We start from the raw sequence: 67,791 nt of genomic DNA, 5'->3' as shown, positions 1-67,791 counted from the left end.
CATTCCGAATTTCCCTGGGGCTTCCACTTCCAGCATGGGCACTGCGACTAATTACTGTCATTTTAGATTAAGCGGGGATGTAATTTTAGATGAGGAGGAGGTGTTCTGGCTGTTAGCAATGGACAGCTGAGTTGTGGGGTGTTAAGTTTTCATGCCAACGTGATATTGGAAGGGGACGGAAGTTTTCAGGGAGGAAGGGGACAGCTGACTAGAAATACAGCTAAAGAAGATCACTTTTAAAAAGATGGATGTTGCTCTGAAATTAAACGGTCCACAGTGGACCCGCACGTATACACATGCACCGTACTTAAAACTTCTAAACTTTCTGTGAAATCAAAATAAGTCAGTGGAATTGTCCATAGGCCTAGAGCTGGCTAAATAGCGGCATGTTCGCTTTCGTGGCTCTGCACCAGAGAGAAGCACCTTCAAACACGGCACTCACCGTTCACAGCGTCCAGCACGGCTTCCCTTTGTGTGCCATTCATCTTGGGGCATTTTCCTTTCAGGGGCGTTGTTGCTGGTCTTTGTAACCAAAGTTTGGATTCTGCAGATGTCAGTGATCCACTTGAGAGATGGGAGTAGTCTTCAACTTCTTCTCATCTGGAACCTGCCAAAAAATACGAACAGATCTGATTTTCTAACGCCAAGTTGGGCCCTGGGAGGGAGCAGCGCGAGGTGTGTCCGGCTGCTAAAGGCAGGGTGCACAGGGGTTCCTGCGGTAACTGTACGAGCCCTTTGCATTCTAGCAGGTTTTTTCCAATTGCCTGTAGATTCCTCATGCTTTTGCCTTTCAGACTGGACCCCTCTACAGGCAAAATAAGCTTTTTTCAAAAGGGTGAATAAAAATAGATCAATAATTTTGCAGTGAAAAAGCAAAACAGCATGTTTGCTATGATAAAAGATGTGCTGAAACATTTTGCTTGGTTTTGAACAGTTGTAGTCCCTCTGTTTATATAGTTTAAGTGGAATTAAGCAAGGAGGCAATCCCGAGGCAGCCAGTCTGGTTTTAAGTGTTTTATTCGGAGCTCTTCAATGTTATTTAAAAATACTTTTCATACAGAAGTTTATATTTATTCAACACTGCTTTTAAAAAAACCCCACACATCCAGCCCAATCAGTGTCCTGATTTCCTCTGACCTGGCACATTATGAATTTAACTGTTTTGCAGTACTAGGTGAAAGCCACTATTCAGAACTAAGACCCTGTTAACGCTGAATAATGTACGTACACAAGAGCACACAGTGCTGTCCTCCTTCAGCACACAGCGATCTGAGCCCTCCCTCCCTCCCTGCCTTTGTGCCTACTTGCAGGTGGAAGGCAGAGTAGAAACTCTCATTAGGGCCACAACTTCAGCCTCCAGAAATACATGTAGTTCCAGAAAACTCAGGTGGAGCTATAATACTCTGCATCAGCTCAGGGCCTGCCTCACCATTGTTGTGTATCTATAGGATATAATCCACAAACGGTTGTATGAGCTGAATTAAGACTCCTAAAAGGTGGACGCAAAGCTATTTTTTTCTCTCTCCCTTAACCATTTTTCCTGATAACCCTCAAAATTTCAAGAGAAATCCTGGTGCCTTGCCTTTCTGTAACTTAAGTGGCCAGGAGCCTGATCCAGAGTTTCCTGAGACAATGTTGATGTTGATATTATCTCATATGTTTAACACTGGGAGCAGTACAATCCCTTATGCGTCACTATTGTTAGCTACTCCTAGCTTTTTTTTTTTTTTTAATCTATTCCAGCTTTTGCAAATAAATTTGGCATACATCAGTCTTGCTAAACTTTTGACTCACAACAAAGGAAGGAAAGATTTTCAATACAAGGAAGCACCATTGTTTTGCACGTAACTTTGGATTTACAGCTGCTTTGAAATCAAACTCACTGTACGGTTCTTTTTCACTTAATGTGAGCTGTCCTTTGTATATATACACGTATGATGGATGCCCGAGCCCTGAATAGATGTTCCAGATCTCTGTAGCCCTTTGATCTGAGTATTGCAACATCTGAGCTAGCTTAATAGTTAATGTTGGGATGTTGTCTTTCCTTTTAGCCAGTTCTCCGAGGCAGAAAGCCACAAGCCTGCAGTTAGCACAAATTCACCTTCAAACGGTGGGTAAATTCCTATGCAGTCGCTTCAAGCCACAGCCCAGCAGGGGTTCTCTGTCCCCTGAAAAACAGCATACTGGTGGACTTCAACCTTCATCTCCCACAGTCACTTGACAACCTTGCTACCGGATGACCAAACTCAGCATGCCTGTCCTGCATAATTTAGCCCCAGTCTGAATCGGGACAATACCATGCTACAATACTCCCATAGTATCAGTATATAAGTGATACCGTGACTCTGTCTGAGGCAGTTCTCTAAGCAATGGGATCGTGAACAAAGTCAGTTGAACACCTGGGAAACAAAAACCTCACTTTTTACTCATGCTGTAGCAGCTGCTGGCTCTTTTCTCTTCTTGCCAACTACTTTATTCCTCCCTCCCTCCTTTCATCTTCCAGTACCAGTCTTTTGTGGTCATTTCCTCTGTTGATAAGCTGAGTCAGCTTTTTAAGTTCCCAGCATGTGAAATGATTTACACCAGCACCTCACTCAGAGTGACCCATCTCAGCCACATCCCTGAAAACCCACTATGCCGCACGAAAATACTTCTCTTCATAAATACTTTTGCACATCTCTTCAGCCCCCTGGATTTCCCTTGTAGAAATTTCCATAGAAACAGTTATTTCAACAGCTTTCTGGGATGTCATACTAGATTCAGCCATTAGACACTGCTCTCTTGATTTAGTACAGAGACCAGCACACTACAGAAGCTATTAGGTGAAACATTATCAAATCCCTGTGTTTAGTGAGTCTCTTCAGAATAACTACTAACTTTTTGTTGTTTGCTTTGTTACACTGGAATCTCTTATTAATCGTTGATAGCTTCACAGCAAGACACTGCTGAAATATATGCATTCTCGGTATATGTTGTTTTTTTCTGCCTGGCTGCATTTGATAGCACAATAATACAGAGCTTTTACTTCCCATTAACATCAGGAGTGATATGGATATATAAACTGCTTTTGTTCTTAACCATGATGTTTCTACCAACAAATGTTCGGAATATTTAATGGAGAAATGTGACTTTCTCCTTCCAATGAACCTTGAGTTCTGTAATATAAATTCAGCATCCGAAAAAAATCCAAGAGAACAGCTTCTTTCTATAGTATTCACTCCTCTGTATAACTTTCCTGTACTGCTCCTCGTTCTTTTTTAGACACCAAAAATCATAGCATACCTTTGCTACACTTTCAGAGGGAACCTGAGATTTTCATTTAAGTAAAACACTAAGTGCATATCAGCAGTAAGGTTTTGTGAAGTTAGATAGGTACAGGATCATAAGTGAATCACCCCAGCTCACAATCTTTTGTGTGTCCCTATATGCAAAAATACACTGACTAGGAATAAGAGAAACTCTGCTTTCCTATCTACAGATAACCAAGGAGATAAGGACTTGTTAAACCCCCTACAGTTTTGGCTGTAGAGAAACTGTGGGCAGGACAAATACCTTCAGGGAGCTGGAGTTCACAAACTGAACTTTCGTGATTGTCTAATCCATCTTTCTTAATAAAATAGGCCACATTACTTTGCCACACTACATGCTCTTTGAACAACAGTATATCTGTTACAAAAAGAATCACAGTATACTTTGGGTTGGAAGGGACCTCACCCTGCCCGTTATTTCATCTAACTTCACTTTCTAGTACTGCCAAGCTAGATGGAAGGGCCTTCTTAAGGCATTTCTGAATAGATGTAATGACAGACTACGGTCAAAGCATCCTTACATTCCCTCTGGAAGTTCAACAGACTGTCATTTTGCTATATTCTTGGGCTAACACCAGATCTGCAGAGCGCATCCCAGGCAGAGTTGCTAAAAGCATGAAAGCAGAAGTACTGCAGCATCATCACTCCTGCTTAATATTTCTTTGTTTATCCTTCCAGGGATCACACTGCTAGTCCTTTTGACACAGCATCACATGGGGACTCTTCTTTGGTGGATATCCCACTCTATCACCTACATTATTAACTATTCCCTCAGTGTTTTTATCATTTACAAGTTGCTGGGATTCTAGAGGACTTTCTGCGAGAGAATGGACATGTGAGAAATCCTGCGTGAAAACAAGACTGATAAGAGCCTCAGCCGAGCAAGAATGCGATAAGGATGTGACCCTGAATGAGGGGGGAGAAACTCAATGAGACAAACACCCCCCGGAAGGGGTTGGGACGAAAGAGGAGGTTACACAAAGCAGGAAGCCTGGCAAGGCTGATGTGGCACTTTTTATCCAGTCATAAGAAGGTTTAAAGCACGGGCTAAGTTAACTCTCCAATCTTGAAGACTTGTACTGCATGTTACTCACGTGTGCGGGAGAACATTATAAAAGGGCTTTCTTAGTTGTAATAAACGGGCATTGCTTGATCACATTGGTCGTGTGCGTGCTCAGCTCTCCCGCAACAAGTATGTGATGACTGTGTTTCCTTCAAAGGTAAATATTTAATAGCATGCAGCCAAGTAATGACCTAAGATCTTACTGAAAATGTGCAATTACAATTCTTCATTTAAAATTAAATTTTGAGACATCCTAAGCTAATGTTTTACCTGGGGACTGGATGGTCTCTGTATCATTGCACTTCCTTGATTTAGTGTTGTGTGGTCAAGTCACACGCCTCACGTGTCTGAATGAATTACCTTTATAACCACACTTAATATCTTTTGGATGCAATTACAAACCAATGTGACAGAATCTATTTTCTGCAAACCCATGTTGACTGGCATTAATTACATTAATTTATTATTGAAAAAATAATTGAAGCAATCCTGTATCAGTAATTCTATTCTTTCGCCTAGGATCCCTGTCAGTCTGACAGGTCTGTAATTACCCAGGTCATCCTACTTAGAGCCAGATCCAAAACACTTTGGAAAATTTTTGGTACCTAACATTTAGAATTGCAATCTAAAAACCCCCCATTCAGCAGCAACTTGAGACTGAAAGCACACATGTACTGTCAAAGTTGACTACACACAGTTTTCCTTCTCTGCATGCCCAGATAGTTCTAACAGATGTCTAACAAGCACCCAAGCTAAGGCTTACATACGTCTGGGTTGTCACAGCCAGGTCCACATTTTCCACATGAAAATATAGTCTTATCAGCTATTAAGGATGTCCCAGTATTTGTCCAGGATACTGGAAGAAGATGGTGGTTTCACTGGACTCGTGGTATTAAAAATACTTGCAATTTATGGCATAGAGGGGATGCAGCTGTACCACACAGCTGGTTGCCACATATCTTGTAACAGGTTGTGCTGGGTTTGGCTGGGGTAGAGTTAATTTTCTTCATAGCAGCTAGCACGGGGCTGTGTTTTGGATTTGTGCTGGAAACAGTGTTGGTAACACAGAGATGTTTTAGTTGCTGCTGAGCAGTGCTTATACAGAGTCAAAGCCTTTTCTGCCTCTCACCCCACCCCACTTGTGCTGGGGGTGCACAAGAAGTTGGGAGGGAACACAGCCAGGACAGCTGACCCCAACTGACCAAAGGGATATTCCATACCATATGACATCACACACAGCATATAAGGCTGGGGGGAAAAGGATGAATGTGGGGATGTTCAGAGAGATGGCGTTTGTCTTTCCAAGTCACCGTTACATGTGATGGAGCCCTGCTCTCCTGGGGAATGGCTGAGCACCCGCCTGCCAACGGGAAGCAGTGAGTGAATTCCTTATTTTGCTTTGCTTGTGTCTTTTGCTCTACCTGTTAAACTGTCTTTATCGTAACCCACAAATTTTCAAAAGAAAATATTGCCACATTAGCAGAGGATGGTTTCGATCCATCGACCTCTGGGTTATGGGCCCAGCACGCTTCCGCTGCGCCACTCTGCTCTGCTTTTAATAGGTGAAACAAAAGCCACAGACGCCATAACTCCCAGCACAAACTACTATTTCTGAAGTACAGACACAAGCATAGCAGCTCTTATTTGAGTTCCCCCTCAAACCTGCAAGAAAGATGCTGATATCACCTGTGAGGCCTGATCCAGAACATTCACAATAGGTCTGACACTCAGCAAAACCCTGAAAAGACAGGCAAGGGGACAAGGCTTACCTTTTGTAAAAAGGTCTCCTGACTCTTAGGTGTCCAAAGTTACATCACACAGCTGAGAAGCAAGGCACCCTCCACTCCTTTTGCAGTTGTGGTACTGTTCAAAAAGAAACACAAGATTCATTAGGTCGAAAGGAATGAGACCAAGAGAAGGCTGATGGCTAGAGCTCACTAGTAAAGTCATTTGCCTAGGGAAGGGGAAGCCTGCAGGTTCTGATCCCTGAAATGTTTATACATTACAGATGAAACAATAAGAATTACTGGACTGGAAAGGCAAAGCTCCCACTTTGTATCGCTCTCCAGGGAAATTGCAGGTTTAAAACCTTGATAACGAGGCTGAGAAAGACATGAACTGCGAGATGATGTGATAAAAGCTTGCCTACCCAGCCACAAAGGAGTGCTGAGAGACAATGGCATGGGTGTTGCCCAAATAATACCCCTGCCCTGGCTCCTCTCGGGCCCTCAGCCCATCAAAGGCCCATCTCCACAAGTCCAGAGGAGCACAGGGACACAATGGCAGATGGGGACCCGAAGGAAGGACTCAGAGGCAGGGAAGACCTGTCCAGGCCCCTCCCAGGAAAGCCTCAGCCCCAGGGTGCAAGCATGAAGCCCATCGAGATGAGTCAACACCACAGCAACCTGAGGACTGAGGGGGCGCGCAGCCTGCAGATATAGGACACATTATGGGATGCAAGGGAAGAACATTTCAAGATTGCAGAAGACTGCTTATGGGATGCTTAGGGGAGGAATCAAAGGCAAAGAACAGGAGAGATCTAGGTGATCTGGGAAGGAACAAGTGTGGGAAAATAGAGGGATAAGGGATTAGAAAGGGACAGTTGTGTGTGAGCAGTTTGCTGGGTGATATGCCTGTCTGCCACACCCTGCACCTGCTCAGCACAGCCCATTCCTATCTTCTTATTAAATTCCTTTGTAACTCTTCTCCTGAGTGAAGAACTCTCTATTTCGGGTGCATGTGTGTGTATAGGGGTCTGAGGGCCAGCTTCTAGTCAAGCCATGGGTTGGAGAGCCCGTGTGCCTGGGTGACAGTGGCTGGAGACCTGAGTCAGTGCCAAGAAGTGCCATCCACTAGAGCGGAGCAGGGCTCAGAAGCCTTTATGTCAGTGGTGCCGGGGCGAGCGGGCGTGCGAGTGCATCAGTATTAGTCACGATCAAGCTGGACTAGCTCGCAAGAAGGTGATGTGCCCTGAGAGCCAGGGTGGTGCATCGCTAATGGCAAAACCCCAGGAGGAGCTGGCATGTTAGACTGGGACTACATGCTCGACCTCGCTTCAGTTGGACCTTGGAGCGTGGAGCTGAATCCGCCTCACCTCTCTTGGGCTGACGGATCTGGCCTGATTCCTCTAACATAAACACCAAATATTTCACTTTGTGGGAAAGTGCTGTAGCCCCAGACCAGCAGGCAAAGTGGGTAGCAGCAGATACAGGCACTGCCATAGTTTTTAGTTTTCCCATTCTTTCCAACAAACAACTGTAAGATACACCTTGGAAAGATTATAGCCATGAATCTTTAATGAATGAAAATATTGGTAGAAAAGTTTCAGACAGTTTTTCTCGCTACATAGTACTAGGGTATGTAGACCCTATTTTGAGATATCTGACAAACTCCATGCAGTGATGGGAAAGCAGAGCCCCCTAATTCTGAAGCTGAGTTTCCAAGCCCAGGTACCTCAGATTAAGTGTTGGCATATCAAGTCATTTCACTGAATTAAGTGCTTAAAAAAAAAAAAAGGTAATATATAAATACTGGCACAACATTTGCTTTTATCTGCCGGAATGGCCCCAGTGCTACAGAAGTTATTTGCAAATCAGTATACATGGTCCAGAGAACTCCTTTGCCAGCTAAATTAAACAGCGGACAATCAAAGAGTTAAAACACGATTCCTTCAGGGGCACTGAGCTCTCCTCAGGGCGCTGGGGAAAAATACTGATGACATGGTGCTCTGAAGATGATCTGTCCCTGTTTTTTCTCTGCCCTCCACCCCAGGAAAATTCTTTCTTTGCTTATGAATTTTATTTTCCAACCACACCTCTAGCCCTAGGAGAGCTATTCCTAGAGCCTTGTGTTTTTCAAACTGTTGATGCACACATTATCTGAATTTCTTTAAAAGGAAGGGCTGCTAAAGGGTGGGTCCCAAAGCTGCACACATGGTGTGAAGTAAAATAAATGTGCACAGATGCACTCCTAGCAACAACTCTTATAGTAATACAACAGTAAATACTCTCCACCTAAGTTTGTATTTACAAGATACAACTCATTTCTTGCAGTTTCTCCTCAGAGATTTAGCATTAATGTATCATGAGCTAGACTGGAATATAAATTATTTTCCACAGCAGTGAAAGCTTTTGACTTTAAAAACGCTCACCTGTTCTCATTGAGTTTACATCACAATTTTATACATTTTTAACGATGTGATTGACTACTCCTATATGTTTAACAGCAAATTCAATAAGTGGTTCATAAACCAAACCATTTCACTGCATTTGAGCGAGACAGAATAGCCTCCAGAAGACTAAACTGCGCCAGCATTTTTTAGCCCTCGGAGAAACCATCCACCAGTGAGACGCAAGAGCAATCTGATCTGACCTTACCTGCCAGCAGTTCCAGCAGTGACAAACACAATCAGCTAATCAGCTAACACAATCACAATCGTATTTAAGCCTAAACAACAGCTACCTTCTTTGGAGCTAAACAGATTTACATTACCTAACCAGAAGATGAAAAAAGCAGCTAGACTGAGGAGGACAGGCAGAGTTTTACAGTGATTTGGAAATGCATGTAAGCATTTTATCGCCATTTTCATCCTCATGTCTAGGTTTACAGTAAATTCAAGGGGACTCTGGGATAGAGGATTGGAAAGAATCTTCCAACTCAGGGCTACACCATTTGTTTTTATCAAGATTGTCTGGGTAACTCCACAGAAGATGGCTGCATGAGAAGCAGCGTGCTAGCTCTTGTTCTGCTGCAGTACGCAGGCTCTGCAGGAACTGCAACCAACTGAAAGGACATCCCCCAAAAGACAAGAGGAGCCATGACGAATGTGGGAGACATCACATGCCTGGGACAAGCAAAACCTGGGCAGAATTTAATCAGAACCTGTGCCAACATTGCCACTTCAGTAACCCTGTCTCAGGTCAAACACTGGGTCCTCTGTACCAGGCAACCAGATTTCACAGTCCCTTCTGTAAACCCATTAAACTGTTTTAAAGCCAGTTGTGGTTATTGCCCTGCTAATTTCCTGGTTTTACTATGGTCAGTGAAGATCATTCAGTTTTTTGAGAGAGATCAATAGAAAGCTTAAGGGGGAAGCATCTCATTCTGCTCATCAAGATGATACAGATCAGATTATTTCCAGCCTTTACCTTATTTGAACTGTGACTCACCATGCAAACTTTCAGTAAAAGAAGTGTCAATGAGATAGATGGAAGGGGAAAAAAATGCAACAAAAACCAACACCAAACAACAGAAAGAGTATGGACAGCAGCCTCAGTTTTGTGTAACACGCGCTCACTAATTATTTTTAATAAGCAAGTTTGCCTTTCCAAGCACATGCATGCCCTCTCATCTCCTGCATTTTTCTACCACATCGCTCAAAACTGAACCCAGGCCTCTTAACTGAAGTTAGTCTTCACCTCTTCCCCTACTCCTTCCTGCACCGCCTGGGTCCCTACCCCTGTTATCTGTCACCCCCTGTTCTCACCTAGGACCCCAGCTTTGAGCACTACTGCAAGTATCAGAGTAGGCACATCACCATGATCATCTCTTCTCATAGAGTACCAACTCTTTTATGAGCTCTGAAGGAGAGGAACGCTGGGAGCCAAAGGGGGGTCCTGCGCAGGCACCTCTCCTGCCAATGCCCAGCCCTACAGCGAGATGCAGTTAGGATGCCTGCTTTTGGCCTAAGTGAAGTAGCTGCAACCAATAACAATGATTGCTGAATATTTTCATAAGTCTCATGTACCAGTAGATATCTTTTGGATATGGAATTCCAGTTGGTCTCTTCGCTTCTTTTGTTTGTTTATAGATGTGAACACAGCTACCTGCATAAATTAACGTGGTGACTCTTTGTGAGGATTTGACTAAATTTAGTATATGACATTATTCAGATTGAGAGGATATAGAGGAGTATGACCCTTTTACTTTGAAAAATCAGTATATTGCCATTTTGTGAAGGTAGGGAGCCTTCATTTTTGAACGTCTGTGAGAACTTGGTGCAAGCTATCGCTCCTGTTGGGTATTTCTTATCCTGCAGCACCACAGAACATCTGAAAAAAACCCAAACCAACAAACCTAAACCAAAAAACCCCACCAACAAACAACGCCGCCACGCTCTCCTCAAGGCCCATCTTGAGGTGGCGGTTAAAGCCCGCAGCGTGCCCGCGCACCTGACGAGGCCCACCGAGCCCGCAGCCGAGGGCGGGCGGGTGTTAAGGTGTAAGGGTTATGCTCCCCTTCCCGCCAAACAGCGAGGGCGGCGTGTGCCGCGCCCCGGGGGCGGGGCGGGCAGCTGGCCAGATCCGGCGCCGCCCCGGCGTGGCGGGCAGAGCCCGAGGCCTGGCGGGGTCTACGGGCGTCGCCATGGCGTGCCGCGGCCGTTCCCGCAGCGGGTGCCGCGGCCGTTCCCGCAGCGGGTGCCGCGGCCGTTCCCGCAGCCCTTACGGTTTCTTCGTGTGCGACCAGCTGCCCGAGCTGCGGCGGCGCGGGCTGCCCGTGACCGGCGTGGCCGACGCCGTCCCCTACTGCTCCCAGGCGTGGGCGGTGAGAGGGTTAACGCCGCTTAATGCCGGGCCGGGCCGGGCCGGGGGAAGCCCCGCGGCACGGCCCCGCTCCAGCCGCAGCTGCGGGGGCCGGGGGTTACGGAGCCGCTCGCCTGCCTCTTGCCGGCGGGGCAGCAGCCCCGGCCGGGTGGATCCGGGCGGTGCGCCAGGGGTGGTCGCGGGGCACACGCGCCCCGCAGACACAAAACGGCGGCGTGGCCTTTCCCGGAGGGTGAACCAGCTGGCGGCCCAGCCGCTGTGTTTAGCGGCTCAAGGGGGTATGTCGAGGGGCCTCAGCTGGCTCTTGCGAAGAAGCACAAGCTAGGGCGGCCTCCTCTCAGCTGCGGCGGGCAGCTCTGGCTTGTGTGCCGCGGGGAGTGGCATCCGTGGCTGGCAGGAGTCATTTCGCAGGACCTCTTGTTTGTGGTGCTGTTGGCCCAGGGCTCGTTGGCCCTTGTCTGAAGACGCTTCATAAGCGTGTGCTTGCTAGGTGTTTTGGCCGAAAAGGTGTTAGGGAGAAAGCTACTGGAAATGTTTGAGTTGGAGTGAGCAGTTGGCGGCTCTTGCAGAGCATTGATAATGTCCCTCGGAGATGTACAATTAACCTCTTCCATGGGATTTGTTGGTTTGTGGGGCTACTAGAAGGAAGCAATAAAAACCTTTTAACAATTTGCTTTCCTCCAAGTTGCTGACTGAGGAAGAAAAAATGGTATATACAGAGAAGGCTCATAAGTGGAATGAAAAGAAGCGCTCTCAGAAGACAGTGAAAGAGGTAAATGCTGAGAAAGGAACACCCTTTGGCGTGGCCAAGTGAGAGGTTTGGTCAGCTGTGATGCTATGGAAGATCACCCGCTCTCTGTAGCTTCCAACCTCTAGAGGTTATGGCTGCTGTGGTAGTCTGTGCCTTTACAAAGGTTATGCATAAATTGCTCTGGTTGGAATTAAAGGTGAGAATACGCGATAGTGTTTTAAACCAGCATGGCTTGTTCCCATTGGGCTCTTCTACCAGTAAAATGTAGTTCTCTAACAACTTAGTTTTATGTTTAACAGTATTTTGCAGTCGCTGACTTTAAATGGGTTTTTTTATTTGTAATACTGTAAATTGGTACAACTTCGGGTCGTACATCCATGTTGCTTTTGCTTTGTGAATGTCTTTAATTTAGGTGGTTCTTGTCTGATGTCCTGAAACCACATCTTGTATGCAGCTAATCTGGCATTCTTGAGTAGCTGTGTGGTGTACCAGGTCAATGAAGTGTTGCAACCTATGCACAAAAAGAATCATTATACCTTGCCATTATTTTTAGGTTGGTTTGACTATGGAGAGAATAGTAATGCCATGGTGGAGGACCATGAAAAATCCCACAATCAGTGAGGATAGGCTGAATGTGGTTGTGGTCAGAAATAGTGCTAAACAGATCCCTTCTACTATTCACTGTCTTGAAAAAGTGGGAGTTGGGATGTCTTTTTTTTTTTTTTTTTCCTTCCCCTTTCTACCCATCTCTCCCAGCAGTTCCCTGAAGCATTGTTTGCTTCAGAGGTTGAATTATGTGAGGTGTCAGAAAGCTTATTTTATTCCAGTCTTGGTTGGCAGTGTAAAAATTTGTGTGTCAAAGCAAATAGCCTGATTGAGTAAATGGATAGTGCTGCATTAACTTCGTTATCCTATATTACTAGTTACTGACTATAAACTACGAATTATTGGTGAGGCAAATTTTAGGACTTTAAAACGCTTACACGATGCTAGATAGAATGACAGGATGTTTGTAGTTTGGAGTAACTAGTAAATCTGGATTAGTTAAATTAGTCAATCTAGATTAGTAGGGAGACGTTAGGCAATGTTTTCTGATTTTGGGAACCTGCCTGTATGGGAAAGAGCTGTTTAAAACATGAGCATCACTGTGTTACTTAGCAGGCTAGTGGTATGTAATTAATGAAGCTCTGTTTTCATGCATAATGGAGAGCTACGTGAAGTGACAACTATGTCATAAATGGAGGCTTCTGTATTTACTTCCACAAGCGGTAGCATTTTAGATAGTTGTAGTCAGGGAAAAAAATAATTGCTTTACTGAAGTAAAGAACATCATCCTTATTGCCTGTCAGTGGAAATAGGGGAGTGTGTCTGTATGAGATTACATGTGATCTCAATTTATTAATCACAACCCTGTACGCAGACAACCATGGTTATTTTGTGTGGTGAAAGGTCTCGGTTATCTTTTGGAGATGACCTAAGCTTACTTGGATGGGACTAATTCCTCGTTTTATTTTAAATACTTCAAACTGATAATCAACAAACTTTGGTTAAGATGGTCATCTGGAATTAGTGTACCTAGGTGTGGATGTTATTCCCAGTTTGGGTCTTAAATGATTGAATTTTATAAGCCTACCAGGTTTCTCTTCCTGTCCTCTTAAAAGCTTATTGTTTGTGCATGGATTTGCAATGCTTAATGGGCATATGTGCCTCTCTTACTTGTTCTGTGCCCGAGCAATCTGATGACTTCCTTGAGGCTTTACCAGCTTTTCATGAATTTGATTCCTAGTCAAAGGAAAATAACGCATGTGCCAAACTTTTTCATAAAGTTTATGGAGAAACTTTTGAAATTCCACTTTGAAAAGTTCCTCACCTGTGACAAGTGGTTGAACCTAACAATTTTTTTAATTACATCTTGTAAATTTGCTGGTAGTCCTTTCCAGTTGTAGTGAGTTGAATGAGGTACTAAGATACCTGTCTCTTTCTGTTAGAAGAGAAATCTTGCCTTCCTGGTCTGCAAGTACACAGGCACTTGTGTATAAACTGCGGACTTGTTCCACCTAACTGTAACTGTTAGCGGACATTAGTTTTCCACTAATGTAAGGAGGTGAAGGACTTTATTGGGGGTTAGGAGACTCTCTTGATTTTTTTTTTTTTTTAACTTTCTCATCTCTTCCAGACATGTAATCCGGCTCATCCAGGTCCTGCTAGTCTGACCACAAAGATGTCCATTGTTGCTTCTCTTCCAGATGCCTCTGCTATGTCTTGGAAGAATGACCAGGGTATAGTAGTCTTAAAGCACTTGATTCTGATAGATAAAAGCTTGCCCTTTGTAGATATTCTCAATGGTAGCTATACAAAGGTTGTTTACATTTTGCTAATAGCCATCTGTGTCAACTGTTTGTTTTAAACTAATGGTCTGCTGCTGTAAAAAGGTCTTTTGTAGTAAGGAGGGAAGTCAGTGCAAATGTTGTCATCTGTCCGTCCTGTCCCTCCCCCCCAAGTAATTCTATCCTCTGTTTTTTTAGCTTGACCAGAGTATAGACACTAATAATTTCTTTACAATAATTTCATGGCTTTTAAGAAAAAGGTAATTCTTCAACTTCTACGTTTATGATTTGTAAGAACTAATCCAAGTTCAGCATAAAAGAACACTTGTACCAATTTTAAAGGGTGAAGAGTTGTTAGATATTGAAGTTCAAAACTTGTGTGGTAGAAGTGTTAAATAAAACGATGACCTGGCCTCTTTGGGAGAATAAAAGAGGGGATATGTACTTTGTCAGTGCTTTTATAACATCCTGGCTTGCTTCCTTATTGAAAGAACTCTTGAAAACTAAACTTTTCTTATCTGTACACCATCTTCAAATTGATGTTTTAATTAGAACTGAGTAATGAACACATCTGTAATCTTTTCCCCCAGTGAATATTCCATTATTCTGAAAAATGATAAATGTTAGTACTTCCAAGATAAGTAAAGCAGCCAGTTAATATAAGCTGTATCTATTGTGTGGTTAAGTCTCAGCTCAAGCCTTTTACTGAACAAGTCTTGAATTATTTTCTCGTTGTCATGGTTATGGAGAGGCAGGAAAAAGTAGCTCCATAAAAAGCGTAATACCTGTTAGCATACTGTCTGCCAGAGGTCGTGCTCCCCTTTCATTGTGATGCAAATTTGATCATGGTGGCTTGAGCTGACATGATCGATCTTTAAACTGAATGAGAGGGATAATGATAAAGGGTAACTGAGATGCGTTTTGTGATGGTGCTCCTTAATATTTCTCAGTAAAAGTCCTGTATGGTTCCCTGTAGCTATATCTTTCATAAGGAACGCAGTTCACACTTGGGTAGGAGAAATATCTTTCTTATGACCCTGCAGCTTGCAGAGTTTAAGACCCACATGGGAGTGTGAGAGACAAAAACAGGCCTGCGAGAAAAACAGACCGAGAAAGAGATAAAAGTTGAGGCCCTCCAAGCTAAGAAATGCCTCAAACACTTGCAAGACGAAACTATAGTCATGGAGTGGATGGTGAAGAGGTCGAAGCTGATAAGGCTGCCCAAATAACACAGGATGCAGCTGGAGGAGGGAGCTCTGTGGAGACAGAACAGCCCTGCTCTGATGCACCTGGACAGATTTCAAGGGCCATCTGTCTGGTGAATGACCTTTGCTTCATTATCCACAAAAAGCATATTAAAGTTAACACCCCCCAATATGCTAACGAAGTCTAACATGATCATGCTAATTACATCATCCCAAGAAATGCCTTACCCCTCCCCGTACATGGGATATATAGGTATGAGAGGACGGACCCAAGGAAAGTGTGTATAAATCAAGGGGGGGTGCTGGAGAGAGTACAGTGAAGTGAAGAAGATGGCTGCCTCCTGGAACCCTCGCTGGCGGGAGCAACACAGAAACCCAGACCGATGATCTCTCTTCCTATACTCCATCTCCCTCCTTTCCTTTTTCCCCTTTTCCTTCACTACCATTAAGAAATGCAAGGCATACTGTATTGTTTACCACAACTCGCTATATACTTAGCCAATTATTGTGTGTTCAGTTAGTACATTGTGGGTATTTAATAAATGTTTGGACTTTGAGACTTGTCTCACCGTTGTCCACTCTGTTGGGGATTTGCTAATCTGAGCCACTTGTCTCCCTCTTCTGAGTGGGATGTGACAGGGAGAGCACCAGCATTCAAGCTTAGGACAACTGGTGTTAAATGCCATAAAGACTGTCATACAGCATTGTTTCTGTGTAACAACAGTTATGCATCTCTGTTGCGTAGTAGAGCAAGTAGGAATTTTGATGAGGGGCAGAACTTCAGGGTAAGGATTAAATGGCTATCTTAAACTTCAGTGAGAATGTTATGTGACACAAAGAGAAGGATTAAGGTGTATTGTGAAATATTTTTCATAGTTACTTCAGTGAGAATGTTATGTGACACAAAGAGAAGGATTAAGGTGTATTGTGAAATATTTTTCATAGTTGATACTTTTAAAATTATTAAACAATAAATTTATTTCTTGACCTTTGCCTTGGGTGTTCTTCTCTGGGAGCTCATTTAGTGGTAGAAAAACAATCCTTTTAATTAGTGGACTTGTCATCTCCTCTTACCCCAGAAGATTATGACCAGGTCATTTAACTTGTGTAAGTTACTGAATTGAGCTTGTGAGACTGCTTTGCAGGTACTGATTTTATTTATTTTTTTTTTTTCCTCCTCCTAACCTTATTTCCTAAAGGGTAAGGAGACATCATAAAAAGGAATGGTAGCTTCTGTTGGGTTCCAGGCATCTTAACATTCTTCTGTGTTTGGGTTTTGATATTTTTTCTTTATTTTTTTTTAATTGCTAGTATTTTGGGTGATCTCTACACACAGTAGCATCTGTGGAAGGTGTACCTGTACTACCAATATGCCTGACTTGCAAGTATTAGTTACCTTGTCATCTCGGATACAGAGAAAGATCTGTGTGTTTTACTTGGTCATTACCTTACTTTACTCACTCATATGATAAGTGCACTGAAGCTTTTACTGGATGAGGCGAGGCCAGGATGGCTTACTGTAACCTGTGGAGGCTCTTCTGAAAATACTTTTATTTTTTCCTTTCAGCTGTGATTGCAGATATATTTTACTTCCTCAACATTTACAGCCATGGCAAGCTGCCGTCCTACTGTGAACAGCGCTTCCTTCCTTGCGAGATTGGGTGTGTCAGGTACTCCCTACAGGATGGCATAACGGCTGATTTTCATCACTTCATAGATCCAGGTGAGTTCCAGGGAAGGGAGACGAGTAGTTTATCTTGCTTTGGGGTGAGAGGGAGGCTCTCTAGTGTCACTTACTGCTGCCCAGATTAGATTTCTGGTATTGAGACAGGCTAATTTCTGTGACTTATAGGTGGTTGGACTTCTTAAAATATCAGAGTGGTGCTGATTGTTTCTGAAGAGATGGACTTAAGTGTCAGAACTGTGGCAGGAAATCCAGGAAGGACCTTCAGATGTTTGTGCTTTATATTTCATGCCAATGAATGTTTGTCTTGATTGTACCTAAACACACACACACTATATAATATACTTTCTTTTTTAAAATGCATATAACTGAAAATAACATTTTCAAAAATAATTGTGGCACTTGTACAAGGCCACAAGGGAAGATGAAGCTATTCCTTTCTGTACATGAAACTGTGGTGTGTAGTTGAGAGTTAAGATCTGTCATTGTGGATTTTCGATGATGGTCTTTTTCTCCTGTCTCCCCTGCTCTTCTGCAGAAGAACCACCACGTGGTTTTCGGTACCACTGCCAGGCTGCTAGTGAGTATCAATGGAGAAGAAGAATGCAAAGGCATATGGTTTTAGACTCAGCTTATCTAATCTTTATCCAGATGTTTTGTAAGTCTACAGTTCCTCCTTCTGGGAACTTGTCAAGATGCAAAGAGAAAGGAGTGACAGAGCAGCTTGCTGCAGTCACCTTTTATATGTTTCTTGTACCCACAAATGGCAGAACACTTCACCCAAAATGGTTTTGTCAATGGCAGAGTCATTTGTATTCTGTCTTCATATTTTAATTTAATAACAGCAGTATGTTCTTCTTAAATGGGACAACACTGTATAGCTTTAAATGCTTTCAAGCTCATTGGAGCAGAGTGTCCTTCCCTTGATAGTCCTTGTGTGTATCTTTAGCACAAAGTGCTAATTCATAATAGGGTAACTCAAAAGTACTAATTTGTATTTAAAAGTTGTGTTTTGCAGCTTTACATATATCAACAATGCTGTTATGTCTGGCTTGGCCTGCCTTTTTTCCCTTGTGACTCTCAAGTAGCATTTATAGATTCCAGTTTGTTTCTGTTAGGATGCTTCCTTCCCTTCTGTACAGAGGGAACAAACTTGGCCCGTGTTTTCCTTTGTCAAATACTTAGATAATGGCCTTTTAAAAGGGGTGAGTGTGGGTGTACTCACAGGCCAAACCCACCAGTCTTCTGCTGACAGAGCAAGGTTTTCATAGCTTAATCATAGACACTGTATGTGGAGAGAAGGGGTGTGTGTGTTTGTGTGTATACATATATGTATATAAAAAGATACAAAAAGGGGGGGAACTGTATCATTTAAGGAAATGGGACTTATAATTTTTTTTTTTTGCTCTGTCCCATCCCTTCATTAGGTGATGGCACTCATAGGATCCCTATATCTGGATTTCATCTTTCACGTACTTGTTATGCAGTTGTCTTACGGGAACTTCTTGAGTTTGTCCAGCCAGCCAGAGGTGTTTGGCCTCACTTCTACTGCAGGGTATGGTCGAGGTTAAGGTCAAAGTAAGATGCTCTAAATCAAAGACCCTAATTTCACTTCTGTTAGATTACTAAGGAGATAGTTAACTCTAAAACCTACTGAGTGGGAAAAGACACTCTTTTTTCCTAAAGTTTCCTGGTTCCATGCAGGAAGAAAATGGTCCCTAGAAGCTAACCTTTTTATAAAGCAGAAACCTAATTTTCTGCCTTCTTATTTTCAGCCTGCACTTTGGTCTACTGATGAACATTTCACTTGGTCTCTGACATCATTTTGTCTTAGGTTAAGGACTTTAAAGATCATCTTAAATTGCCTGTTCTGAATAATAGTCACACAGTCCTGCTTTTTTAAGGGATGTTTTTCTGGTTTTATTACTCTTTCCCTATGAGAATACTGTACATCTTAATTTTTGCTCAAGTTTTATTTGCCAATGAGCAAAACAAAATGTTAGGATTCAGAGGTGTTTGACAGCTGGATGATGTTTTGATTCCATTTGAGCTTAATTTTACTCGTTATAATGGCAGGGAAGGTCAAGGTCTTGGGCTCTATCCATAAATACAGGGCTCTGAAGAAATATGCATGAAAAAAAAAAATCTCAGAGCACTTAATAGAGACACCTGTAGTATAGGTTAACATTTAACCTGTCCCCAAACATTAGTCCAGAATTTCTCCTGGGATTTGGTTGGAGAGCCTCTGTGGCATTTAATTCCTCTTCAAGAGAACTTTCAAGAAAGGTGTACATTCAGTCCCACAAACGTTGAATTTTGTTTTGGAGGTGACTTTGTCAGATGTAGTCAGAAGTCTTGCAGATGTCGGAATTATATACTGTACTTCTTCAATGTGACTGAAATTTTCTTTCCTCTAGTCTGATGACCGATTCCGAATTAACTGGTGTCTCAATCGAATGGCTAGCGTAACAGGTGGGAAATGGATCATTTCTGGCCTACCCCCACCCCCAAGAAAGAAGGGTTATGTAATCATGTATTTGTCTGAAAATCTTCGAGTCTCAAAGGTTTTGTAAAAGCTGGTACTGATAGCTAGAACTACTTTGCATGCTTCTCCCTCTTCTTTTCCTCCCCGTCAGTGACAGTAAACCCGTGGCATGATCAGCTCTAACTGGCTAATGAGCACATCTGTAGCATAACATACACTGTTTCTTGCTCAGCCAGTTAAAGGAGTATTAGAGGCAGTGAGATTACTGTGAAGGTGAGTGTATGGTAACACATGGGAAAACATAACAGCTTCTGTGGAGAGGTGGTCCACAAGTAGAATACATAGTTACTGAGGTGGAGAATATTATGGAAATACAAGATGGCCCACTTTGCTAGGAAGCCAGGTTTTATTAAAACCACTGGTGGAATAACTTGTTAACATTTACAAGAGCTTTGATGCTCTGGTGAGAGGCTGGGCACTGAACAGGGACTACTGAGAAGTGAGCTGAGCAGAATATTCTCTGATTCTTTTGTTTTCCTGACCTGGGTTTTCTCTGAGCTACAGGCATTGAGAGCCATCTGGAGCTTCTTGCTGTAGAAGACCTGGTAACAGAACTGTACCGGAAGAAATACCAAAAGGAGCCATCCAAGACTTGGGTGTGTAAAGAACTGGATGTCTTCCTGTGGGATTTCTCCAGTAATACCAGGTATGTTGAGTAGTTCTTTGTGGAAGCATGTATTAGCCTGATGTGTCTTGGTGCCCTACATACAGCTTGTATGCTTCCAGGCCTGAATATTCTGTAGGCTTTCATATCAGAAATGTTTCTTGTCACATCATGAGTACAACTGGAAGCAAAAATTACTTTCCCAAAAGATGTGTAAGGATAGATGGCTTTTTAATGCAGAGTCTGAGGCCTAATTTAAAGGAAGGGGTAAAAAATGGGTGTAAAATATATTGTAGTATTTAACTGGAAATCATAGAAGTCAGAAGATCTAGACTCTTGGAAGTGTCATTTGGATGGGACCTGGCTGTTGCTATACATCAAATGCCTCATCCTGCTACTGTGATGAGGGACAAGGTATGTTTGCCAGTGGTATAAGCCAAGATCTCAAGCATAAGGTAAATGCTATCTTTTTTCTTCTGGAATGAATGTCTTTAATTACACATCTGGAATCCAATTTACTTTGTAGGATTTTTTCCTTTTTACTTTTTTCCCTAATGTCTTGAACATTAAAGCTTTTCCTGCTTTCCGATTCTTCCATGTTTATACAAAGAAGTCATATGTAGCTTGTGTTGCGGGGAAATACTTGATGTTGACGCAGCTAACTTAGAAATATGCTTGTAACTTTTCCTCTGCCACTGTTTTAAGTAAGAACCAATAATGTGATCTCAAATTTTAGTAGATTTAAAAAAAAGAAAAATTATTCTGTTTATGTATTTTAAGATCCATTGGGATAATCAGTGTCACTTTATCTTTTTATAGTCAGACAGTTTTCCATTTCCATGAGTATCCTCACACTAGAGGGAGACCTTAACAAGAACGGACAAATGTACTTTAAAACACATGTTTGGAGAGGAAGGTGGGGATGCTTATGCTAAGAGAAAGTATTTCACATTAATGGGAAACTTCAGATTGTTACCTTTAAATTCCATTTGTCTCTTTGGATTCTCTTTTCACCCTTCCCTCCTCCTTAGCGTGAAGCAGTTTGCCTTTGAAGAGTGCCTTTTAACTCTGCATAAACCAATTAGAACTTAGTTTTTGAATGCTGGTTCTCTGAAATTTTAAAGGTACTATATGGTCACTGAGACAAAAATATAGTATTTCTTCTTATTCCTTCTGACCAGACCAACTATTCATGTTGGTTAACAATGTAGATGCTTCTGAAATAAGCCTGAACTTCATTTCATGTAGGTGCAAGTGGCATGAAGAGAATGATATACTCTGCTGTGCTTTGGCATCCTGTAAGAAAATTGCGTGAGTATTGCTAAGGAGTTATCTTCAGTATGGTGACTGTTTACTTTGTTAGAGATGCATGGTTTTGTCTCTGACTTCTTCTCTGGCTGCCAGGAACACTGTAGTGGTAGATCTTGAGTTTTATTTATTCCCTCCATCCTCAAGATTTTGTTCTCTTTGTAACTTCCATTGTTGTTTGTATGGCTTAGCAGTGTGCTATAAGTCTTAACACTAAGATGTAATGTAATTTCATTCAATCACTGTAGTCATCCTTTCACTACCTCCATTCACTATCAGAGAGTTGAGGGAAGTGTTAATTACATTAGAATTCACTGTTTTTCTTCAGAGGTTTAGTATACCTGTATTTGGAAAATTCTCAGTATATTCTAGTATATCTCTACTTTGGAAACTTTTATACTGCCCTATGTATACTGTACATGCGTAAGGTTCTGTAATCTTTTTGGTGTGGGAAAAGGGAAACAAGGAAATGCCATTTAAGATCCCAGTCAGTAGTAGAGGCACTTTGAGAGAGATAATAACGAATAGTCTTTCATTCAAAAAACTCTTGTTATGTACTGATATGCATTGCAAAAAAAGAAAAGCTGCTTTTCACACTTCTACTGCATTTGATAGTGTGGGGCAGCAGTTGTTTTAATTTAACATGTAGTTGTAGAATAGGCTGGTGGTCTTGGAAGGATGCAGTGTAACTATTTAGCTGCTGCAGTAATGTCCTTCTGCCCTCTGTCATCTGCTCTGTGCATGTCAGTTTGGTTGCTCTTGTTTTCCAGTTGAAGAACAAAAAATGCTATGCTTCTGTACATGAGCATTACAGCCCTCTTAGCCAATCTTTCTTGTTTTCTTTTTTCTTGGTCAAGTTATTGCATCAGTAGATCTTTAGCTAGTGTGTATGGAGTCTCGCTGACAGCAGCTCACCTACCTCTTCAAGACTCTGATTATGGTGAAAGCAGAAATACCAAGATGGTGATACTGGACGCTGGACGTTTTCAGGTCAGATTCTTCAGACCACATCCTGTTTTATTTCTAGTTAAATTTCTAGTTAACTTGAGTGTTCAAACTTGCCAATTTAAGATTAGCTGTTTTCTCTTTGGATGCTGTCTTTTGTGACATATCTTGGGCAGACCAACAAAAGAAAAATAATCACTACCTGGGACATTTCTTGTCACTTTTGACCATAATTCATAGATTTCATGGATAGTTGTGTATACCACATTTTATAAGACGTGTATATTATTTTGAACGTTTGTGTCTTTATACAGAAAATGAAGGCTCAGAGTTCTTGGTGTGACAGACATTTCGCTTCTCCAAGTCAGGATCAAGAGTCTGTCCCTGCTAATTGTGAGTTTGAAACTTTCATGTTTGTAAGGGTAAAGAGGTATTTAAATTTAATCCAGTTGCTGCTTTTTAGAACTTCTGGGCTTAGATGTTGCCTCTCAGTGGCGTAAAGCTTAAACAGCTCTGCATAAGCAGCGCTTATTCCTGCATATGGATTTCATTGAATTTCTGAAGACACAGACATAAAGAGCTGCCCTTTTCTTACTGGATGCAATCTTGTGGTCAAAAAGGTCTCTCAGAATTTAGTTTTTCTTATAAATATTGCTCTCTGATTTATATGCCCTTATTTTTTCTGCTACGTGAAGTCCATTCTCATATGCTTAGGTGTTTTGAGGCAGGGCCGTCTTCAAAAGACTTTTCTTGCCCTTGTCATATGTACAGACTCGGTACTTGATACAAGTATTGTTATAACTTGGTTTATAAAGACTGCTTATTTAAAATTTTCTTTTTGGAGACAAATTTTTTTAAGAGAAGGCACGTGAGTTCAGTGCATTTGGGTAGTTCATGGCTAATCTCCAGAGGAGCAGAATCAAGTTTGAAAGATAAATAACTAAAAATTCTGAGTGTGCAGCTTATTTTCTTGCATATAAAATACATGCTAAATTAAACTCTGAGATCTTACGGTCTTGGTGTTTATAGAGGGCACAACCCCTGTCCCTTTATATTAGAGAATATGTTCAGCTCCACAGCATACAAAGAACAATTCCATTAATTTGTGCAAGCTGTGAAGGCTGATTTGATTTGCAAACTGTATTTAATTTAATAGGTGATTCTCCATGTGGTGTGAAGACTGCCACTTACGGAACAAGTACCATGCGAGGAAGAGGAATTACTCGATTGCTGAAAAATGCATCTGATCTGTCCATGTCTTTTAGTATTTGAAAGGGTTGGGTTGTTTGTTTTTTTTACAACCAGGACAGCTGTAAATTATAATTTTCCTTGTTTCCCTAAGATAACCAGCAGTTTCTTCAGACTGTTTTTCATCTTACATGCAACCCTTCACAATTCAAGTTCTTGTTAGAATGATAAAACTGTTGACTGTAAGACAAAAGTCTTGTTCGTTATCTACAGAAAGACTTTGAAGGGACCCGACAGTTGCATCCTCTCTTTAAAAATACACGCCATACTAGTTCTATTTCTTAATGGGTGGAGTGCAAATTCAAGATCTGTTAGTCAGTATCATTGGAATAGAAGAGTTCTTTAGTAGCTTTAAACAAGAGCTTTATTTCTTCCTAAATAACGTCCTTCCTCTCTTCAGCATGTGGAAGATAGAATTTTGATGTATTAACAGTCTCTCATCAAAAAATGATGGGGGAAGAGCATTGAAGGTATGAAGGGCCACACTAAGGGAATGAAAGGTATAACAGTCTCAAAGGTTTGCTGTAATTTGTCAGTTCTAGCCATGAAGAGTGTGAGTCATCATTCAAGGCAAAAAACCAGACTTTCTATGGAATGTCTTGGAAGAAATGTGGTGGCAAATTTATCCACCTATTAATGTTCTGTTAGAGGCATAGGCTGTATACATCAGGAATAAGTATAACAGATTATTTTTTTTTCCCTTTAAAAAGAATGCATGTCCCTCAAACTTAAAGATTGAAGCAGAGTGTAGGTGTTACAGGGTTTTTTTGAAAGGAATATCAAATTCAAACTGATACATTAATCTGCAGATATAATTTCATACATTTAGTCAGACTGGGTAGATACCAGTCAAAATTATTTGAGGGCACACAAAAACTGGGAGACTGTCTGATTATCACTAGGAAGTTAGAAGTTCCATTTTACGGAGGTACAAGCCTTGGACTAGTCCCCAAAAAGTTGTCTGTTGTCTGAGCCTCGTACTTTAAGCTTTTTTTTTGAGTTGTTCCTGCATTTTGTTGCACAGAGGTCCATTTGTGAAATACTATTTCCATAGCAACTAACTGTGAGAAGATACTTATTTCATTCCGTGTAGGAATTAGGTAGTTCATGCTTTTTTGGTAATAGAAGAAGAAAAAAACAACTAAACAAAACCCAACCAAAATAAGATGTTGTAACAGGTGTCCATTTAGTAGTGGTAAAGGCTCCTCTGCATTGAAATAGAGTTGTCTGAGTTTTACATTTCTTAACTGACAGCCATTGCTGCATTGACATTTCAAAACATACAGAGCTGTACTCTTTCTGAATTATTTTCAGAGCTCAGTGCTGCAATAAAAGTTTCAGGTTCAATTCTTGGGAAGAAGATAATTAATTTTTTTTAATATACTTACTCAGTATCAGTGTAAGTATACAAACCTAAGAGCATTTGTTACTATATTTAAGGTATTATATATCTTCAAGTAGATGCAGAATCTGAGCAGAAATGGAGAAATGCAGAGTGAGGGTTCCATGGCTATACCTTATTACTTGTAACTTAAATAGTATATAAGCTGTAGAAGACCTTGCTATAGGCAGTGGACTGTTAACTAGGTCAGTAACTGTCTTACTGTAATAACCAACAACCTGTGGTGGTTTTTGTAGTGAAACCAGTTAAGATCTGTAAAATGAGCATGAGTATACTAACTTGATGTAGCCCATTTAATCTATTATTCTGCATATATTGAGGGGGATCCCTAACAGCTGTTGGAAGATTATAGAAAATCCTTTAATTTTGGAGCTCTGCTTCCCTGGTTTTGCAATTTGAAACTTTGATTTCTTGAAAAATAAATTCTGCTTAAGAAGCATTACTATATTGTGCTTTCCTTTAATGGAAAAGTAAAGATGAGGGAAAGATGGTGACTTACAACCTTAGCACACTTCTTAAGTGTAAGGAATAGTACTGGTAAGACACAAACTGTGGGTCAAAATCAGAACAAAATTCTTCCCACTTGTATGACAGAATTCTCAAGGAGAAGTAAAACCCGGTAAAGGCAGAATGGTTCTTGAGCAGGGTTTGAGTGATGCAGCCTGGGAGTTTTAAACATGTACTTTTGACATGGTAAAAAGTAACAGTAACTTAATACTCTTTGCATAGAGGGGTATAAGCTAAACTGGCTAAAGAGGTGTTTTTGTAAAGGAGACATCTAACAGATTCTATCAAATGTGACTTTCTGTCCTCCTGTTAGTGTAGCTTACTCAGTCCCATGACAGTAGTGGGTAACAGTCATCTGGGTTTTGCATACACATTAGAAAGTGAATAGATATTTTTGTTCTTGTTATATGAATAGTAGATGAGTTGTTGAATTGTGCATTACTACTCTAAAGGTTTTGGCTAGAAGTTGTCTGAGGGTCATGAAAATGTAATGGACTGTGGTGACAACTTTGCTGATCTAGTCTATGTCATCAGTTTATTAACCTATAAGCTACTGCTTCTGTGTAGTAGAAACTATGATTTTGTCTGTTAATTGTGCATTTCTGGTTTGTCCACCTTCTCCTTTCAATAAATGGTAGAAACTATGTATGCAAAGAAGTTACTGTTGGCCACTATCTCTGCTCCAGTTAAGAATATTTTTATCAGTACTTTCTATTCTGATTTAGCAGAAATATTCTCTTAGATATATACATATATACTGTAGATACAGTAATACCTAGTTTTGATGTCTTTAATTTGAAACTTGTTTTGGAAGGCTGATCTTCCTAGTAAAGATCAAGGTGAAGAAGGCATTCAGTCCCTTGACCTTCTCCTTGTCCTTTATGGCCAGCTCCCCCTTCCCATTCAGTGCACCCATGGAAGTCCTTCTTGTTGCCCTTCGTGTGCTTCACCAGATTTAGCTTTGGGTGGGATTTGGCTTTCCTAACCCCATACCTGCACACACAGTATCTTTGTATTTCTTCCAGATCATTTGTCCTGGCTGCTACCTCCTGTATATTTCTTTTTTACATCTGGCTTTGTCTGGAGCTCTTTGGTCAACATCTGCTTGTTTTCCTGTTTATCTTGGAGGAGGTAATACTTGAAAAATCAACAAGCTCACCTGGATGCCACAGGATTCTAACAAGCAGATCTCTGAACAAGGCCAAAGACTGCGTTTTTGAGGTCAAGGGTTGTGATCCCGCCTCCTGCACTTTTCCTTCCTCCTAGGATCCCAGACTCCACTATCTCATGGTTACTGAAGCTAAGTTTACCCCCCAGCCTTCACACCCCTGACCAGTTACTTCTTGTTTGTAAGCATGAAGTCCAGCGGAGAGCGCCTCCCCTCTCTGGCTCTTCAGCAATTTGTATCAGGAGCGTCAGGCTTCTTCAGGTGTCTGGAGAAGACCTTGTGTACTGCCTCCTGCTAAGGCTGGCTGCAACAGGCCACAATGTCACCCATGTTGGTCTGCCCTCTCTCTGTGTCTAACCCCTGAGCTCCCAGCTGGCTCGTTGTCCGTCCCCAGGTGGAGCTCTGTGCATTCCAGCTTCTGTCACATAAAGAGCAGCTCTCCCTTCTCACCTCCCAAGTGTGAGAAAACAAGCTGGGCAGTCAGTGATGTGTGGGAAGGGACACCTAGTCATCTCTTTACTCCTGAGGCCTGTAGGCTCAACACTTGTGCCAGCTTCAGGAGCTGCATTATAACAAGTTATCAGAGACTCTTTGCTGTGTCTAAAGTAAGATTAATCTTTATTACTTCTTTAGCAGTATGTCAGTCATCAAAATCTTAAAAGATGGAAGGCAGTAATTTGGTGGGAATTTTCTGGGTGGAGGGTCTGTCAAGTATTAGATGTTGGATTTTGCTGTTTGGGTGCATGTCAAACTGGAGGAAGCAGTGCTGTGATCTTTGATCAAATGGCATAGTTGATATTCATACCACTGACTCTGTTCTTTGCCAGCTACCTAGAGTGAGGTCTGTGCTGAGTTATAACCGAATAGAAAACTGGCTTCCATTTCAGGGACTCTGGGTCTTGAGCCATCACAGTTAGATGGTGTTGTGCTGAACATCAGATTCTTCTGAATAAAAATTTGTGTTGGGTGAATGAAAACCTGTATTCAGGGAAGCCCTGTCTGGATTTCCTTGTGAAATAGCTGTAGTTTTCTGTTCCTGATATCTTTTTAAAAACCCTGTGTAATTAACACAAGAGGGACTGTGCTTTTTGACCTGTTAGTTGAATTTAAAAGTGCTAATCTTTTCCCCTAACAGGAATTTCAAAATTTTCCTGAAAGTTAAGTGACTCAAGTATATGTATGAAACTGAGTTTTTAATTTCTGGTTGATAGAGGTATATGCAGCTGACTGCAGAGGCTTTAACAACATCTTTCAATTTGGCAGAGTAAATGTGCTGTAGTGGAGCAGGGGAATAACAAGTTTGTGATTTAGTTTCTGCCCTCTTGATGTCTTCTGCAGGATTATCATCCCTCACTTTCACCTTGGAATGAGCTGCCAATTAATTTTTACTGCATTGATTCAGAAAAATCAAGAAATCAGCAAACACTTTTATTAGTCTAACCCTCTGTTATCTCTGTTCCCTCACTTTTCCTTGGTTCCATCTTAGAAGCTCCTGCCATTTTCAAATCATTCCCCTCACTCCATAGTGAACAGGTGAAATGCAGGAGAGAGAAGTTCCAAATTCCCTTATGCTGGGCTGTAATAAATTTAGTACTAGTTCCAACACATCCAGAATTAATCTTGACGGTTTGCTCATTGTACTGTGAACTTCTTCAGATAGAAGACTGCCTCGGTGTCTTTCCTGGAACAGATGATACAAATAAATAGAAAAGTAGTGCTGTTACTCTAGCAACAAGAATTGTGAGATAATTAACCCTTGTCTGACTGATCAGTTCTGAATTGTGTGCTATACTGAATCTTGAAATAAGCAGTGGCAGCACCAGCTTTTGTGTCTGTGTAATACTGGAAATATATCTCAAAGTCCTGAGAAGAGTGAGGAAGGCAGTGAGAGCAGACCTTGGGGGTTATGTGGAAAAGGGGTAGGCGTGCAATCCCTGGGAGGCAGCTTTAAAGAATAAAGGAGTTTTATTACTGTTTGGAGTTCATTAAGAACAGCATCTTCCAAATGCAAGAACAGTCCCGGAATACAAGTAGATTGCAGTATAAGGGAGGTAGAAGCAGGTATGGGCTACAAAGGAAGAATGCACAAACACTGTCCAGGCCTCTAGAGGTGGTGTTTGGAAAGCCAAAGCTCTCCTGGAGTTGATGCTTGCAAGGGATCAAGGTCAACAAGAAGAGCCTTTATGACTTTGTTAATGGTAAAAGACTGAACAAGGAAAAAGTGGTCCTGTTGCTGAATGGTGGGAGTGATTTAGAAACACAGTTGGAGCAACACAGATAAGGCTGAGGTGCTCAGTACCTTCTTTGTTTCAGTCTTTTCTAGTAAGGTCTCTCAGATCTCTATACTCAGGAAGGGTTCAGGGAGGAGAACACCAGCAGTGGATGAAGAGTGAGTTGGTGATCAGTTGGGAGTTCTAGACCCATACAAATCCATAGAGCCAGAGGGGCTGCATCTGAGGATGCTGAGAAGGCTGCCTGATACTTTTGCAAGGCTCCACTTTCACCTTTGAAAGGTCACAGAAAGTCTACAGCAATGAAAGGCAAAAATCACACCCATCTGTCAAAAGGACCTGCTGAGCCCCAGGGGACTCAAAGAAATCATGGAGCGAGTCCTCTTGGAACACATTTTTGGGTATGTGAAGGAGAGAGGGGGACGGGAAAGAGTCAGCATGGATTTGCCAAGGCTATATCATGCCTGACCAGCCTGGCTGCTTTCCATGATAGGTTTGTGAATAAAGGAAGAAAGGTAGTGGTTGGTAGTGACTTTAGCAAGGCTTTCAGTACGGTCTTTCACAGTATGCTTGTATCCAAGTTGGGATGTTACAGTGTAGATGGGTGGACAACCAGATGGTTAAAAATATCTTCATGTTCTACATGGAGGCCAGTTACAAGTGGGGCACTTAAGAATTCTATACTATGGCCTGTTTAGTGACTTTAGCAGTGATCTGGAGGTGATTGAGTGCACTCTTGCCTGCAGAAAACACCAAATTTGGGAGACTAGCTGATATGATTAAGAGCAGGACTGTTATACAGAGGAATCTGAACAGGCTTGAGGAGTGGGCTAATAGGAACCTTATAAAATGCAGCGAGGTCCTGCACTTAAGAAAGAATAACCCTTTGCAACACTACAGCCGGGACTGTCAGGAAAGCAACTTTGCCAAGAAGAAAGCCTGAAACTAGGAAGGAAAAAAAGCAAAAAAAGGAAATTTGGAAGGTGAAATGGGAACTAGGGTGTTGATGAGAATACTTGCCTTGCAGGGTGTATCAGAGGACTGGGAATCCTGACTCCTCCTTATCTCCATACTTCTGCACTGTGGTGATCTGTGTCTCCAGTCAGATCATTTAACTTTTGTCACATCACTCTCACTCAAATGATAGTGATTTGCCTGCAACATTCAGTAGACCTTTGAGTTCCTTGGATGAAAAGAGCCTAGGTAGGAATAAATCTTAAAGGCTAAGTGACTATATTGGAAACAAATAACAAACCTTTTTTTTTTTTTTTTTTTCCCCAGTAAGCCGCATAGTATATTGTTTTCAGAATGTTATAAGCAAGTGTTTTGCTGATTAAGGATACCAATTAAACTCAGACACCAGAGTGAAAAGCGTAGGTGTATTTTACTGGTGATAACCAAATAATGTAACAGTGTAATATAGAAGATGTGCAGTAAGGCAGAATAGGGCACCTAAAGCGACAAACAGGAAAATACAGGCTGACGCATCAAATCATTACTACATGAAAGAGAGAATAGTGATTAAGAAAGATCCATCACCACTTGCATGTGTTACCATCATCCAGCTCCGCAGTTACTGGAGAGCCCCGGTTACAGCGAGGAGGAGAGCCTGTCCCGGCAAGTGGGAAATCCTACGCGGTGCGTCCACCAGTAGGTGAGGCTTCCAAAGTCACTGCAAGTGGGTCCAGCCTTATGTACCAGAGATCGGCAAGCCAGAATAGCTGGCACCTTTGTTTTGAGCAGAAAATTTCTGGTTTCATTCTCCTGTTAGATTCCACCCAAAGCCTGGCCAGGGCTCGGGGGAGAAACCAAGGGAGTTTATAACAAGGCCAAATGCTTGGGTTCTCAGCCTTGAACAAGGCTAAACAAGGGAAGTTGGATACATTCTCTCAGCATTTCATCCTCACTACTTGATTACATTCTGTCTAAACTGCATCTTTCACTAGTGAGTTTACATATTTTGCTGATGACTACATGCTAAGTTAGCAGCTTCGGCTCGGGGCCTGTTGTTCAGGCTTCAGTATCTCAATGCTTTAGCACTTTTTACATCAGCATAAGTGGGTTGTTATAACTTGGTACAATACCTGCTAGCACAATGGTTATCAGTTATAAAACATACAGGATTCATCTATAGGTCAACTCTGGCTTGGGCTGGTTGTCCAAGCCTTAGCATTTCGGCAAGTGAAAACATTAATGTGAATGGAAAGAATTAAAGCTGGGAAGTGAAGGAGCAGTGTACTGGGGAGACATTCTTCCCCTTTAAGCTTAAGAAGAATCTGTGGTGTAGTCATGGTTAATGTAATTGTTTTGAGCAGTGCAAGGTGAGCCACTTCTGCATATGAGATTTGTCTTGTCTACTTTTCATTTTGTTGCTAGACTGATTGAAGTAGACTTCTTTGTTTCCTTCACACGCTTCATTATAGAGTAAATGGCCTGTTGCAGGTGGCTGAGGTAGGGTCAGAGGGAAAAACTGGTAATTTTTAAATACCCTCTTGGTATGCTTGGCAAAACAAGTCTTGCTAAGTGATGTATCAAAATCTTACTGTGGTGATTGTTCCAGTTGGGGTAACAGATGTCAGCAGTCCTGCAGATGGGAAAAATGGTTTGGTGAGGGCTTAAATCCTTGTGTTCTGGTTCTTCTTGTTCATGCACAGGTAAAGCTTACATGTGCATATTCTTCCATGTGAAAGTTGAACATAACTAAACACTGATTTACTATATGTTGGGTAAAGGATAAAGTAGGAATTTACTTTTCTGCCTGGTCACTGATTTTTGCCTACTTCCTGCCTTTTGAGGGAAGTGAGTATTGAAGTTGAATGTATGTACATTAATTCTTTGGAATTAGATAAGTATTGCTATCTTTCCTCATCTTTTAAAAAAATTAAAGAGGCACTAACGTATTTGGGGTAAAGTTGTGAGTATAATATAGACTCTTGAAATTATTCCTACTTCAAAAAATATACAAGACACACAAGTGATTAATTCAGTCACAGGAAAACCTTGGAGTAAGATAGGAATTTGAATATGTGTATTTCTGGCTGACTAAGTTTAACAAATTGGTTGAGGAAAAACACATGTAGCATTCTGATAAATACACAACTTCCAGAATGTTAGTCTTATTTTAAAAAAAAAAAGAGGGGAAAAAAATGTAAGCAGCACTGAAATACCTCCACTGTCTCTCTGTGTGCTATCACTTAGTTTATTTCCCAGCGTAGAACAGAGCTGAGCGCTGCAGAACGTAAGTAGTTCTGCTGTAATGGTTGTCAGGTTTGACTCTCTTGCTTTTTCCCTGCTAGTTCTTATGAACCTGCTTGCAGAGAATTTAATTCGTGGTTTTGGGGGTCATTATGTAATCTCTTCTGTGTTTTGTTGCTGTCTTCTTCAGGTAATGCAGATTTGCTAATCTGCATTCTTCTTTATGCTTGAAATGACCAATGTGTAAACATTACTTCAAGACTTCAGCTGACAAGCAGCAATTAAGCTTCACATATCCTAAAAATTAAGAGTATGGGATAGGTAACACTGTTAAAATGGTTTAGAGGCCAGAGCCAGTTTCTGGCCGTAAATAGTTCTGATAATTGTTGAGTCCTTTTGCTGAGCTTTCCAGGTACAATCTTTGAGAATCCACACTACTATCCCTCAGCAGAAGCCCACTTCAGCCGCAGGGTATATATAGCTGTTTGTGAGGGAATGTGGAGTGCCGAGTTGAATATTTATAAAAGAAATAGCTTTTGTTTTACAGTAAAAACTTGTTAAAATGCTAATTAGATAATTCATACTATACTTGCTTGTTACAAAAGAGAATAAAAAATGTATCAGTTCTGCTTCTGAGCCATGCACCTTGTTTTTTATATGCCTTCAGCTTCTGTGTGCAAAATTCTTTTTTAGTCATCCATTTTTGCAGTGTTTTGTCATGCATCTAAACTAAGCACAGGAATAGGTCCTCAGAATGTCTTGCTGAATTGCATTTCAGGTTATTCATTGCCAGAAAGATTTGGGTTGTATGTACTTTGAACCAGAGTTCTTGGTCTTCACAGTTGTTATTAGTACAAATTAATAATTATATTTTTAGTACCATGTAAAACAAAGGCGGCTAGAAAGCAAGGCAGAATAACAGTTCTGGTAGTCTAATTTGCATAGTTCAAAATCTAGAAAATTCTGCCCATGTGTAGGAGGATTGCTGGTTCTTTAAAGTTATATTTTAGATTTTTGTTACAGATTTAAAAGTAACTACTTGGGGGTAAAGGGTATGTGGGAGGCATTAAAGTAAGTTTCTGAAACTCCTGAAGTCAAAGATGCAACAGAGAGCTTTGAAAGGATAAATATTGTAGTGCAAGACATTTACTGAACATCTTTTTTTAACAAAACAAAACAAAACAAAAACAAACACAACCCAAACCAAAGCAACCAAACAGCTCTTAGTTAGCATTAATACTATAGTTAGTCTTTTGGACAGTCCATTTTCTTCCAAAGATACTAGTGATGGGAGTTCTCTCTACATTTGCATGCATCTTGCACATACAGTGCTTCTGATTAAATTGTTACAATATTAAATAAAAAGGTATCTTTCCTCCTTTTCTCCCTTTTTTTTTTTTCTTCTTTTTATTTAAGATGCACTTGCAATGTACATGCTCTCACACTGTCAATTTTTCAGAAGCAGCAGCAGGAGCAATGGACTATTTCTGACTTGCCCATGCACCAGTCTGGAGGAAAGCATAATGTAATGAAAATTAGTATTTTGGAACTCATAAATTCAGGAATCTGACAGTATATAGGCTACTAGACTGTTTCTAGATCTTAGTCAGCTGCCAGTTACAAATCCATCTAACTTCTTGCCTTATCCATTCTATTAGTATGCATTGTTGTTCCAAACAACTTTCATTGGTCATCAGTGAATTTTTTTCCATATTTTTATTTGTATGTGTATGTATAATATATACAAATAACACATTTAATAAAATGTCCTTTAAAAATTTTCTTGCTTAGATCTGCATAAAATCATTTCTGTACTGGACAATTCTGTAAGCTGTGACATTTGTGTAACACCATAAACAAAACCACCCTTCCTCAGTGACTTGCAGTTGGTGACCTTGAAACCTTCTGTAGATCTGGGGATACAATAGCAACTCTGTTCTCCAAATAGACCTGCCTTGGCTTCTTTTTGCGGAAAGTCGGAAGTCTTAGAAGACTGCTTATATTTGGATGACTGGATGAAACAGTGTTTCACATGTGTTTTTCTGCTGTGAGGTTATATATTAGTACTCATTTTATGTTAGGCACTTCTTTCCAGTGAGACAAGGATAGTCTCTCCCAGAACTTGAAGGCAGAGCCATTTGCTTTCATTTTATTATTTAAAAAACCCTTCTTGCGGTAAGAAAGAGGGATTGATTTATTTTCTACAGCGGTGTCTGTGCCTCAGCAAATCCTGAAGATGGCATTGGCCTCCTGCTTCTTCATTCATCTTCAACATCATCCTCTGCTCTCTGGTTCCTTGTAGGCATTTCCTTGGAGGGTTCATGTCTATCTTCTCTCTCCCTACATTGTACAGGAGTAGAGATGCTAATGAAAACCAGCTAGAAATTTTAGTGAAGAGATTTTGTATTAGAATAGTTTTAGACTACTCTGAGCTGACCTGGAAGAGTATCAAACTGAAATACGTAAATTAAGTCTTGCTGATGATGTAACAGATGCGTAACCTACTTTTTTTTTTTTTTTTCCTGATAACATGTATGTAGAGAAAAGGTGACTGGTATATCTCTTCTCATCCCACTTTTCTTCCAGTGGTCTGTTTCCATCATGAGAATAAACAAAAGGTTTCTATCTTGGAGTGACAGTTCTGAATATGGTGCCTCATGGTGATTTAGGCTAGCAAGGACAGAAACAGCTATAGGGACTCAGAGAAATGAGAAACAGTCTGGGCTTTGCTTATCAAGTAGTTGTGCATGCTTGACTGACTTGGACTTACTAACTTCCTTCCAAGGCTTGAATGTTTGGGTTCTACCCCAGAGACCATAAAGGTGGTTGGTAATACTGGGCATATTCTGTGAGAAGAGATGGGAGCCACTAGGGTGGAAACTGTAAAGAGAAAGCATTGCACGCTTTCCTTGATTTCTTTTTACTCCTGTGCTTTCCACTACATATGTTGATGCCAGAGGGAGAACGTGAACCCTTGATATGTTCCATTCACTTTTCTAGAGAAAGGTACTTACGTCATCTCATAGTCTGTGTCCTTGTCTGCCCGACAGCAGCAGCAATAGGCTAAAATACCAATAACTATAATTGCAGCAACAGCTCCACCAATGATGCCAGCATAAAGAGCTATGTTCATGGATGCTATACAGGAAGAAAGGAATTAGTCTTTTGCAATGAGAAAGATATCAAATGCAATCAGCACAATCGCTGGACTTCAAACCCCACCATCAGATGTCAGCTCTCCCTACCATATCCAGACTGAGTGGAAGCCACGTTTATTTTGACTACAGCGACTGGAATTAATTCTGTACTGGGTAGCTGATAAGTCTGTAGGAGCAATCAGATGGTGATAGGGAAGAGCCCCTGGATCTGAACAACTGCTGCACTTTATCAATAAAGTTTAGTTTCAGACTTGGAGGGCTCAGGCCTATCTCACTCTATCCTTTTTTAGTTCTCTTTTAAATCATCTGTGAATTAACCCCATGAGTTAAGAGTGCTCTGGCAGTGTGTAAACCAATGCAGAGAATATATCTTACAGGTAAAAAAAAAGTGGTATTTTTTTGAGAGGAAGCAGAATTTTATAATTCTGTCTGCATTGCCTCTGTTAATCCTTTGCCACTTAGCTAGGGTACTTTCTCTGGTACTACTCTTCTGATAAGCAGCTCTGTCTCTTACGTGGCACAACGCTGACTGTCATGTTGCAAAATTCCTTTCCCACGATGTTTGTTGCAGTGCAGATGTAAAATCCAGAGGTATCTGCCGAGATGTTCTTCAGAGTTATTTGTTCCCCTATTGCAAAACACAAACCCAGTCCAAAAAAGAAAATAATTAAAGCAGAAGGGAAGTAGGGACAGCAGCCTTTCAATTCCAGTCCCAGGTAGTGGGAGTGATGAGAGGTTATTAAAGCTGATGAATTGCTCTGTCTTGCTCAGGAGCTTCCATGCTAGTCCCTAGGTTTTGTTGTGATTTGTGGGAGGACAAATGGAAGTGTGCTGTTTTGATTACAGGGAGCATGTGGCATTTGAACATTGTTTTTAGAAAGAAAATTGTGGGTGGAGGGTAAAGAAGTATATGTGTTTAGTGAAAGCTCTCTTGCAGTGGATTTTGTTGAGAAACGTAAGATGGCTCACACTGACATCTGGTTTTGAGAACTGGCTATCTGATGAATTAACTTGTAAAAACAAAAAGCTCTTAAATCCTCTAGCTCTTAGGATTTCAGATCTGAATTGCTTAGCAGTGGAGAATATAGTTTTCTAGTCTGGAGAGGTCATGCAGGCTGTGAAAATAAATTAAGGAAAAGAAATGCATTGACATGGGATTACTATAATACTGATGTTTTTCTGTCCAACCTAACAGAGCTTAGAACCATATATGAAAGCTTAGCTCTGCTCAGGCAGTCAGTTTTTGTTTATTACATCTCCAGCTGACATTTGTATGTGTAGTCCGTGCTTTTTGCTTGTGATCTACTGATAAAGGTCCAGATTACTGCTCTAAAAGCGAAAGGCTCTGAATACCTTTCAGTGACTTGTTTTATTTTCCTTGTGATCTCGCTTCAGCCCACTCATGGGTCTGGGATTCTGTTTAGTCTCTGCTGGCGCCTAGCGCTAGATAGTAAAAGAGCATGCAAACCAAGAAATAACAGACTGCATGCTTGATTTTTCTTTTTTTTTTTTTTTTTTTTTTTCCCAGTGTGATTTTATAGCTCTTAGAGTTGCAGTCTATAATGGGACTGTAAATCCTCCTAAATTAAATCAAGAGTAATTGACTGGTGAGTAAAACTGGGAAAAATGCGGGTCAGATGCTGTCCACTTTGGAGTGGTTCCTGAGGGGATTCTGCACATGCTACAGCACTGGGACTTGGTTAGCACAGGTACTTAGCACAGAAAAAAATTGCTTGTAGCAACAGTAGGGCATCCAGCCAGCTTGCAGCAGAAGGGGACAGTCAGCACACTACTTAGACATCGGTGCTCTGATGAAAACAGAAATGAGGTGGAAATGGATCAGAAGAGACTCCCGTCCCAAGGAAGAACAGGATGACAGCAGAAGCAGGCAGGCTGTCGCTGCTAAAAGACAAATCCCGGTATGTTCAGGGCTGTGCGTGATGCGTTGGCACCACTTAGTGGCCAGTCAAACGAATAAGGTTTGTGTCCCTGGTGATGTCTCATCTTTTGCATAATTTATGCAAGAATCAGCTAGTGAGTGTTGAATATCCTGTCAAGTCTGATCAGAGTTAGTTTACCTCCATAGTGATGCTAGGATAAGTTAAACCAGGAAGGGTAGGTTCAGATAGCAGGAAGAAACAAAGTTGTTTAAAGGAATGTCTCCCAAGTCCTGTCACTACTACACTTCAAAGAATATTAAACCCTCATTTCTGTGTGAATACTTTCTAGATTCTGACTTAAAGCAAATAAAATACTGGGCCCTGCGTGATAGTCCTAAAGAACCAGCAGCCTCTTTGATGCTCAAAGCAGGAATGGTGTAATTGTTTCCCATACCACCTTCCTCTAGGGGAATAGTCATCTCTGGAAGGAAAGTAACTTCCAGAGCCAGTTTTATTTGCCTTCATCGCAAAAGTGACCTGGTCATTGTCGAGCAAGCTGGGATATAAAGACCCACCAATTAGAAAACTTGACGTTATTCCTGAATATTTTGCCCCCTTATGCCCAGCAGTTGAGAAGTAATTATTTCTGGCTGCTTCCAGAACAAGCCAGCTTTCTTGCCAGTTGGAGAGCTGAAGTGAAAATCTTAGTGGCCATTGTTACTTCAGGTAACAGTCCTTTTCCCCCTGCTAAGTTATTACTGAGTGTGCCTTGTATCAAAAGGACAACTTCTCAGAATCCTCATCAGAGAACTTCCTAGAAAAAGCCTTAAGTGTGTTTTTGTATTTACATTTCAAAATCTTTCCAACCTTCATCTACAGAAAGCTCAAAGGCTTGGTGTCTTTGAATTTCTCATACCTTCTGTTGTTTGCAGTACACGGGGCTCATTTTGTACATTGAAGCTTTGCCAGGTATATCTGGGCTTTGGGGAGCCCTCATGAGAAATGCAGGTCAGATTGATTGTCTGTCCATATTCTGCTGTCCCCAGAATACTGCATTCTGGCTTGGATGGTGCAACTGAGGAAGAAGGAAGGAAGGAATTTTATTAATGAGAAGTAGGTTTTTTGTTTCAACCCATCTGCTGTACCCGTGGCTTTTATTCTTGCTAAACAGAAGCTGGTCTTGCACCTACCACCGCCTTCTCAAAGGCACTGGAGTGAACTTTTCTCTAATTTGTTTCTCCCTTCTTGGCACTGGTCAGCCAAGAAGGAATTGTAAGATGCTTTTTCATATATGTCTTATAGTGATGGGTAACTCATCCTTTGATAACTGGAGTATGACAAGCCACACAGGGAATGAGGAATGCCCTGTAATAAGGCAAGAGTTATTAGGAAAGTGAATTATACAACTTTAAAGACTATTTTCTCTGTCAAGTATCGAAGGGAGTTGGGTGGTGTAGGCCTTCCAACCTACTTCCATAGTAGTAGGAAAAGACCAAAAATGGAATTGTGGATGATGATTTCCTGGGAATTTGTTTTCTGTTAGAAGATCTCTTGTAAAGCTATGTGGATGTTAAAGGACAGACAGTGTTTTATCTAATGGATCTGATGTTGCCTCCATCATGCTTACCAAGGACGAAAAGAGACAGGGTTGCAGTCTGCCTGGGGGGGTCGTTCCTTAGACGAACGCTGCATGCGTACGTCCCGTTGTCTTCCATGGTCACTGTATTGATGGTGATACTGATGTCCCCTTTGTTTACATCACCACTAAACTGTATACGGTTTTCATAACCTTTGCCATACTGTACAAGTCCATCAAAATACCTAGTGACAGCATCATCCTGATGGAGAGGGAGGAAAGATAATCAATCTGAGTTTCTTCTGTGTGAGTCTACAACCTAACTTGATGGATTATCCCACTCTTAAGAGAAGAACAGCTTGGAAAATAAGGCCTTAAACTGCCCTGGTTTGCCAAAAAGCCAGGAAAAGCATAGAAATTCAAAAGGGGCTGTGTTTCTGTCTGGAATCCCCTTCTCCCACCTTATCTGAAGTCACAAACAACTGATTTCTCTTGCTGGGGTTTATTTACCTTTCCCCTCCTTGACAGGACCCATGAGACTTGTCTGAGATCCATACGCCAATTAAATTCCCCTATGATTACACAAACTCCCTTGCCTTCTTCCAGCAAAGATCTTCAGAGAAGAGACCCTTGGCAGTTACTGCAAGATCTCTAAAGGTGACTTCCCCTCTCACTAATTCTCAAGAAGTCAAGAACTTCAGAGGTCTCTTTACCTTCCGAGACTCCATGTGAATGTAGGAGACCTCAGGAATCTCTCCATGCAATCTTATCATCAACTTAAAACATTTTATATAGTATCAAAAATATATATATATACACATAAGCAGATATCTATAATACATATACTTCAAAACATACATATCTTTTTATAAAGTGTCTGAGTATTTCACATATTTTAATAGATGTTAACCCACAGTACATACAGCGATGTATCCTCGGTACACATTTGCAAGACCAAGAGAGAGGAAAGAGAAGAGTGGGGGCTTGCCTTGTATCATGCAATACATTTGGGATAAATTGCATCTAGAATCAGAGTTTCTGTTTGCATAGTTCTGAGATTAAAGGAAGTCTTGAAGGATTCTTTTTCTTCCAGCTCACTTTCCCACCCACAGTCCTGCTTCCATCTCTCCTCCCACCCCCTTTTTGCGTGCCCTAAAATGTGTTTCTTTATGCAACTCAATTTACCTCACTCTTGATTTTCCTCCAGACAACAACATCTCCTGAGGTAATAGAAGCCTCTGTTTTAAAATTACAGCGGAGAGTAACGTTCTTCCCACGTGCCACCTGTATTTCCTTGGCAGGTGTTTCCACAGTGAGGGCGTGAGCAGTCACCAGAACTAGGAAGAGAATAAATTCTGTGGTCAGCAAAATTAACGATATCTGGATTCTACGTTTTGTCTCCAGCTTTTTTACATGCCGCAACAACCCTACATCCCCTCTGTCATCCATGACATTCCCCACGGAGCAAGAGGTGATATATGCTGGGGCTATTTGACTACAGGAAGCTGCTGCACACGATGGCTAAGAGCTAAACTCAAAAGAAAGGCTTTCCTCGCTTTCCTCTTCTTTACCTGGACATACATTGCCATAGAGTTTATAAAGATGTTTGGGTTGGGTTTTTTTTCTGAGCCCTCTTTCAGTGTGACTGACATCCTTTGGCAGTTCTAAATATACAGAGGAAGACAGATAAACAGATAAGTGCATCAGCAGTCTTAAGGATTCAGGCTAAACTAACAAATTGATATTGTCAAACTTCAGGGATTGGGAAAACTGTCAAATAACTTGCCTCAATCCAAGTCCATACAGAGGTGACATTTTGTGCTGGGGAAACAAAACCTGTTCATGTAATGCCCTGAAAGAGAAAAATCTAGAAAAGCAAAGAGAGCTTGAAAGGAACAAGAGATAAGAGATAAATAGCTATTCTTTTTTAAAAATTAGTAGGGTAGTAATCACCTTTCTCCAAGAACTGTAGCTCCTGCCTGTGGAGCACAAGAATAGCTGAGAGTTGAATACAACAGAAATCCCTCTATGCCCTGGTGGAGCATGCAGAGCACTGGATAGGTGTGTGTTGTATGCCATATTCCATTTGACATGATGCTTAATTCATCGTACCTGAGCATTAGCTAGTGGCAGGTCTTACATATTCTCAGAACTGGGCTGGAGGTTTACCTCTGCCCTGCTATAGATGACTTTCATGTCTGTGGGAACCTATGTTTAAAAATACCTGCTTTCTCCTTACAGTTTGTGTAGGGCTTGGGGTTTTTTTATGGCATCAAACTAAATATTTGGGGAAAAAAAAAAAAAGTCTGAAACCAGTTAGAGAGAGTGCAGGAAGGTGGGAAAAGGAGTGCTGCTCAGAGGCACTCCTGTGACAAAGAGTAATATGGTCCAGTAAGGAGGAAAGTGGAGGAGGGCAGAGATGTATGCTCTCCTGAGAGGCACGCTGTGTGTGGTGGTGAAGGTTTGCTTCTGGAAGAACCAGGCTGAGTCAATGTTCCCTGGAGAAGATTTGCCTGAGAAGTTGCTGTCTAAGAAGCTTTGGGCCCTCATTCTGCTGTATCTCTGTCCAGATTAGATCCATAACAAAGTGTAATGTGTAAGGGAGGGAACAAAGGATGCCTAGATTCCACCTTGCAAGCTGACTGTGAATACTTGCTTTTTTAGGCAGGAAAAAAGCACTGACACATGCATTAGGTCAATAAGAGTAAGTCATTGGCAAGTTGAGCACTACCAGATTGACTACTTCTATTGACTATAGAAGCAATGAACAATAGTGTTCCTTAGAAAATAACAGCACAGGGACCCAAAAGGTTTTGTTGTCACTGCACTAGAAGCCTGCTGGTAGCAGTTCAGGTACTTGCACAGGGTAACATGGGACATTTGGCATGAGGATCTGCTCCCCCTTGGGAGAGGCAAAAGTTTCTGTATGAGGTTTCTGGATCCAGTCTGTTCTCCACAGGATATGGTCCTTCAAGTCTCTTCTTAGAAATGGCTTATACTCCCAGAACTTCTGCATCTTCTCTCTCCTGAGAGAAGTTTGATGGGAGTTTTCACAGCAACCGAACCCTTCCCTCCCCTGCACCCCTCCTTCCTTGCTGCCGGGCAGGGATGCCCTCCCCTCCACAGCTGTCTTCAGAAGCAGCTTCAGACATTTTCAGCAGGAGTGCACAGACTGCCTTCTGTGCTTGTTAGTGTCCTGGCAAGCAAGGCGGCCAAGTGACCAGAGCAGGAGGATTCCAGCTGAAGTTCCGATCTTTATGCATTCCCCATCCCGTAACCGAGATGTTCTGTGATCTTGCACAGTTAATGACTTAAGTTTGCGTTTTAGTCTTCCTCGGTGACATGGTGGTAGCGTTCTCTTGGGGATTAATTCATTTACAGCTGCTGACAGCAATGAGGAGGAAACCAGCAGGGCAAAGTATTTCTAGCATGGTTTTATTGCAGCCACTCCCAGGTCTTACCCTGCTCTGGAGCACCCACTGTAAGGGCCGTGTTTGTGTAGCCCCAGGGCTCTTTCTGACTGCATTTCTTTCTGACTGTTTTTCCTTGCGCCCTCTATATGAGACACCTATGAAAGCTTTCTCTTGCCTTTTGTGACTGTATAGAGACACCTTAAGTGAAAAGCACCACCATCTGTACTGGGAGATGGAGCAAAACCCATTTCCTGATCCTTTTGTCACTCAGAAACTGGTTCCACCAGGCTGGAGTTCACTGACAGGTCATTAATTCAGCCCTGAGGCAGAGAAGAGACTACCCAACCCTAAGGCTTCCCCTCACAAGTGCTTTTCCTTCTGCCAATTGGATGACTCAAATACTACAATAAATCTTTGGTTTTTTCCAAGCATGTCTTAAGCACAGAGTCGGGGAACAGCTGAACCAAACCCCATGTTCAAGAGACACAGCCTGTAACAAGCGAGACTGCTTATTCATCTGTTGCTGTCACCCTAATGCCCGAGTTCTTCTGATGCTCTCCTGTTTTTCACCCACGACAACTCTTTCTGGCTCCCACTCCTCCCTGTTAGGGCTCCTTCTGGCTCTCAGGGAAGCTGCACAGTTTCATTCTGGGATGCCATTTACTCACACCGATTTCCTCCTTCCCCCTTCTCACCACATTGCACTTCTTCACAAAGTCACCAACAGCCAGCTGGTTACAGTCAGCATGTCTAAAAACAGGGGTGTTTTCCTCATGGGTTGGGGCCTTTTTTCTGAGACAAAACAGAATCTATTCTAAGTATGGCTGAAGGGAGGAGAGGACCGAGAAAGAACTTCAGAAAAGGAGAGAGGGCTAATAGCCTGTATAGTACTAGAGGGATGGTGTCACCTAGACTTAACCCTTAGAATTACTTTTTTGTGTGCTATCAATTAGTATGTTTTCAGCATAAGAAATTGAGAAAGGTTTTACCTCCCAATGCTCAACTTAAACATTTGTACAAAGGAAGAAGAAAATCAGAGTGATGTGCCTGCTTTCACATTCCTTACTAAGTGATAATCAAAACAGAATGAAGGGCAATTAATAGAGTTGGAAACAGTTAGAGGATTTTTTTGTTTGCTGAAAAAAATGAGATCTAGATCAAGCAAAATTATTATTGCTGATTTGTCTTGGTAGATTTCCACTTCTCCTACTTTTCTCACCAGGCAAATGTTTTACTTCACTTTTACAAGGAAATGCTCTGACTTTTAATTCGTGACAGAATCACAGAATCATCTAGGTTGGAGAAAAAATCAATACTTCAGAATTTAGCTGAAATTAATTCCAAAGTGGGTGAGGGGAAACCTCTTCAATGTGAAATTTGCAGAGAAAATAAAATTTTGTTTGATTCAGAATGATCATTTGGGGATTTTCCTTCAGCAAGTTCGCAGTACCAGTTATGCACACAACTGCAGTGAAAACTGTACAGCAGAAGTCAGCCTGTGCCAGGAGCCTGATGCAGCACATTCAGGGCAGCTCTGGCATCCCAATATGGCACTGCCATGTGCTGTGCAGTTTTTTCACTCTGGTGCAGGGCAGGAATCTACTATACTTCCTCCAAAAATTTTTCACAGGACAGTATTTTAACTCTGAATTATTACCATCTGAGTCCTGCCTAAACAGACAAGAAGAGCTTCACCCAACATACATATCTTTGTTCTGAAAAGTTTCCCATCTATAATTTGGATAGCATGAATGGTGAGAATAATGAAAAAGGAGAATGAATACCAATGATGTTACACAATTTACATGATGATCATCAGATCATGACCCAAGTCACATCTGCTGCATATGGAGCATATCCACTTTTTCTAATTACGTTAAACGTTGTGAATTTCCTTCTTGTGGGTCTTACTGTTGAAGTGAGGTTTTCAGGATTTTTGTTAAAAAACCAAGCAATTTCCATGTGCATGTTTGAAGGCTGGAAGAAAGTGTAGGAGCATTGGTATGAGAAGATGTGACAGGTCAAAAAGCAGTGGAACTGAGACTGCAGGCTCTGCAAGGCAGGATGAGAAAGGGCAAGTCTGTGAGGAAGGCCAGGGGCCAGCTGGCTGATTTATGTGCATTAGGGATTGTTGTGCATCCCCCTGACATGAAGAATATATAGAGATCACAAGTTGTATCGGAGTACATATAAACAGTAGGATTTAGATTTACAGTGGCAATGCTACATGCAGATTTATGTATAAAAGAATAAAATACAAGGATTTTGCCACTTCCAGCTGAGGAAGTTCCTTCTTCAGAGATAAACATTGTATTTAATGGAAGCTATTGAAACTGTTTTTAAAAAATATTTCCAGCCTCATGAAGAATAGCATTCTTTCTGTTCTTAATACTGTCTTGCGGCTTTAGGAGATGCCTGTGTCTGGACATTTGGCCCAGAGATGGTAAACACACCTGCCTGATCATAAACATGAAGGAACTTTTACTAAACAAAAAAGAAACACACAAAGTCCATTGGAGTACTTGGACTTTGTAGTGCTTTTTCCTTCTGCCCAACCCTGGAGGACATAATCAAATTAGTACTCACTTGCACTGAAAACGAACAGCCAAAGTCTTTTCATCGCCGTCCTCATCTCTCTTTTGTTTCACCTCAAGGTGCTCTTTCTTGTATCTCTAGGTGGCTGGGTAAGTAATTGGCTTTAGCTGAAGGGCTACTTCACAGTGTTCTCACAAGTTCACTTCCTCAGTCTCTTTTAAAGCTCTGGTTTTCCAGTCTGCCACTCCCCTCCCAGCCAGAATGACAAGCCAGATCACCAGTAGGCTTTGACATCGCTTGCTGCTCTCTGCCTAGGGGCAGAGAGGAAACTTGTGAACTCCTTCCCCAGTTGTGAACTTTCTTCCCCAATTAAACTGCCTTTCCCAGTTTCTCCTAACATGCAGGTACATAAAGCAAGAGAAGAGGCAAACCGAAGGGTGCGGTGACTGGGCGTGCACAATAAAACAACTGAAATCATGCATGTGATGACATGTAACCAGGGGAGGATAAGCCTCATTCATCTTAAATATTTATTAAGGGAGCTGTCTAGATCCAGGATTTAAGAAACAGGGGTGCCTAACTCCACTTACTTTAATACTTGAAAGAATATGTAGTTTATGAGAATCTGATGACTAATACATTATCTAAATATAAGTGAGATGCATCTCAGCCAGGTTCTTATGCTCTTATGCCTACTGTTCAACTGTCCCAGTGTGTGGCTTGCACAACAGCCACAGGTGACAGAGGCACCTTTATGCTGAAAAGGCTGTTAGAGAAACCAATCAATGGCTTGTAGCATGCTAGCTACATTTCCGTTGAGGCATGCGCAATGAAAGTCCAGCCACTGCTCACGTATTCTGGATGGGCACTTGGAAAGCACAAATAACTGCTACTATAATTGACTGAAGAATAAAAGGAGGACTGATGGCAGCTCAGGCAAATATCTGACATTACATTTAATTGAGTGCAGCTAGCTAGCACGTCTTTTAAACTCTTCACTGCCAACAGGCAGCAGGGGATGTCTCCATCCAGGATAGTCATCTATGCTCTATTTCTAGCCATTTGAGAGACAAAGTCACTTTTAGGGTGTGAGTGATCATTTTAGGCATCTTAGATGGGGACTTCATGTCTTCAGACATTTTTCTTCAGATTAAATTAATCATACAATGATACTGATGATACAGATACCAATGGTACTAATGAACTCTGTTTAGATTTTTGAAGGAGGCTACCTCAAAAGTTGGTGTCTACATCAGAAATACCCGTGTTTAGTCCAGTAAAGTGGGTCTGGATCTTGATCTTGTGCTGACCCCATACTTGCATGGTAAACCTCCCAAGAGCCATGGTAAAGACTGCCTCTTTTTCTGTATGGCAGTTATTCAAAACATCTCTAAGAGAATGAAACTTATTAGTGACTGGAAATCCAATCAGTACTTTTGTGCTTGCTACATAACCTCTGTTCTCTTCAAACAGTTAGTACAGAGCAAATTAAAGCACATGAGACTACAGAAACTATATTCCTTGGCAACCTTCCAAATTAGGGCATTCAGAAGAAAAATCCATCCTGCTGTATGTGTCTCATCTTTGATAGGCTAAAGGCATTAGGAGATGGCAAGGGCCCTGCAAAGAGAGGACAGCCTTTTTCCAGAAACAGCTTGCTAACTTCTAAATGCTAACTACAAATGATTCAAGATGTAAACAAAATTGGAGCAAGGTCAGTAGTCTCCTTTCTCCTCTTTGGAGCCCACAAGGATGAGGTTCCTCACAAGGATGAATTAAATTTTTACCTTCTTTAAAGACTTTAAGATCTTTGTGACTTTATTCCACAGCCTCCAGGGAGAGACATGTAGGGTCGTTGCCCTAGCTTCCACACTTTTGATTTTACTCCCATTTAATATTTTAATATGAACAGAGATAGTGACAGAAATGCCATCACTGTACACCATCTGCCCATACTTCCTCTGTTAATTCTCAGTTCTCTACATAGCAGCTTTTGAGTATTCACCGAAAGAAGTTGGTTACAGTCCCTGACAGACACTGAACCAACTTGGTAATCTTGTTGTTATCCTCTTCACAGAAATAAGACTTTCACTATCATTTATACAACCTCTCTTTTTTCTCCCCAATAATTTCAAAACTCACATAACTGATTTCAGCTAAATTTGACAGATAGGAATCTTAAAGACGGGAAGTTCCTTTCAGTCTTGTAAAAATCACCAATCCCAAATCAGTTGGGATAAGAGAGAAATCTAAATTAATGGTACCTCTTAGGCATTAATCATTGTCTTCCATTCCAAGAATCTGTAGTTGTGCAACCAGTGCACCTAACTATGGTTTCTCTCACCTCTTGCACAGCCAGGCAGATAGGGAAATATGGTATAGCAAGTAGTCACGGGGGCAGGAGCTGATGGCTCCGTGAGAGATGTTTATTGTGCTGGGGCACCTGGACTGCAGGATACAAGTTCATTGGAAACCAAGCTTGTTAATCCCACTGCCTGTGGAAATACGTGGGGTTTAGTCTGTTTTCTGTAGCAACTGGCTAGTAAAGAACCCACAACAGAGAGAACTTACAGAGTTGAGCTGAAAACAGCGCCTATAACAATAGTTCCTCAAATACCTAAAGCAGGTCCGAGTTTAGTAACCTTACTGTCTAAAAGATAGTATGTAGGTTAAGCACTGCATGTTAACTCTGAAATAAATGCATTATTTTCACAGAAATTTGTCATTTAACTGTTAAAGTAACAAGGTGCATCCTCTCCAAGTGTATTGGCCTGTGTCTAGTTCCACCGCTCTGGGGAGGAGGGACAGGTGCCGGATCTTGCCTCATGGTTCATAACTTGGACAGGCTGCCTTGTCTGGTGTCTGTGCAGAGATACTGCTGTGGAAATGATTCACTGTGGGAACAGTTTTACCCTGCCTCTATCGGCCACACAGCTGCGTTACAAGTAAGTTGGTGCTCAGATTGATAACGTTCTGCTGTTTTAGAGACTTAGCTTAATAAGACTGGTTTCCTAGGTATCATAGAGAGCATATGCTTCAACACCTGATACTTACATAAATCTGATAGCAAGGCACTTGTCTAGATGCACTTTATTTATAGCTTTTGTTAGTTATTTAGGCCTAGATTGGAAAAGGTATTTAGGCACTTCTATCCCATCACTTCTCCCTGGCAGTTCTCTCCTGAGGAGGCCTCAGGAGCTGTTGATAAATGCAGGAGGCAAATGTACAGTTTACCTCTGAGAAGTCAGTAGAGCTGCCCAAACAGAAAGACTGAGACAGCTGGCAATTTTGAGAGATTTAATTTTGTTTCTGGGTTAACTTTCTTTCCCTGTCTAGTGTGAGCTGCTGAAACTCACAGGCATTGGCACCACAGCTAAAAGAACTGCTATAGGTACTGTCAATACTGCCAAAGCTTTGCCATGGCCCAACTTAGGCTAATTCCGGCCTATATCTTAGCATAGGGTGAAACACATCGACTTCTTCATCACTCACCCATGGGCAATGCAAACCCTTAAAGTCTTATTTTTGCTAATGGCTGCATCTCTGGGGAATCTTTTTGCTGATATATAAGATTTTTAGGGGATATTATTACTTTATTTACATGAAACTGCCATTAACATGAAAAGCTTTAATATGAAGCTAGGGTGGCTTTATTGTCTTCCCAAAAATACATCCTCTGATAAGGCTTGATAAAAGCCAATGAGGATTAATGCGTAGGTAGTGTAGTGCTAACACTATAAATGATTGTAACTCCTGTTAAGTTAAGACAGAGAAACATGAACCTTCCATCAAGATCCCATCTTTCCCTCTTAAGAGGACAGCACCTGGCCATGTTCAGTTTGGGTTCATCTATGAATGGATATATTAATCACCAATGACAGATGCCCAACCACTTATAGCTTGTTACTTTTTGCAGTGTTTACATGTGCATACATTCATTAGCAAAGATTTCTAGCATCCTTGCCTCTGTTCTGCATGGTCATCTTGATCCCATAAAGCAACAACTTGTAACAAACAGTGAGGAAGAGCTGCCAGGCAGCCTGCTGTCTGTGTATTCTCCACAAGTCTGCAACATGTGTGATCCTGTCTATATCTCTACATGTGAATGGTTGTTTCAGGTGTAGCCATCATCCTCTGCTGCACTTGTGTCCTAAAGATTCATGAACAGGATTTTTAGAAGCAGCTCAGTGACTTAAAAGCATCAGTTTTTACTGATTGTCAATGGTATAAATGCTCCCACAACATTTAGGTCCTTTGAAAACTCTCTTCTTCAATAATAAGTGAGTCCATAGGCAAATGTCTTTAGATCACTTCCTGCCTCAATTAGCAGCAGATAACAAGAACACATATGGCATTGCATTGCAGAAGCGGCTAAAAATTACATTGCCTAGAGGAGGCAGCTGTAGGATCAACACAATCCATCCTCTTTTGGTACATGAAACGATTAGAATCTCTTCAAACCTGTAATCAGTAATCCATTTCTCCTCTTGATACAACACCCAAGATTCAATGTACCACTTTGTCTTGTTCCTACTTGCTCACCCCAGTAACTGTATTAACACAAGTCTAGGCTGTGAGCACACAAGGACTTGAGTGCCTGTTTCATGGCTCTTCCCTGCGATGAGGTGGATCCCTACAGATGTTGCCCCATCCCCATGTGGGGATCCAGCACTCAAGTAAATTGCAAGGGGGATTTTTAGGCCCTGCCCAGCATGATGCAGCAGCAAAGGTATCTGTGGTATGAGGTAGGTCAGCTCTCTTCTCCACTTTTCTTGTTCACTTGTTTGTTTGCAGAAGAAATCAACAGTGGGATGTCATTGCATGACTTGGAACTGGACCCCCCGGTACAGGTAAAAATAGCACTTAGGCTTTCATCTGGATCTGCCCCAGACCAGTGTGGCCCATGAGCTTTGCTGGGGCATCAAGAGATGGGAACTGTAGGTTTCCTTTTTGAAAAGGCATTGGAGAAGACACAGTGTACTTCAGTCCTAGCTCTTCCAAGGACAAAAATCAGCTAATCATACAATCATAGAACGACAGAATGGTTTGGATTGGAAGGGACCTTTAAAGGTCATCTAGTCCAACCTCCCTGCAGACATTTTTCACTGGATCAGGTTGCTCAAAACCCCGTCCAACCTGGCCTTGAACACTTCAGTGATGCGGCATCCACAATTTCTCTGGACAACCCATTCCAGTGTCTCACCACCCTCATAGTAAAGAATTTCTTTCTTATATCTAATCTAAATCTACCCTCTTAGTTTAAAATCATTGCCCCTTGTCCTGTTATTACAGACTCTGGTAAAAAGTCTCCATCTTTCTTATAAGATCCCCTTTAAGTACTCAAAGAACACAGTAAAGTCTCCCTGGAGCCTTCTCTTCCCCAGGCTGAACAGCCTCAGGTCTCTCAGCCTTTCTTCATAGAAGTGTCCTAGCCCTCTGATCATTTTGGTGGCCTCCCTTTGGACCCACTCTAACAGGTCCATGTCTTCTGCTGGGGGCTCCAAAGGTGGATGCAGCACTGCAGGTGGGGTCTCATGAGAGCGGAGTAGAGGGACAGAATTGCCTCCCTTGACCCACTGGCTATGCTGCTTCTGATGCAGCTCAGGATATGGTTGGTGTTCTGGGCTGCAGGCACACGTTGCTGGCTCACAGACAGATTTTCATACACCAGCATCCCCAGCCCTTCCCTGCAGCCCCCAGCCCGTACTGATATCAGGGATTACCCTGACCCAGGTGTAGGACCTTGCACTTGACCTTGTTAAACTTTATGATGTTGAATGGCCCCACTACTCAAGCCTGCCACTGTTTTTCTGGATGGCATCCCTGCCCTCTAACAAATCAAATGCACCACTCACCTTGGTGCCATCCATAAAATTTCTGAGGGTGCAGTCAGTCCCACTGTCTATGTCATTAATAAAGATATTGAACAGTACTGGTCCCAGTATGGAACCCTAAGGGACACCACTTGTTGCTGATCTCCATTTGGATGCTGAGCCGTTGACTGTAACTGGATGCAGCGATCCAGCCAATTCCTTATCCATCAAATAGTCCATCCATTAGAGGTAAGAATGATGTGGGGGACTGTATCAAACAGAAGTCCAGATAGTTGACAGGTAGCTTGCTTCTAGTAAGCATGGAGTGGCTCATCCTGCACTGTGTTTCCCAAGGACATCAGAGGTCATGCCAGCATTTCAGGCTACGGCTGGTGGGATCCAACTTGCCTGGAGGCTCCCTGCAGGTGGAGGTCCAGTCTCACCGGCTCTGGGCTCTCCTCTGGGCTCCTGCAACTGGGAAATGTCAGAGGATACAGCTCACAGTGGGGAAGGAGTTAAGTGTTTGACCAGCTGCTGCCTATGAGGCACTGAATTCTTTCCCGTGCAATCCAGCAGCCAGCGTCAGGACATCACTATATTTAGAAAGCTGATAAAGGTTTGGTGCCGACAGTTGTCCTGCCCCTTGATGAAGAAACCTCAGAGAGAGTGAGAGGGGGCAGCTGATTTCTCTCCCCTTAGTACCATTCCCTGCCAGGTTTCCTGCCCTCTTCACTGGACTCCTTCGGCGTGCCTCTGGCAGGGACCCCCGGCAGAGTTGTCCCAAGCACAGGGTTAGGTAAGTGCTCTTTCCTTGCTCCCCTGGCTCCCCGCTTGCTGCCTGTGAGTGGCAGCCACTCCTCAGCCCGCTTGAAGGCACTCGGCCGTGGTCCTCCTGCCTGAGGCCAGCTGCTGGGGCCCTTTGGAGCCACTGCTGGCTATCGTGGCACAGCACAGCGAGGCTGAAGTCGCACTGGCCAGACCTGGGGAAGCATCAGCTGCCATGTTTTCATGCTTCTAACTGAGCTACGGCCCCTTTGCTCTCCCACGCCCAGGGTGGGCACAGCAGCCTCCCCACAAAGGATTACAAGGACAAAGTCCTGAGGCTTAAAGCGCCTTCAGCCTTGAGTTTTAGGAGCGTTTCATTTTGGGGAGGCGAGGTCTCATGTTTCTTGCCCGCAACGCTCCTTCCAGTCCAGCTCCGGCTGTGTACAGCGCCTTCCAGCCACCACACATGGCTGAGCTGGCCAAGGAGAGGATAGAGTTTCTGCCCCACCACCCCTTCCTTCCTGGCCTTCCTGCACGCTTACTCACAGGCAAGAAGGGCATCAGCGCTTGCTGGGCAGCAGCCAGGGAGCTGCATAAGGCTTCGGGAGCGGCAGGCACCCTGGCAGAGGAGCCAGTGTGGCTGGCTTGTGGTGAGGGCTGCTTGCAGGACTGTGGGAGCCCCTTTGCCATACCCCGCCTGCCACCTCTGCCCCACAGCCGGGGGATGGCCTCCCGCCTGGACCTCGGTAATGGCTCTCCCTCCTACTGTGCTCCCCTTGTAGAGGATCCTCTCACAGCTGCCATGGCCAGCAGCAGAGATTCAGACAGTGAGCAGGCGGTGCTGCACCATGAGGAGGACGAGGGACAGGACGTGAAGGCCGTGCAGGCCCACTATCTCCGCAGCCCCTCGCCCAGCCGGTGAGTATGCTTGCTGCCATGGCCTTCTGGTATCACGTGGTAGGTCAGCTTGCCTTCCCTCCTATTCCACCACCTCTTGTCTGCACAGGCACTTGGATTAAGCGTGGAGTGTCCAGGGCTTTCCCCCACTCCCTGAAGCGGGGTTAGCATGCCAGCAGGGAGAAAGACTGCAGAGACTGAACTCCTGTGCTACTTAATCCATCCCGCTGAGAGTGTATGTGCACATGGAGGGGATAAATTGCAGAAAGCATTACTGTGGGGTGGTATCGTTGCTCTTCCCTTTCTCATCCTTTCATGTCCGTGCCCTTGTCGAAACTTCTGATCCAGATTTCAACTCTTCCCAAATTCAGCCCCGTTTTTCTGTCCATTATAAGGACCTGTGGATTTTTTTATGCTGACATTAGCCTTTCCCAGCCCCAGAAAGACTGAGGGTCGTCAGATTTGGGTTTGGTTCAGAGCCATCTTTAGCTACAAGCTTCAGGCACTGAACAGGAGGCTGTCACAGTGCAAGCTAAAATTGAGTTACCTCAAGCAAAACAAGCATGATTAGATGTGTTTTCTCCTATACAAGTAAAAATACATCCCTCTGTACTCTTTTCCTAAAGCAAAATGCTCTGCAGGGCTTTCTGTACACTTTGAGATCCTTTAGCTGAAGGCAGGGAGTAGGGATCAAATTTGAAAAGAACCTGCCCCAGTGGCCCTCAACAAGTAGGAGGTTATGAAATGTTTCGCATTAACTGTTGGGCACTGCAGAAAAATGAAGACAGAGTGCTTATTTTATTTAACTACATGCGTTTAAAAATTGTTTAGGAAGTTCACTGAGCTCACATAAAGTAAAATTATGTATTGAACTTGGTAAATCAGTCTTTCACTGCTCATCAGTCACTCAAAATGAACAGAACTACCTCTCCAGTTTATTCCCTTCCCTTCCTTTGTCTTCCTTTTTTTTTTCTTCTGCTTTTTTTCTTGCTGTCAATGCCAAAAGCAATGATGAACATGGCAAGGTCCTTCCCAAACAGAATGAGGCCATTGAAGCTTCCAGGCTCGGGCGTGAAACACCTGTGTGTTTCATGGATGCTTGGGGCAGCCACAGGTAAAATGTGTTGAGGCTGTGGTGGCAGATTATTACCAACTGTTATCTTTTTATTGAGCTTGGAGGTAACTTTTACAGCAAAAGGAATTGAAGGCAGGGCATAGCTGCAAATTTGTGTCAGCTCCTGTAAACGAGACTGAGGATCCCCTTGCTCATCTCATAAACTCCTTTGAAGAGCTAGAAAAGGATTATTTTCAGTCACGGTTGACAAGTTGCTGGAACCCAACTAAATGACCTTCACAAGTCCATTAAGTGATTTCCAGTGGCTGTGCCCTCCATTTTGATTATGGCAAATGAAGGCAGTTTAGTTTGCCAGGCACTTTGTTGCACCCTGACTGCACATTAATCACCCACCCCCTCCTGCTTTAATTAAACAAAACCAGTGTATTGCAAATACTGCAAGCCCGCATTGCCATATAGCTTCTGTGATGGCAGCAAACTTGTCCTAATGATCTGTACCATCTATTTGGAAGGAAATGTGAAGGGTGTACATCAGGGAAAAAAGCTCTGTAAAATGTTTTGTTGAGATGAACTGAATAAGAGGATTTTCTTGTACTATACAGGTGGACCCAGATGGAAATATATTTCTTTTCAAGATTGTGACCTTTGTTTGCCTAACAAAACTTAAGTAAATCATGCTGCGTGTCAAACAACTCCCTTCAAAGGTGTTTGTGGGTTACATAGTTGTTTCTGACCTGCAGTTAGACAGCTCTGTGTGAGTGGACAGACTGACCACAGATTCGTGCTATGAAGTGACCAACGTACTGAGGGAGAGATTCACAGTCTTCAATCTTAATGCAGCTTGTGATAATTCAAAGGCAATTAGCTAACAGAAGAAAAACTCAGCAGTTTTCTAGCATAATCTGTTTTGAATTGTTCAGTGAATTCTAGTTAGGACAATGTTTATGTCTGTCTAAGTGAGAGCTACTTCTGAGACTGTTCCTTGTGATCCATCCCCCTACCAGTCTCAAACCAGCCACTGATCTTCTCTACCCAAAAACTCCTCCACCAGTCCATTCTCTGGCACTCCAGCCTACCACAGTTCCTTCCCATGGGACCTGTCTACATCCTGCAAACACTGGATACCAAGGCATGTTTGAAGCCTGTAGTGCCATGCTGGAGAGTAGGGTGGGGGTGAGGGGTGGGAGAAGAGCTGGGGCTTCCCTTCTACCATCAAAGGATCGTCACTGCTCCAGTTCCCTGCTGCTTTCTTCTGGAATGGGAAGTCCTGGAGATGGAATCCCAGTGGAGGGCATTTGCCTAATAGGCAGTGTGGTTGGTTGGCAGGTATTCAGTGATATCGGACACTGATACAGAGAGCATCTTCATGGAGCCAATCCATCTGTCATCTGCTGTGGCTGCCAAACAAATAATCAATGAAGGTAAGAGGAGCAAGAGTAAAAGAATTATGTAAGTGATAGAGATTTGGGTTGCACTTGTTTTGTCTTTCTCATCCAGAGATCCTAAAATGATAAAAAAGCCTTTATGGGAAAACCCCACCTGAGGCAGAGGTGAAAACCACAAAGAAATAACGATTTACAGAAAGGTTTGGTGACTTCCTTTGAAGTTGTCACTGAATCTGTGGCTGAATCATGTACCGCAGTGGTGCATACAGTTTGATTGTTAGTTGCAGAATAGAATAGAATAGAATAGAATAGAATAGAATAGAATAGAATAGAATAGAATAGAATAGAATAGAATAGAATAGAATTAGAGTATTTTCAGTTGGAAGGGACCTACAATGATCATCTAGTCCAACTGCCTGTTCAAAAGTTACAACATGTTTTTAAGGGCACTGTCCAAATGCCTTTTAAACACTGACGGGGATGGGGCATTGGCCACCTCTCTAGGAAGCCTGTTCCAGTGTCTGACCACCCTCTTGGTAAAGAAATGCTTCCTAATGTCCAGTCAGAGCCCCTCCCCAGTGGTGCTAATTTGAACTATTCCCACATGTCATATCACTGGATACCACGGAGAAGAGCTCAGCACCTCCCTCTCCACTTCCCCTCCTCAGGAAGCTGTAGGGAGCAACTGCATTCTTTTGGGGCTAGAATGAGCATGCCCTTAACTCCCAGGCCTTTGGCCAGTGTGGATCTCTGGACTGAGAGGACAGTGCAGTACTGTTACTAACTACCTTGAGGCTACTAGATAAGCATGTACATGCACACACTGCAGACAGGGCAGTGTGATGTTACTGGGGAAAAAGGCAAGCCACAAGGCTTGCCTAGGAACAAAGAATGATAGGTCATGTATTTGTGTTGGTTTTACATGCTTTTAGTTACAATGTCAGTTTATTCCAGAACTGAAGACAAAGGACACCAATGAAGAATCAGTGTGTCCCAGGATGTTAGAATCTGCACGGCAGCTGATGGTGGAAGACCTGTACAACCGAGTTAAGGAAAAGATTGATGACACCAGCTTGTTTAACACGCCGTGTGTGATGGACTTGCAGAGGGCGCTTGTGAAAGACAGACTGGAGACCCCCAGGGATGCTGTGGATGAAGTCTGGCCTAATGTCTTCATAGCAGAAAAGTGAGTGTCGGTTTTTGTCATCAAGTTGCACGAGATTCCCAGTGAACGCTCAGATGGAACCACTGAAGGCATAACATGTATTACATGCATCTAATACCTTTCATCCCTAGAGACCCCCAAAGTGTTTTTCCTAATATGCTCACAAAGATCTCTGTACTGAAAAATAAATACTTCTGGAATAGAATCAGCAGCTTTCCTACGCTTATTTTGATGCTTTGATGATTTAGAAGAGGAAAAGGCAAGCAAGCCAAAATTAGACTGTTCTGATTGGAATTTGGCCCTGAAATCGGGACTAAAGTCCTTGTTACATAAAAGACAGTTAAAAAAGAAATGCTGTAGCAAATGTCAAATGGAAATGGTTAGGTCTTCTGTAGGTCATCTGAGACAACAGTGCAAGTGATCAGACAGAATTAGAAGGGGACACAGTGTAAAACATCAGTTGTGTGGTAAAAATTGAGAAATAAGTAAACAGCCTGAACCAAGGATGGCAGGATGAGTTTAAAATCAAGCTGGAGGGAAACTGACCATGCAGCTCTACTGGTGACTGCAGATTTCTCATTTTCTTTTCCCGATGCGTATTAGAAAGCAATACCTGTAGGACTCTCAAAAGGACATTAAGGTCTGAGTGGAACCACATGTTGGATGAGTGACACAGACTGGGAGTTCTGTAGACCTTGTAGCAGACAGCTTCTTTCCTACTCAGAATAGGAGCACTGATATTTAATATCTTTTTTTTTTCTTTTCTGAAGAAGTGTTGCAGTGAACAAAAGCCGTTTGAAGAGGCTGGGGATCACACATGTCTTGAATGCAGCTCATGGTACAGGTGTATACACAGGAGCAGGGTTCTACAACGGTCTGAATATCCAATACCTGGGCATTGAAGTGGATGATTTTCCAGATATGGATATTTCCAAACACTTCCGCCCAGCTGCAGAGTTCCTTGACGAAGCACTGCTGACTTACAGGGGTAAGAGGAGGTTACGGTGGTTCCAGAATGCTTGGGAATTAATGGGTGGAACCGTTACTCTGATAAATGCCACATTTGTAATTGGGTAGAAGGCAGATAATTTGTTTTCTGCGTCCAGTTACAGTGAACACTTCTTGCCCATTTCTGGCATGCCTCATTCAAAACAGGAAGGGGCAAACTAGTGAGAGGAGGCAGCCCAGCAGCCCCTGCTGCAAGCCCCGTGTCTTCTGAATCAAATGGCTGCGAGCCACCTCCCTCAGCTGCTTTGAAAGTACCCTACTATTGCAAAGAGGTGAAGCCCTGCTCCAATAAATATATATTTTTATATTGATATTATATATATTGATATATTCCTGTACACTGCGAGTTTCAGTTTTGCCAGGATGTTTACTACAAAAGAACAGGCTGATTTACTAGAACAGTCCAAACAGCTGGGTTGAATCCCTGGATATCTACACCCAGGCTACTGTATATTTTGCTGTACTCCAGTTCCATGGCAGCTGTTATTCTGTGGACCTCCAGTGCATACTGGTCATTTTGTTGCCATTTCAGTGGACAGTTAGAAATATTGTCATGGAATTAAATAAAAAAAATGAACACCACAGTCAGTGATATCACTGATATTCTTCATATATGTATTCAGTGCATTTAATTTTTGTAGAGAGACAACAGGTTACCTCCTAGTAGAAGTGACAGTAAGAAAAGTGAGTTTTGTTAGTACACAAGAAAAGTTGAGCCAAGTTTAATAGCTCACCGACAACAACACGAGGAGGGACACTCTATCCATCTATATTCGTCCTCATAAGTCCCATTGCTACCCTTGGCATAGTACAAATGTTACTGCTGCTGGCATTTATCAACCCTTCAACTCACTAACCCAGCAAAAATGACAGCCCATCAGGGAAGAGATGATTTTCCATTGGGTTAGTGAACTGAACTGACACATTAAAGGGCCTGGTCAGTACCAGAAAGGACACAGGAAAGGATGCACAGAGACAGGAGCCTTGAAAGAAAGCAGAGGAATGAGATCTCCCCCTTTTGGTGAGCTGTTAGGCTTTACTGTTAAAACACTTCGAAGGCAACGGAGAGTTTTGATACTAGAAAAGGTGTAAAAGACATTTCGGGATTGTAGGAATAGGTACATTAGGTAAATACTTGCAGTAGCATATCAGCAGTCAGAAGGGTGGTGTTTAAACTGGCTTCATTAAGTTTCAGTGCAAACATTTTGATTAAACTGAAGTTTATCACACATTTAGAAACAGTAATTTCAGTTATTTGCAAGCGAGCAAAGCCTCATTTAAGCTCTCTTCATATTTACAAGCTTTTCTTTAACTGTAATTTGCTAGAAAAGTAACTTTAAAAAACAGTTCTTCTGTGCCAAAGCTTAGTTTTCTGCAGTAGGTGGTTTCTGTGTAAATGCCATGAAATAAAGCAGATCCTCGGCTTTGATTCCAGCTCTTGCAGTCACTGTTTACAGAACGGTGGGTCCCAGTAGTTTGAAGCAGCTGTATCAGTTTGTCAGAGTCAAAATTTTCTGCTAGTTGCTTGGCTCTCCTGTTCTGAGATATACTATGACTCTGGCCTCCAGCCAGTTTACGCGTAAACTGTTTGGGTGTACCTTGCAAAACAGCAGCTCTGTATTCTAGCAGAAATATAATTAATTAAATATAAAATTATATTTAAGTCCTATAATATGCCTTATTAAAAATTATTTGCTTATCCTCCCAATACCCTCCTGGAGGCTAATGCTAATGTATCCCTTTTTACATATGGGGAAACTGAAGCATGGCAAGCTTAAATGTTTTACCTTAAGTCAGCCAGCAAGTCAAGAATACTGTATCACTTGTCTTTCTAATACCTTTCTAATAAGCTTTTTGATTATTTGGGGAAGTGAAGTGTATAGATGAATATAGATGATATTTATTACTTAGACTGTTTTAATATGTGCCTGCCCACAGCTTTTGAAACTTAAGTGGTTTTTATTCATATGTATCTAAATTTTTATTAAGGTAAAGCTAACAGGTATTTGTATTGGTTTCAGTCACTGAAACATATAATCTGTCTCATTTTTAACACTATTCAGAGAATGTTTTTGTGCTACATATCAGAGCAACCTCTCTGTGTTATTGGAAATAACTAACTACTTTTATATTCAATATCTGTAGGCAAAATCCTTGTCAGCAGTGAAATGGGAATCAGTCGCTCAGCTGTGCTGGTGGCTGCTTACCTGATGATCTACCACCATATGACCATTCTGGAGGCTCTGATGACTCTGAGAAAGAAGCGTGCCATTTACCCCAACGATGGCTTTCTGAAACAGCTAAGGGACCTCAATGAGCAATTGTTGGAGGAACGAGAGTTGGAGCATACTGGAGATGAAGAAGTCACTCCTAGTCAAAGTCCTGTTGTCCATGCAGGGACTTCTTCCCAGCTGTCTGGAGTTGGGGACTCAGAAAGCATCATGGGAGCCAAAGCCCACTCCATCACAGTAGAAGAAGAGGACACCAGCAGCCTGCTGGGTAGTCTTATGAGCTCTTCATCAGTGGGAAAAACTAGCCGGGTTTCCAAACACTCCACCCTCATCAGTGAGGAGGAAGAGGAACAGTTGTATGAGGAATGGAGGAAGAAACAAGGCCTGCCTGCAAAGGAACCAGGAGGTAACCATGGAAGAAGAACATCTCCAAAGCTTCCAGATCAGGAAGGAGAACAATCTGAGGAGGATGTGGAGCAGAGGATCCGTGACTGGCAGTGCAGAAATGAGAAATACCAAATGGATGGTCCGCCCAGGGAGGAGGATGGAGATTCCAGCACGGGAGGAAGACCTTACCCAACAGGTGAATTCAGTGATGTTGAGAGTGTGAGCAGTTTTGAGATCCGAACCCTAAAACAACAGGTAGAAGCCAGTAGCTTTAGCAGGATGAGGAGGAGCCGCACAGGCTCTGTGTCTTCAGAGAGCACCTGGGACATGTGGAACCAGAGGCTTCTGGAGGTTGAGAAAGAAGCTGCTCAGAGGTATCATTCTAAGAATAAAAACTGTGGGGAGAGACAATCCCCAGAAACAGGAAGAAAGGAGAGGGATGTGGATGAAGAGAGTGTGTTTTCAGACAGTAGCTCCTTTTACAATTTCTGCCAGAAAAACAAAGACAAGTTGACCCCCTTAGAAAGGTGGAAGGTCAAGAGGATCCAGTTCGGCTTTCACAAGAAGGATTTAGAACCATCGTCATCTTCTGCACCATCTCCAGCAGAAGAGGGCAGCCAGGCAGATGGGGAGGAGACAGAAGGGAAGAGTTTGTCAGATATTAACCTGACTGCTTACCAGGCTTGGAAAACGAAGCGGCAGAAGAAGGTGGGCAGCGAAAGCAAGGAGGAATTTGTGGAGTTTGCCAAAAGTGAGGATTTTGCTTCAGCTAAAAAGAAGCAGAGGCGTGTAGAGCTCCTTGAACGTTCAAAGAAAATTTTAGAAGAAAGCCAGTCCATGTGCAGCTGGGAGACAGACAGTATGATGAGTGGGAGTATCCCACTGTCAGCTTTCTGGCCCTCAGTGCCTTCTGCAAGCGGTGCCGAGGATGCAGCTTCTGCACTGAGCATGCAGACAAATCATTCATCTTTATCGCAGACCAGGAGCAGCACAGGGGCAGTGCAGCCAAGCATACCTGTTCCCAATCTCCCAGTTGGCCCAGGTGACACTATATCCATGGCAAGCATTCAGAACTGGATTGCTAACGTGGTCAGTGAAACCATTGCTCAAAAGCAAAATGAGATCATGATGCTGTCCCGTCCATCGTCTGCAGTGGCCTCCAGCATAATGTCAGGAGACCTTGGCAGGCATGTAGACGATGATAAGGTTTCTCTTCTCAGTGCTCAGAGTGGCTCATCTCTTGCTACCTCTCACATTCGCCAGCAGAACATGCAGAGGGCTGAGTCTCAGTCTGTCCTGTCTTGCAATACCTCAGTGAGTGCAAGGACAGATGGGACTAGTTCAAACATGAAGATAACACAGACAAGCAAGCCACTGTACAGCCTCTTTGCTGATGAAGTTGACCTGAAGAAACTCAGGAGGAAGGAGAAAGAGATGCAAATGGAAATGAGAGAGAAAATGTCAGATTATCAAATCGAAAAGGTGATCAGAGACAATAAACGCAGCACTTTATTTAAAAAAAAGATGACCAAAGGAGAGGAAAATGAAATAGAAGATGACGGAGGGAGTACAACAAACAGCCACAGGCGCCCCTTGCAAGCAGATCTTGACAGAACTGATACGGTCTTTGATCTGTCCAGTCAACCTGAAAACACAGGTGCACCGAAGTCAGAGATAGAGACTGATATCACCAAGTGGCTCAGTGGCCTGAAAGCAGAAAGAGAACCACCGTCATATTATGATCAAAGTGAGAAGGCTAGAGAGAAATATAGCAGATCATCCAAAGTTAGAGAGATGGATTCTGAAACATCCAGTTACAGATTCTCCAGATCCCAAAGAGAAGAGCTAGACAGCTGTTCTTCCTACGAGTCAAAAGGAGATTCACTGAGAACCCTGTCAAGATTTTCCTCAGCTTCTGCAAAAGAGGACAAAAAGATGTATAAGTTCACAAGGTCAAGAGTCAGTGAAAAAAGTTCCAGAGAAAAGAGCCCAGAGCTGCACACTTTCAGCCGAACACCTGAACCATCATTTGACTCTGAATCCCCTCAACCATCTACACAGAATCGAGTTAGATGTCATCATGTGGAGGCATGTGAAGAGGAGGCCAGGTCAGACATGTCAGAATTTGGCGCTAAGAGAAAGTTCACCCAGAGCTTTTCAAAGTCTGAAGAGGGTGGACAGAAGGAGGCAAAAGTGGAACAAAGTGAAGAAAGATTTGCATCTAGACAGTTCTCTCAGTACAGGCGAAGCACGCATAAAGAAGAGGAAGAAGAGATGGATGATGATGCCATTATCGCTGCTTGGAGAAGCCGACTAGAAGAAACTACGGCAAAGCTCCGGCGCAGAAGGGAAGAGTGACCAAGATCAGATTATAGGAACACAAGCAGAGCCACAGAGTCCCTGAATCACTCATCATTATATTTCTGATAATCCTTTGTGGTTTGTAGGGCATTTCCTGCAGATAGTTCTCTTCTTAATCAAAGGCGATAAAGGGAAGAGGTCAAGTTTTGGAAGTGTTTGTGGTTTGTCAGAAAGAAGATGCTAGTATTAAATGATCAATGTAGGTAGGCACACAAAGTTAGAAGCCATTAGGAGCCAGACAATGTTTCAGCCGCAAAAGCAAGTAACGGTGGCACCTCAATTCAAAAGACCAATCGCATCCCATTTTGGTTATTTCAATTTCCTAGTCTCATTACAAACTGGACATATTTTTTCTCGTCTCTTTTTGATCATAAATGGAAGAAGCCAACAGCTTTTTCTAGGAATTTGAAGAATGTTCCTCTCTTAGTCAGTTTTAACTTTATACCACTGAGAAGATATTGACAGGTAGGCTCCATTTTCTGCACCAGTCTTATGAATGTCTACAGAAAGAAGACAGTTCAGGGGAATACATGTATTCTTTCATTTCACTAAGTAGCAGAAGCAAAGTGAAATACTAGAAAAAAGAAGATGCCTCCTTCTTTTTAGAAGTTCAATGCAATAATGAATGTATTCATGTGGTACCATTGTTATCTATTAGATAGAGTCATCTCTGCTTCAGTATGGTTTGTTCCTGCCAATAACTTTGAGTCAACAAAGGAAAAATGTAGCGATGTTAACAGCCATCTAAAAATTATGTTCTGATGTAGTTAAAGAGAGAGTTAGGATTAGGATTAGGATTAGGATTAGGATTAGGATTAGGATTAGGATTAGTGTTAGATTAGGCTGGGTTTCTGATGTACTGGCTTACATTTGTTTTATGTATGCAGCTCAGTTAAGTCTGTGCTTTTATGTCTATAGTCACACTGTCATGTATCTATTAATTTTCAATGTGATTGCCTTGAAAGAAGAGTGATACACAGAGTGACCTCATAATAAAATGATGTATAACTAAAGTGTTGGTGTAAGGCACCATGCACCTAAGGACAAATTATATGTCTGTTGAACTTGGGAGCTCATTTTTAGGAGATGGTAGGTTTAGTTGGCGTGTTACAGTTAACGTGTTGTTTGTATCGTGAGCTACAGAGTCCACTTTTCAGAGTGAGTGGAAGAGCAGTCTTCATGTTAACTGAGTACAGCAAGTTAAGATCCTTGGGTTTTTCCATGCCCTGCAGAGCCTCGTGAGCTTGTGTGATGTGACCTACCAGTCCTGCCACAGCATCACTTCTGTGACTTGTATGAGACCGTGTCTTTGACACATCAAAGCACCCAACTCTTTGTCACCAGTCAACATTCTCCACCTCTCTCTTATAAATACCTAAGCCAGTTTCTCCCGATTTCTACTCTGGAATTATCTGTTCCCTCTTCTGTACAGACTGTATTTTGAAACAACAAAACCCTCTGGCAGACCTTAGTATAAAACAACAATGGAGAGATGATGCAGTATTGCTCTCTCACGGGAGTTTTGTCTTTCTTTTTCTTGTCATCTCTTCTCCCTCCCACTGTGAGGCTTAGAGCTCACTATTATTATTATGCTAGTACCTCTCCCTATTTTAATTGTGTAATATAGGCTCTATGGAGCAAGGGCCTGGTCTTTGTCCTTGTCTGTATGACGCCATGCACATCAGCAGTGCTATCTAAATAATGGTTACTGATAAGAAAATGCAGCTGCCAATTTTCCTAAACTTAGAATCATTTTTCTCAACTGTAACTCACTGATTAGACATTATCCCTACTTCTCTAAAGATAAAGATGACTCTTTCTGACAGCCAGGACTAGGGCAAATGATAGCTACTTATTGTCAGGTGAATGGAGTCTCAAAATCAGGTGATTGAACAATAACAAGGGTAGAAAAATAAGAGAAAGAACATATTTTACTTCTGTGGGTTGTTGAGTTTTTTTGAGTAAACTCAGATTACATTTTTGGAGTACATAAAGAGCATGGTCTTGTTAATGTTTCAGGCATCGAGAGGTGCTATAAGGCTTATAATGCACTTCTACTACAATATGATATATAATACAATGCATCCCCTGTTTCTGCATATTTCGGTGAATTGTATGTTTTTAAAGTAGTGGAATTCCAGGCTTTGATCCACATTCCCAGATTTTATACTGAATTTCTGCAATGTATGTTAGGATAGGCATTTTCCTCTTCGTCCCTGGTAAAGTTGTTCTGTGGAAAACAAATCTGCATATGCATATTTGGACCTTGCTTTAATTTTCAGTCTAGAAAAGGTCTTCAGTTTTGATGGATGAAAGTGGGAGTGTGCTGTATCTTCTGGCACTGAATTTACTTTTTTATCAAAGGCTATTTCCCTCGGAAAAATCTCTCTCCCGTTTCCTACGGCTGGCTGCTGCTTTCAACAGAAATGTCTGTCCTCTGCAGTACTGTAGGGGGCATCTTACACTGTAAAAGATGAGCATTATATGATGTAGTAATTGGTTTCATTTTGCACTCTACAGCACAGCCTTTGTTTGGGTAGCATTTTGATTTAAACAGTAATCTAGGTCTGCCGCACAAATAAATTATTCAAGACCGAGGGGCAGAATATGGTTCAGTAACAAGCCTGAGCCAAACCATCCTGATAGCAAGTTTTGACCCTTCTGGGAAAGGGTTAAGTGGGTTCTGCTGACTCACTGAGGTAGGTGGCTTATTAGTTCACTTGTGTAAAAGGGAGATAAAAATGGTTTGCTGGGGAGAGGCCATCTAAGATGCTGGCTGAGCAGTCATGAGGGAGAAGCCTTAGAAATAGCTGAACTTTATTTTCTTATTGCTTATATCCTTGTTAATAAAGCCAAACCCCCAAAGCAATAAGGGGGTGGGGATCATTTTGGACTCCATTCCGTGTACAGCCTGTGCTTGAAAGCGAGATGGGAAAGGCTCCAGCTCACAGGTATAAATTACATGAAACAGTGACATAAAGACCTTGCATGGTGAAAATATTAAAGCATTCAGTCATAAGACCAATAACCAGGAGAGACAGAAATGGAGAGGTTGAAGGCAGGCTAGAAAGTCAGGTTTTAAGATGAGAATTTAGAAGGAGATAGGGAATCGGTGAAAGGGGAGAGGTCTGCACAGATTATTTCAGGTGACCAGAGCTGCAGAGTGAATGGTTTTTCAGCAATGACACTGTTCTGACACTAGATTAAAAAGAGTAGGTAAGTACCCAAATTTATCTAGGAAGGATTTTTCAGCAAAGATGCACTGGAACTGATATTTTTGCTCAGTCTCAGTTTGTTGCTATAGACAGGAGGGGTTTTTTTGGCATTGTGTAGTGGCAGGTGAAAGTGCAAGGAGCATCCATACAGTCAGTTAAGAATATAAACACCGGAACATCAGAAAGGCTGTATGGGGTCAGACCAAAGGTCCATCTGGCTCAATATCCTGTCTCTGACAGAGAACAACAGTGAATACCTAGGGAAGAATATAAGAACAGTGATATAAGTGATATTTCCCCAGCATGATCTTACAGCTTCTAATCATTTGCAACTCAAGGACTTCCTGAGCCAGATGTGATATTTTTGTATTTAATAGCCCTTGATAGATTTTCCTTTTATGGAGGTGCCTAGTCATTTTTGAGTTATAGCCATTATAGCCTTGTACCCGCCAGCCTCCGTGATCTCTTGTGGCAAGAAGTCCCACAACTTACTCTACACTGAATGTCAAGCCATCTCCTTTTTGTCTGTTCTGAAGCCACCTTTAATGCCAAGATAGTGTATCTACATGCCCCACAAGATCTTGCCACCCTCTATCCTTATGCCCCATCCTTAGCGCTCTGTTTTTCAGCCTGACTTGCTCATTCCTCATATGAGAGCTGTTCCATGTCTCTGATTATCCTGTCTGTTCTCTAAACCCTTTCCAGTTCTACTTTGTCACATTTGAGATGAGGGACCAGATCCTCAGGCAGTATTCATGGTTCAGGTGTGGCAGTGATTTATCCTGTGGCATAATGACCTTTTTCCTGTTCTCTCTGTTCCTTCCACATTAACTCCTAACAGTTTGCTTGCTTTTCTGGCCGTTGCTGAGCACCAAGGTGATATTTTCATGGAACTATTTATTATATCCACAAAATCTTGTTGCTGGATGGCAATGGTCATCTCCAACATCATAATTTTATGTTTTCTTATGTGTAATGCTTTACATTTATTAGACTTGAATTTCATCTACCATCTTAGTGATCAGTCTCTCAGTCTCATTAAGTCCTTCTGTGTTTTTTCACAGCTGGCCTCTCATTTCTACTATGTTTCCTTAATGTCCTTTGAACAAGGTCGAAACTCACGAGTATGTGGGAAGCAAAGAAGTTAAGGAGGGATATATGAGAGAGAAACCCATTTGATGTTGGTCTGAGTGAAGTAAGAAAGTGGTGAAAGCTGGAGAACTAGGAGATAAGAAGCGTTCAAAAAGAGATCTGAAGACAATAGGCAAATGAAGAAGGGGTCCTACACTGGACAGAGACAGTGAGATATGTATGTAAGCTGAAGAGGCTAATGCAAAATATTAATTTGTTAGATGTAGAAAAATCTGGGGAAGGTTATGGGGCAACCTCTGTGGGAAGGAAGGAGGTGGTATGATTTACAAAAATTACAGGTTTGTGAGAAATGTGAAGGGGACTGTGATAAATTGAAAGGGTGAGAGATATTAGTGGGACATAGATGATAAAATGACATCTGTGGTAAACTGGGAATTCAATGTGGCAGAAGCAAGTTTGGAAGGAAGCGGAAATGTACCAGAAATAAGTTAGACCTAGTGTAACAGCTGCATTCTGTGTCATAATACTGATAGGTGTGGGGCCATGGCCCATTTCCCCCCATCTAGGATTTTCAGAGCAATTTGATTTATTGCACGCAGCACTAGTTTAGACTGGATAATTTTAAAAGGAGTTTAGCACCATTTCCTTCTTTTACAGCTCCTTGAGAAATGCTTACACATTAGCTGTAGTGGAGAGCTAGGTGAATTATGAGACAAAATTTTTTACTTGGGGATGGTTATATTGCATTACCTGCCTTTCCTTAAAGGGTTTAGCTGGAATACATTCAATATAGATATTATAACATGAAAACACAGTAGCCATGACCTTCCTAAATTTATAGACAATCCAACAGAGATGCAGAAAGCATGTGATTAATATAGTCTAGGGCTTGGAAACAGACACTGCATGCTCATGTACTCCAGCAAAATCTCTTTGAGAGATACCTACCTATTCTCTGGAATTTCACTTGTCATTTAGAAAAATGAAAGTGGGCTACATCTCTGGCTGTTCTAATTGTGAAGAAAACTTCCAAAATTGAAACTGTGTGTAACAAATAAACAGTTCTCTAGAGAAGTGGGAGCATAGCTCTAAATGGTGTGTGAATTGCCTCTGTCATCTGAGCAAGGTGCTAACTTATTTGCAGGGGAGTAATTATTTAAATGCCAATAAGATTTGTTGCATTGTTCTTCATGTAAAAAATGGAGAGAGGTTCAAAATACATGTATTTAGGTTGTGTATTGCCAGTACCAGCATAATCTACTTGAATGAACACCCTGTCATTCTGGCTACCCCTAGGAACAGAAATTTTTTGGGCATGGAAGAATCCTATCCTTTTTTTTTTTTTTTTTCCCTAGACTGCCTTTTGTTCTTTGGTACATTTCAGCATACTCAGGAGCTGAATTCATGTTGCTTCCATCTATCCCCCTGTTACAAACATTCAGTAGCTTCTGAGCTTGGTGTTTTCCTGTGACTGCTGTTCCCCTGCCACAGGGTGCACAGACACATACACACAAGCACACACATGCACACACACACATTATTTGTGACTTAGAAAAGCTGGCAACAATATGAATTCAGTTCTTCCCAGGGCCAGTAGGTCAAGGTAAATGTTGGGATGTCTATGCTAAGCTATCCAGGTGTGGTGATGTGAAAACTGTCTTAGAGAGCAGAAGGAACATCCTGTCTGCGCTTTGAACCTTCCCCTCTGAATTGCATTTCAAAGATTATTTGCATGTATCTTTAAAATAGACAAATTTAATCCTTACACAAGAGTGTAACTGCTTCCATATCTGATTCATACC

General features: G+C 42.1%; 3 protein-coding genes and 1 non-coding gene across 4 annotated transcripts; 2 read left to right on the top strand and 2 right to left on the bottom strand.

Moving 5' to 3' along the window:
• Window positions 1-5,848: 5,848 nt before the first annotated feature.
• TRNAM-CAU (transfer RNA methionine (anticodon CAU)) lies at window positions 5,849-5,920 on the bottom strand. The gene has a single exon. It is a non-coding gene; the product is annotated as a tRNA-Met (tRNA).
• Window positions 5,921-10,734: 4,814 nt separating this feature from the next.
• MAEL (maelstrom spermatogenic transposon silencer) lies at window positions 10,735-23,554 on the top strand. Its single transcript, XM_074900606.1, has 12 exons — window positions 10,735-10,914; window positions 11,599-11,685; window positions 13,841-13,943; window positions 16,764-16,919; window positions 17,419-17,460; window positions 18,308-18,435; window positions 19,298-19,352; window positions 19,930-20,071; window positions 21,278-21,340; window positions 22,195-22,327; window positions 22,597-22,675; window positions 23,439-23,554. The coding sequence occupies exons 1-12, from the start codon at window positions 10,735-10,737 to the stop codon at window positions 23,552-23,554; spliced, it is 1,284 nt and encodes a 427-aa protein (XP_074756707.1).
• Window positions 23,555-34,291: 10,737 nt separating this feature from the next.
• On the bottom strand, window positions 34,292-44,680 carry GPA33 (glycoprotein A33). Its single transcript, XM_074928548.1, has 7 exons — window positions 44,647-44,680; window positions 39,833-39,984; window positions 38,699-38,909; window positions 37,988-38,146; window positions 35,706-35,819; window positions 35,048-35,171; window positions 34,292-34,373 (listed from the first exon to the last, which is right to left on the bottom strand). The coding sequence occupies exons 1-7, from the start codon at window positions 44,678-44,680 to the stop codon at window positions 34,292-34,294; spliced, it is 876 nt and encodes a 291-aa protein (XP_074784649.1).
• A 6,385-nt stretch (window positions 44,681-51,065) lies between these two features.
• Window positions 51,066-67,073, top strand: STYXL2 (serine/threonine/tyrosine interacting like 2). The gene is made up of 6 exons (XM_074900253.1): window positions 51,066-51,204; window positions 51,956-52,091; window positions 54,472-54,566; window positions 55,485-55,716; window positions 56,466-56,683; window positions 58,849-67,073. The coding sequence occupies exons 2-6, from the start codon at window positions 51,976-51,978 to the stop codon at window positions 61,677-61,679; spliced, it is 3,492 nt and encodes a 1,163-aa protein (XP_074756354.1). The 5' UTR covers window positions 51,066-51,204; window positions 51,956-51,975; the 3' UTR covers window positions 61,680-67,073.
• The last annotated feature ends 718 nt before the right edge of the window (window positions 67,074-67,791 follow it).

This window comes from Athene noctua, chromosome 1 (genome assembly GCF_965140245.1).
Source record: "Athene noctua chromosome 1, bAthNoc1.hap1.1, whole genome shotgun sequence".
Classification (NCBI taxonomy): Eukaryota; Metazoa; Chordata; class Aves; order Strigiformes; family Strigidae; genus Athene; species Athene noctua.
Note: the sequence above shows the minus strand (reverse complement) of the source record. Positions and strands in the feature narration are given on the sequence as shown.

What these genes read in the sequence shown, in the direction of transcription:
- MAEL (XM_074900606.1), top strand. Translation starts at nt 10,735, where the DNA reads ATGGCGTGCCGCGGCCGTTCCCGCAGCGGGTGCCGCGGCCGTTCCCGC. An exon ending in GTACCACTGCCAGGCTGCTA is followed by an intron (nt 17,461 to 18,307) that starts GTGAGTATCAAT and finishes TCCCTTCATTAG; the next exon opens with GTGATGGCACTCATAGGATC. An exon ending in GGCCTCACTTCTACTGCAGG is followed by an intron (nt 18,436 to 19,297) that starts GTATGGTCGAGG and finishes TCTTTCCTCTAG; the next exon opens with TCTGATGACCGATTCCGAAT.
- GPA33 (XM_074928548.1), bottom strand. Translation starts at nt 44,680, where the DNA reads ATGAAAAGACTTTGGCTGTTCGTTTTCAGTGCAA. An exon ending in CCTGTCTCTTTTCGTCCTTG is followed by an intron (nt 38,147 to 38,698) that starts GTAAGCATGATG and finishes CTTCTTCCTCAG; the next exon opens with TTGCACCATCCAAGCCAGAA. An exon ending in GACAGTCAGCGTTGTGCCAC is followed by an intron (nt 35,172 to 35,705) that starts GTAAGAGACAGA and finishes CTTCCTGTATAG; the next exon opens with CATCCATGAACATAGCTCTT.
- STYXL2 (XM_074900253.1), top strand. Translation starts at nt 51,976, where the DNA reads ATGGCCAGCAGCAGAGATTCAGACAGTGAGCAGGCGGTGCTGCACCAT. An exon ending in AATGTCTTCATAGCAGAAAA is followed by an intron (nt 55,717 to 56,465) that starts GTGAGTGTCGGT and finishes TCTTTTCTGAAG; the next exon opens with AAGTGTTGCAGTGAACAAAA. An exon ending in AGCACTGCTGACTTACAGGG is followed by an intron (nt 56,684 to 58,848) that starts GTAAGAGGAGGT and finishes CAATATCTGTAG; the next exon opens with GCAAAATCCTTGTCAGCAGT.